Source organism: Scardinius erythrophthalmus (assembly GCF_964197995.2).
Source record: "Scardinius erythrophthalmus genome assembly, chromosome: 1".
NCBI classification, from domain to species: Eukaryota; Metazoa; Chordata; class Actinopteri; order Cypriniformes; family Leuciscidae; genus Scardinius; species Scardinius erythrophthalmus.
Window position 1 is genome coordinate 17,172,164 of NC_138221.1, and position 72,089 is coordinate 17,244,252.

At 38.0% G+C, this 72,089-nt stretch overlaps 2 protein-coding genes across 2 annotated transcripts in view; both read left to right on the forward strand.

Annotated features, from left to right (window-relative positions):
- Positions 1-8,665, forward strand: part of LOC308695161 (E3 SUMO-protein ligase ZBED1-like) — a gene marked incomplete at both ends in the record, with an annotated part of 11,841 nt that extends 3,176 nt beyond the window's left edge. The window contains 2 exons of the mRNA XM_081373162.1: positions 3,508-3,634; positions 8,561-8,665. Of these exons, the coding sequence (XP_081229288.1) occupies positions 3,508-3,634; positions 8,561-8,665 (232 nt within the window). The remainder of the gene's footprint in view (positions 1-3,507; positions 3,635-8,560) is intronic.
- A 13,396-nt stretch (positions 8,666-22,061) lies between these two features.
- Positions 22,062-45,829, forward strand: LOC308695169 (uncharacterized protein; the record flags this gene model as incomplete). The annotated part of the gene is made up of 4 exons (XM_081373180.1): positions 22,062-22,137; positions 23,502-23,684; positions 34,491-35,796; positions 45,595-45,829. 4 exons carry the CDS (start codon positions 22,062-22,064, stop codon positions 45,626-45,628), a joined length of 1,599 nt encoding a protein of 532 aa, XP_081229306.1. The 3' UTR covers positions 45,629-45,829.
- Positions 45,830-72,089: the final 26,260 nt, after the last annotated feature.

Below are 72,089 nucleotides of genomic sequence, written 5' to 3' on the forward strand. Positions count from 1 at the left end.
AATGTTAGTATGATTTTTACATCAAAAATGGTCATAATTTATAAATAAAAGCCATTTTTCCAAGCCTGATTTCAGGCTCAGATTTGAACGCTCAGTTTTAAGGGGCGTGTCTGCTGTGAGACTGCAGTGCAAACGCCCACTGCTGTGATTGGCTGACATGCTTGCATATGAAATAGCTAGTATTACATGAACTCTCTCGAAAACTTTTACTACGTTTTTACTATTACAGCTATCGAGATGAACAAATCGTGAAAAGTATCGTTTAAAGCATTATATTTAAATCTATTCCATCACATGAAAGGTTGCAGCATGATGAGCACTGAGCAGATGACAGACAGTCTGTTGATCGCGTGAATAAAGTAAATTTTTGCACTCTCACAAATGCTTACACCAAATTACAATGTAAACACGATGTGAATACACAGTAAGAGCTTCGTTGTGTAGTGTAACAGTGTCATTATTTCATCATGAGTTTGGTAAGTGTCCAGATAAGCTCTCGCGGCTCGCGCTGTGCTGTTTGATTGACAGCTTGGGCGAATGGAAAGGGATCGTTCTTTGATCGCTTTCTGTATATAATTTAATAACAGTTTAAAAAGATTATTTTCATAATACTACAAGAAATTATGTGAAGTTGATCGTTTAGTCACTGATGCATAAACAGTATTGAACGATGTGGGGAAATTGTCGGGAAATTGTGATTGACTGATTTAATAAAGTTTAACCATGCTGGAATCCGAAGGAAGCTTATGCAGACTGTCTTCTTCCACAAACAGGCACTGCACAATATTTAGTAAACAGCATGTTTATTGCTTGAAAGTAGCTCGATCCGGTTTAGCAATCATCATGTCGTCCTATGTTATTTAGCATGTTTGGGCGAAACGGTGGGCGGGGCTAAACAGGCCATGTTGAAGTAGGCGTTGATCTTCTTTTGTGGAGGCGTTTTATCCTCTTTGACATCATAGTTCCCCACTTTGAAAAATGAGTCGTTTGCTGAGCCTGATGTCTATAAAAGCTTTTATTGGACTAGCAAGGTAGTTTTCAGTTCTGAAATTTACAGGATATTATTATAGTATGATGGGCTCTTTGTCAAAAGCTCAAGGAAATTTTGATTTCTCAGTTCATCACCCCTTTAATTATCTGAATGTGCTCCTCCCGAACTTTGTTAATAAAACATCATTTAATATTTAAAAAAAAAACAGCAAAATGGTAATATTTTATAGTATTTGTCTACTTTAATGTCCTTTCACTTCATTTTTTTCTCTTGTATTATTTTGATGAATAATAATATTTTTCTTTCACTTCAGATCTGATGGAAGTGAAGGAGGAGAGAGAAGAACTGAGTGAAGTGAAGGAGGAGAGTGAAGAACTGAGTGAAGTGAAGGAGAGTGAAGAACTGAGTGAAGTGAAGGAGGAGAGAGAAGAACTGAGTGAAGTGAAGGAGGAGAGTGAAGAACTGAGTGAAGTGAAGGAGAGTGAAGAACTGAGTGAAGTGAAGGAGAGAGAAGAACTGAGTGAAGTGAAGGAGGAGAGAGAAGAACTGAGTGAAGTGAAGGAGGAGAGTGAAGAACTGAGTGAAGTGAAGGAGGAGAGTGAAGAACTGAGTGAAGTGAAGGAGGAGAGTGAAGAACTGAGTGAAGTGAAGGAGGAGAGTGAAGAACTGAGTGAAGTGAAGGAGGAGAGTGAAGAACTGAGTGAAGTGAAAGAGGAGAGAGAAGAACTGAGTGAAGTGAAGGAGGAGAGAGAAGAACTGAGGGAAGTGAAGGAGGAGAGAGAAGAACTGAGTGAAGTGAAGGAGGAGAGAGAAGAACTGAGTGAAGTGGAGGAGGAGAGAGAAGAACTGAGTGAAGTGAAGGAGGAGAGAGAAGAACTGAGTGAAGTGGAGGAGGAGAGAGAAGAACTGAGTGAAGTGAAGGAGGAGAGAGAAGAACTGAGTGAAGTGAAGGAGGAGAGTGAAGAACTGAGTGAAGTGAAGGAGGAGAGTGAAGAACTGAGTGAAGTGAAGGAGGAGAGAGAAGAACTGAGTGAAGTGAAGGAGGAGAGAGAAGAACTGAGTGAAGTGAAGGAGGAGAGTGAAGAACTGAGTGAAGTGAAGAAGGAGAGAGAAGAACTGAGGGAAGTGAAGGAGGAGAGTGAGGAACTGAGGGAAGTGAAGGAGGAGAGTGAAGAACTGAGTGAAGTGAAGGAGGAGAGAGAAGAACTGAGTGAAGTGAAGGAGGAGAGTGAAGAACTGAGTGAAGTGAAGGAGGAGAGTGAAGAACTGAGTGAAGTGAAGGAGGAGAGTGAAGAACTGAGTGAAGTGAAGGAGGAGAGAGAAGAACTGAGTGAAGTGAAGGAGGAGAGTGAAGAACTGAGTGAAGTGAAGGAGGAGAGTGAAGAACTGAGTGAAGTGAAGGAGGAGAGAGAAGAACTGAGGGAAGTGAAGGAGGAGAGTGAAGAACTGAGTGAAGTGAAGGAGGAGAGTGAAGAACTGAGAGAAGTGAAGGAGGAGAGTGAAGAACTGAGAGAAGTGAAGGAGGAGAGTGAAGAACTGAGTGAAGTGAAGGAGGAGAGTGAATAACTGAGTGAAGTGAAGGAGGAGAGTGAAGAACTGAGTGAAGTGAAGGAGGAGAGTGAAGAACTGAGTGAAGTGAAGGAGGAGAGTGAAGAACTGAGGGAAGTGAAGGAGGAGAGAGAAGAACTGAGTGAAGTGAAGGAGGAGAGAGAAGAACTGAGGGAAGTGAAGGAGGAGAGTGAAGAACTGAGTGAAGTGAAGGAGGAGAGTGAAGAACTGAGTGAAGGAGGAGAGAGAAGAACTGAGGGAAGTGGAGGAGGAACATCATGTCAAACCTGTCGCTCAAAGACTAAAAATACATTTTTAAAGAAAACAAGAGCCAAGAAATCTTTCACCTGCACTCAGTGTGGAAAGAGTCTCACACGCAAACAAAATCTTGTGCGTCACATGAGGATCCACACTGGAGAGAAGCCGTTCACATGTGATCAGTGTGGGAAGAGCTTCACAAAAAAAGAAAACCTTGATGTTCACATGAGGATCCACACCGGAGAGAAGCCGTTCACATGTGATCAGTGTGGGACTAGATTTACACAAAAAAAACATTGTAATGTTCACATGAGGATCCACGCCGGAGAGAAGCCGTACGCATGCGATCAATGCGGCAAAACATTTCGTAGTGCACCACACCTGAAGACACACCTGACAGTTCATACGAAGGAGAAGCCGCATTCATGTTCTGTGTGTGGAAAGAGTTTTTCACTGTGGTAAACTTTACATAGACATGAGAAAATTCACACTGGTGTGAGAGAGTACGTGTGCTTTGAGCGTGAGAAGACTTTTATTACAGCGAACAGTTTAAAACTGCACCAGAGAATTCACACTGGAGAAAAACCTTACAAGTGTTCACACTGTGACAAGAGATTCAGTCAGTCATCAAATCTGAAAACACATGAGAGGAACCACAGCAGAGAGATGAACACGTGTGATCAGTGTGGAACAAGTTTCTCTTTTAAAAGTCACCTGAAACGACACATGAAGATCCATACAGTGGATAAACCGGATCACCATGATCCATGTGGAGAGAGGTTCCTTCAGTTTTCTTCTTTACTCTCAAATGGAAAACAATCACAGTCTGAGATCACAGTAAGTAGTTCATCTTGATGTGCTGAGCATTAAAGTATCTCCTGTGTAAGTTAGTTTCCTAACAGCCATGATGAGCAACAGGACATCTTGGTGGTTGTTTGCTATCTGTTTTTCTTTTTTTTTCATATTATGAGATATTAAGTTATAATTATAAGAAAGCATCTCATTATTACATACAATTTTCATTATGAGAAAGTATCTCATTATGAGACCATTTCTCATTGTGAGATGTTAAGTCGTTATTATGAGAAAGCATCTCGTTATCATGCAATGTTAAGTTATTACGAGAAAGTTTCTAATTATTATGAGATACTAAGTCATAATTATGACAACATTTCTTATTATTGAGACTTACATATTTACATTGTTTGCGCAACTGTGATGGAAAACAGGCTTCCATACTTTGTCCCCCAACATCATGTGACTTAAACAGACGAATGTAATTCAGCTTTCTGTTTCTAACATCTGCTTATTATTAATTAATTTTATCAATTAGTGCTGCAGCCCTAGTAGTAAGTTGGTTTTGATCATTAAAAACAATTGAAAAATCATGCATATTATCATTTTTGGCAGAACTGCCAGAAAGCATCTGGAAGGAGAGGACGGAGAGAACGCCAGTGATCCAGAACCTGCAGAATGAAACATCATGATACTGAAGAACAAAGAGGTTGGTGTTTATTCTTGATTCCTCATTCATTCTTCATGATGAAGAACATGCTGATGCTCACCAGATTTACATTGTTTCATGACCAATCTAGTGTTGTGTAACACAAATCATCTTCATGACATTAAAATAGATCATAATCGTGCACAGCAGTTGTTGACCAGATTTGATGGGATTAAAATGTCAATTGAACTCATCAGTGATCTCGACTTTTGAGCTTCACTTTTCATTTCAAGTTTGTCTCTCATTTGAAATCTCATGATTTAAAGGGTAACTAAACCCCTGGTCAGAGCCTGACTCCACCCACTGGCAATATTTGAAAAATGCTAAAAAAGTGGGCAGACCCCAGCGGAGATAGAGGGGACGAACCGTGAGCGGGAGGGGGCGTGCACCTGAGACCCGCTGTCAGACTCTCTAAAATGGAGAGTGACTCACAGGGTCGCAAGACGACATAAAGTACATGCATCTGATGAGTTTTATCGAGTTGATGTCAATAGCGCGCGCTCTCTATAGGCATTTTCATATTTTGCCGCTATGTGAAAAAATCCAGCAAAATGCGCTGACGCGTTTGTCGACCCCAGAGGATAACTTTAGCCTAAACATAAATTGTGATTAAAATATATATGATCACTCACATCAAGACACCGCTACGGTGGTCGAGTCCATGCAGGAGGAGCAGCGTTTGGCACTGCGTCGCTTTTCAGCGCGAGCTGTGTGGAGAAGCCCATTTCCACCTCTATTGCGTTGGAAAAGCAATTCCGCGTAAAATGCAGGTTTCACACTCACGGTCTTTCAGGCCAAGTGCATGCAACCACTGGCGCCTAATTTCCAAGTCTGCTGGAAAGCTATGCAGTCCAGGGGTGCGTTTCCCGAAAGCATCGTTGGCCAACTATGGTCGCAAGTTCATCGCAATGTCCATTGAACTCTATTGGTAACGACGGAACTTGCGACCACAGTTGGCCAACGATGCTTTCGGGAAACGCACCCCAGCAGTGCTGTTGCCACTAGCAACACTACACCTACCACTGTACTAAATACAGATAAATCTACGCTAGCTCATCCAAGGGCGTGGTGAGCTCGTACCAAGGGAGGGCGTGGTGAGCTGGAACCTGCTTACGTCACACAGTACCGTTTACGTCACGCAGTACCGCAACATCCAATAGGAAAATTCAACTGCAGTAGCCACCGTTCAACCCTAAGAGGGCAGCACTCAGACGTTTTTACACCATATATTATAGAATTAAAACACTTTATACCCAAATGTCAAAAAAGTTACTCGAATCAATGAACAGCACTAATAAAGCCCCATTCTTACAGATCATTAACTAAAAAAATTTGGTTTAGGGTTTAGTTACCCTTTAATGTTTCTTTTAGACTTGATGGACGTGAACAATGTAACAACTGAGACCAAATCAGACACAATTATTTGGCTTATGTACCATAAGTCTTCACACTCCACTCTGGAATCTGTGGTTCCATCTTCCCCCAAACAGGGCAAAGAAGGTCTTCTCGTTATCATGGCCACGATCAGATAAGTTGGTTTTATGGGTGTAAAGGAATGTGACCACGTGCTCGAAAGAGAGAAAGACAATGGGAAGACAGAAACAATCTTTAACACAGACTTTGCTGCATTAATCAGAGACGAACTGATCTAGAAATGAACATGCATCCCAGAAACTGTGTGAAGGATTATTGACTGTCCTGTGTACTATTATGTATATAATATGGTATGTATTTTTATTATACCACCAATGGTCAATGTAACCTTACCTGTATCATGTCTCCTATCTAATTAATCCTCATTTAACCCCCTGGGGTCTAAGGTGTTTTTGGGGTCCTTGAGATGTTCTGACATGCCCTGACATTTGTGCGTTTTTCAGTTGCTTATAAACATATTAATGGCAAAGTTGTAAATAAACTCTATATAGCACAAACAGGGCTACCATAATATGTGAGCAGCATGCATGTACATGTTTGTATTTTTGAGAGAATAATGTTTATGCATGGTTATTGAAAAAACTAAAAACTAAATTTTCTGAAATAAGGCCACAAAACACATACTAAATATGTGTCAATAAGACTTTTGATTAATGGATGTTGTCGCCTAGAGTTTTTTCTTCTAAAAAACCTAATGAGCCTAATCATTCACATAATACAATACATTGATTTAAATTTTGCAAAACACTTTCTGTTTGGAAAGGCAATATGCGGAGTGGGCGTCAACGATCATGCATATTTAGTGGTTCGCACCTGAGGAGACAATGGGGCCCGCATACTTAATGAGCCGTTCATTCAGGTGTGTCACAAGAAAGAATGCAAGAGCAACAGTTGGAAGCATCTAAATATTTTTATTTATTTATTTTTTCTACAAATTGTGCTTGCAAATTGGCCTATAATATTCAAGGAAAACATGTCTAGTAATTGTGCAGTTAATTCTCATACTGTATTTTCAGTTTTGGAATATTTATCCTCTCCCCAAATTTGTCACTAATAAAACACAATAAAAATTATTTAAAGAAAAGGCTTATATTTATCTTTTAATATTTTGTTTACATATACCTTGTAAATATATATATATATATGTTTTTTTTTATTAATAAAGTTACAATTACAACAACAATTCAAGTGTAATCTTTCTTTGTAAAAACTAAAGTATAAATTTGATCATACATATTTCAAAGTTAAGGATTCATTACTTGAATATAGCCAAGGTTACATTGGAATAAACACTATAACAAATTATTTGATTACTTTATTTTTGACAAAACATACTATATTTAACATATGAGCAAAAATTGGCAAACAAAAGCTTATTTGAGGTGGCAGATATTTTACAGTAAAAATGTACAATCTATCCAAAACTAATCAATGAAATGTTGTCTTTCATATGTCTGTAACATAGTAACTTTCATTTTTATTATAAGAAATATAAATGTTAATTTGCAGTTTAATACTTTGCTTATACAAATACATTTTATTTCAAAATATTTCAGTAGATTTTTACTCAGTATAGCGATACAGTTTGCTAAAAGCGAAACATTCATTCACAGACAGAAACGCGATTCAAATTTAAACCATCTTTTGCCAGTTGTGGTAAACAGCGTATCTCTGCCGTTCATTCATTCACGCACAGAAACGCGATTCACTTGAGAATGAAAAAAAAAACGTACTACAGCATTCCATAGCTCAGGATCTGTTGCTCCTCGAAATACCACCACTTCTGAGGTACATTTTCCATTATAGTATTATTCCTCACAGCGCTGCGAGACTGTGTAAACAAGTACAATGATCTGAATAAACTTGATGTGTTTTCTCGAGCTGATGTGGGCGTTCACAGTTTGCAGGATTGCCTCAGTCATTTGCGTTTGAATAACGCGCGCTCACCGTGGGCGGGGTCAAATTAAATATAATGAGCTGTGATGAGAACGACTGACATCGCTCTCTTTTCATACAGATTGCATAAACTGAGAATATTTGTTTTTTATAAAAATGACTTCATTTAAAAGAAGAGAATTCAAGCTTCATGTCTGTGTGTCTATGTCTGTTTGACTGAGTATTCGCTGAGTTATGGTTCATTTTCGGACGCGTTTCAGAATGGACTACACTGACAGAGAGAAGGCAGAACTCGCTTCGTGTTTATTTTTCTTTATTTGACAAAAAGTACAACACTTTGTTTTTATTGTGAGTACACACAAAAATAATACACACTTAACAGGATCGATTGATGTATAACACAAGTATGTAAAATCAAAATCAACAGATTATTTTGGAGTCTCCTTTGCACTGATAAGGAAAAAAGCGAGCAGATCACGCCGGCGTGATTGCCGACCTCAGAGGGTTAAAAGCTCTATTGAGAAATTTAAAACATGGAAAGTTTAAAAAGCAATCATATCAGGATACTTCATGACTTTTAGAGCTAAAATTATTCCTGATTCAAGCAGAATCTGCAGAAAATAAAAAAGGACAATAACAATGAGATGTTGATAAAAATGAGTAAAGAGTTTAATCAATCATTATATGAAGAAAATACAAACATTAAGTAAAACTGAAAGAGAATGAGACATATCTCTCTCTTTACTGACTTATAAGAGCCAAAACATCTCAAGAGAAGAAAAGTGTCAGTTTCAAAGAAACATGAAAGTATATCTTGCATTTCCAAGAGTAGAAGTGGAAGAGAAACTAGATGTAAAAACAATGAAGAACGAGTAAAAAATAATATCAGATTCATGTCTCTCTTAAAAGTGTTATGGTCTCTTCTTCAGCTCCTGAACTTTGCCTCCAAAGGTTTTTCCAGTGTGAATTTTCTGGTGCTCTTTCAGTTCTTCTGTAGTGAAGGACTTCCAGCATTTCGCTTCTCCCCAGTGTGAACTCTCATGTGAATCTTCAGACTTGATTTTCATGTGAAGCGTTTCTTAAACTGAGGGCAGGAGACATATTTATTGCCTTCTGCTTTTCCTTTCTTGTTCACGTCCATCAGATCTAAAAGAAACATTAAATCAAGTGAGTTTCAATGGACTATTTTATGCAAACAACTTGCTAATCATGTCTTACTCATGTAGTTAAAGTAGTGATGGGCGATTTCGAAACACTGCTTCACGAAGCTCAGACACTTTTATGAATCTTTGATTCAAATCATGTTCAGATTTGTGGTGGTTCAGAGCGTGTATCAAACTGCGAAAGTCACGTGATTTCAGTAAAAGAAGCTTTGTTGCCTCATAACCGTTTCGAAATGTCAATGATCTCTGTGAACCCATCATGCAGTGAACCATTGAACAAGTGTCTATGGGTTTTGCCTGATCTCTGATCTGTTTTAAACATTTGTAGACGTTTTAATGAGACTTTTGTATTATAATACAATTTTAGTAGTTGATAGTCTCTTATTCGCCTGTTTAGCTGAGCAATCCATGCAAAAAAAAAAAAAAAAAAGAGCCCTGGAAAAGTATTAAAACCCACATTATACAGATACTTAATATTTATGATATTAAATGATTTGTTGATTGCATTTGATTGATTACCCTCAATAACACATTTGCAATAGTTTGTAAAAGGTGTTTTTAAGCATGTTTGGCCTTAGTTGTTGTTGCATTACACTGTATTAAGAAAGTTATATGTCAAAATAATTTAATGTTTAATTAGTCTTTTTTTTATTCTTGACCTGAAACAATGTAAATCTGGTGAGCGTCAGCATGACGAATGAAGAAAGAATCAAGAATAAATGGCAATCTCTTTGTTCTTCAGTATCATGATGTTTCATTTTCTTAAATTGTTTTTGATGATCAAAACAAACTTAAATTAACTAGGGCTGCAAGAACTAATTGCTGAAGACGATCATGAAAATAAACAATTAGTGAAGTTCACAAGGTAATTTCGGGAGGAGTGAACCCATCTAATATTTCAATTAACTGCCGGAGCACACAAGCAGCCGCTCACCTCGCTCTGGCATCAGCTGTTCTGGCGTCCCTCCACCTCCCCAACTCCACCTGCATAATTTAGGCATCTTGCTACTATACTCATCATCCAAGCATTAGTGATGTTACATTTGTGAACGAATCGTTCTTTTTGAAAGAATATTTTAGGTGAACAAATCATTCTTTTTGAAAGAATCTTTTAAGCCTGGAACACACCAAGCCGACGGTCGGCCGTCGGGCAGTTTCCGTGCGTCGGCCGACTAAATCTCAGTGTGTTCCGCACCGTCGGCTGAAATTGGTCCTCGTCGGCTTTGTAACGGCCGACATGTTGAATCTGCGTCGGGCCGTCGGTGAAAGAGGGAACTCTGATTGGCTGTTCAGCTTAGTGAAGGAGGCAGTGCACGAGAATAATAGCAAAACAGCGAGCAAAGTCAAAACGGTACAGATAGAAGGCTGTTCTAATGATATGTCATCTTACCTGAGTGTTCCTTGGCGAATAATTTCAATATTAACACGAGAGGAGTGGAATAAAGAAAGTGTTTAGCAGGATTGATATTCAAAACGGTAAGCACGCAGTGCTTTTGTTTATGGTGTGTGTATCTGCAGCCGGCAGCGTCAGTTTCCCTTTTTGAATGATGAATATAGACAACTATATCTTCAGAAATAGACAGTTGTCTCATTTACACGCAGGCGCTTTCAGTCAGCAGTAGTTCTCTCGGTGTGTTCAAGTGCAGCTTTTAACCCCGACGCGAGGCGACAACAAAGTCGGCTTTCATCAGCGTTAGTTCGTCAGCGTCGGCTTGGTGTGTTCCAGGCTTTAGATGAACGAATCGTTCTTGTTCACGTAATCCATTGACTCATACAGTGGGGCAAAAAAGTATTTAGTCAGCCACCAATTGTGCAAGTTCTCCCACTTAAAAAGATGAGAGAGGCCTGTAATTTTCATCATAGGTACACTTCAACTATGAGAGACAAAATGAGAAGAAAGAAAATCCAGAAAATCACATTGTAGGATTTTTAATGAATTTATTTGCAAATTATGGTGGAAAATAAATATTTGGTCACTTACAAACAAGCAAGATTTCTGGCTCTCACAGACCTGTAACTTCTTTAAGAGGCTCCTCTGTCCTCCACTCGTTACCTGTATTAATGGCACCTGTTTGAACTCGTTATCAGTATAAAAAAACACCTGTCCACAACCTCAAACAGTCACACTCCAAACTCCACTATGGCCAAGACCAAAGAGCTGTCAAAGGACACCAGAAACAAAATTGTAGACCTGCACCAGGCTGGGAAGACTGAATCTGCAAATAGGTAAGCAGCTTGGTGTGAAGAAATCAACTGTGGGAGCAATTATTAGAAAATGGAAGACATACAAGACCACTGATAATCTCCCTCCATCTTGGGCTCCATGCAAGATCTCACCCCGTGGGGTCAAAATGATCACAAGAACGGTGAGCAAAAATCCCAGAACCACACGGGGGGGCCTAGTGAATGACCTGCAGAGAGCTGGGACCAAAGTAACAAAGGCTACCATCAGTAACACACTACGCCGCCAGGGAGTCAAATGTGTGCCCCCCTGCTGAAGCCAGTACATGTCCGGGCCCGTCTGAAGTTTGCTAGAGAGCATTTGGATTATCCAGATCCATTGGAAGAATGTCATATGGTCAGATGAAACCAAAATAGAACCTTTTGGTAAAAACTCAACTCGTCGTGTTTGGAGGAGAAAGAACACCATACCTACTGTGAAGCATGGGGGTGGAAACATCATGCTTTTGGGCTGTTTTTCTGCAAAGTGACCAGGGGTGCGTTTCCCGAAAGCATCGTTGGCCAACTATGGTCGCAAGTTCATCGCAATGTCCATTGAACTCTATTGGTAACGACGGAACTTGCGACCATAGTTGGCCAACGATGCTTTCAGGAAACGCACCCCAGGGCGATTGATCCGTGTAAAGGAAAGAATAAATGGGGCCATGATTTGGAGTGAAAACCTCCTTCCATCAGCAAGGGCATTGAAGATGAAACGTGGCTGGGTCTTTCAGCATGACAATGATCCCAAACACACCGCCCGGGCAACGGAGGAGTGGCTTCGTAAGAAGCATTTCAAGGTCCTGGAGTGGTCTAGCCAGTCTCCAGATCTTAACCCCATAGAAAATCTTTGGAGGGAGTTGAAAGTCCATGTTGCCCAGCGACAGGCCCGAAACATCACTGCTCTAGAGGAGATCTGCATGGAGGAATGGGCCAAAATACCAGCAACAGTGTGTGAAAACCTTGCCAACAAAGGGTATATAACAAAGTATTGAGATAAACTTTTGTTATTGACCAAATACTTATTTTCCACCATAATTTGCAAATAAATTCAGTAAAAATCCTACAATGTGATTTTCTGGATTTTTTTTCTCATTTTGTCTCTCATAGTTGAAGTGTACCTATGATGAAAGGCCTCTCTTTTTAAGTGGGAGAACTTGCACAATTGGTGGCTGACTAAATACTTTTTTGCCCCACTATATTTCTCGTCCACTGAAATCCCTCCTTCCCAGCCAGCACAGCCATGTGGGGCCCAAATGGGTTTGACCTGGGCTATCTAGCTGGGACCCAGACAGTTTTGTCCTCGGTTTCCATGTAGGCCCCACATGGGTTTGCCCAGATGAAATGAACACTGCTTAGTGTGCACAGTACAGGCTGTTTAATGTAACACTGAATCAGTGTTGGAGGTAATGAGATAATTAGGTGATTGAATAATGATTAACCTGCTGTTAACAAGCAGAATCACTGAAGGAAAGAGAAACACAAGAACTACTTCCAGCCACAGCCTTGGATGAAATCAACTGAAGATAAAATACATTACATCTCTCAAGATCGGATTGAACAACTCTACAAACACCATTACCAGCTTCACTTATTAGAAACCAGACTGACTTTATTTCTGTCAGACATTGATTACTTATTGGAAAGTAATAGTTTGATTTGATGTTACCATTGTGGCGATCAGTGTGTGCTTTAGTCAGGCTCTTGAGTTTTTAATATTAGCTTTTTTTCCTCTGGCAGCTGTGTCTGTTTGTTATGGTGAGAACAGCAAGAGAAAATATAATCAGATGCTGTAAGCTGATTGATGATAAGAATATAATCATCATATAGTAGCTTAACTCATTGATTATTTGTAAGGTTTATACGGGTAGTATGTTATTAATTTTGTTTTGTTGTTGTGATTCTATAGCAAGAGATCCAGTACAGTTTAATCAGAACAGTTCAATCGGAACATCAAATGATTTTTAAAACACCCTTTACACATGTTGGACTTCAGCAAGTTCTACTTGCACACAGACATCAAGAATCAGCATATGAATCTCAACAATGGTGACATTCATACTGCAATGCATTCTGGGTGTATCATACGAAACTTATCCATGGCTCCCAGAATGCATTGCACCATGAAGCATGTCACCATTGTTGAGATTCATATGTTGATTCTTGATGTCTGTGTGTGAGTAAGATTAGGGGGAGCTCAAAATATGTAAATAGTGTGTTAAAAATAATAGACATTCTAATTAAATTATATTATTCTCTCGTTGCAGAATCACAACAATAAAACAAAATGAATAACATAAACCTCACACATAATCAATGAGCTAAGCCACTATATGATGATTATATTCTTATCATCAATCAGCTTACAGCATCTGATCATATTTTCTCTTGCTGTTCTCGCCATAACAAACAGACACAGCTGCCAGAGAACAACTAATGTTGAAAAGTCAAGAGCCTGACTAAAGCACACACGGATCGCCACAATGGTAACATCAAATCAAACTATTACTTTAAAATAAATAATCAACATCTATAACCTCTTCTTAATTCTTTTCTGTAGACGTCTGACAGAAATAAAGTCAGTCTGGTTAGTAATAAGTGAAGCTGGTAATGCTGTTTGTGGAGTTGTTTAATCAGATCTTGAGAGATTTGATGTATTTTATCTTCAGTTGATTTCATCCAAGGCTGTGGCTGGAAGTAGTTCTTGTGTTTCTCTTTCCTTCAGTGATTCTGCTTGTTAACAGCAGGTGTTCGTCAATAATGCACAATCATTATTCAATCACCTAATTATCTCATTACCTCCAACACCGATTCAGTGTTACATTAAACAGCCTGTACTGTGCACACTAAGCAGTGTTCATTTCATCTGGGCAAACCCATGTGGGGCCAACATGGAAACCGAGGACAAAACTGGCTGGGTCCCAGTTAGATAGCCCAGGTCAAACCCATTTGGGCCCCAGGTGACTGTGCTGGCTGGGAAGCCATTCAGGATCATCAGCAGATCATCTTACTTTATTCTGAGTGTTTGCTATATTGATAGACAATAGTGTTTTTTCACAATGTAACAAGAATAAATCATAAATAATAAAACAAAATAATTTATAAATAGGCCTATCCTATCTTTATGAACCTCAACAGGGAAATAACTACAACACAATAATATGTGAATCTAAATATAGTTCGACTTTATAAAAACTATTAATTGCAATAAAGTAATTCCATCATTAACATGTTACAGATTTGTGTCTACAGAAACTACAGGGGGAAATATAAAGTGTTAGAAAATACATCAATTTTAATAAGTAAATGTAATCTGCCAAAGATAAATGTCGGTACTATTAAAGTGTGAAAGGGACTTTTTCAATCACAGCTAGCTGTTGTTCTGCCTCTGGATATAGTCCAATCAGCTTTAAAGGGTTAGTTCACCCAAAGATGAAAATTCTGTCAGTAATTATTCACCCTCATGTTGTTCCAAACCCTTAAGACCTTCGTTCATCGTATTTTTGATTAAATCTGAGAGCTGGATCGCTCCTCCATAGGCTTCTAAGACATTATAACTTGCTGGCCCAGAAAATGTATTAAAGACACCGTTAAAGCGACAAGAATACTTTTTGTGCGAAAAAAAAATAATTCCAGTTCCTGAACCTTCAGTTTACAGTGGGGATCCATTGCAATACCACGATTGGAAACTCTCCTTTGAAACACTGATCTACCAGAAGAACCTTCAAGACAAAGAAAAGATATACTACCTTCGAAGATATGTGAGTGGACAAGCTAAGAAAGCCCTAGATGGTTATTTTCTTCTTGGAACTGAGTCTGCCTATGTTGCTGCATGGGAGATTTTGGAAGAGAGATACGGAAACCCGTTCACAATTGCAAAAGCATACAGAGACAAGCTCCAAGCGTGGCCCAAGATGGGATCTAAGGACAGCCTTGAGCTCAGGGAGTTCAGTGATTTTCTCCGTAGTTCAGTGATTTTCTCTCTGGGCCTCGAGTTGGTTCACGTAGTGTTTTTGCGCAGCGCATATGTGTTACACGTCACCACGTAGGCTCACTATTGGCCGACGTATAACACAGACGTGCTGCGCAAAAACACTACGAGGCCCAGAGAAAAGGAAATGAATAGTGGAATAAAGTCGTTATTTTTGTTTGTTTTTGCACACAAAAAGTATTCTCGTCGCTTGATATACTTAAGATTGAGCCACTGTAGTCACTTGTAGTCACATTTTTGGGTGAACTAACCCTTTAATGTATACACAAATAAAAAAGACACTTCACTCCACTGTATGGATCTTCATGTGTCGCTTCAGTTGAATTTTAATAGAGAAACTCTTTCCACACTGATCACACGTGTGCGGCTTCTCTCTGATGTGGATCCTCTCATGCGTTTTCAGACTTATTAAATGATTGAATCTCATGTCACAGTGTGAACACTTGTAAGGTTTTTCTCCAGTGTGGATCCTCTCATGTGATTTCAGATTTGCTGACTGACTGAATCTCTTGTCACAGTGTGAACACTTGTAAGGTTTTTCTCCAGTGTGAATTCTCTGGTGCAGTTTTAAATGTTCAGCTGTAATAAAAGTCTTCTCACACTCAAAGCACATGTACTCTCTCACACCAGTGTGGATTTTCTGATGTTTATGTAAATTATCCAGCAGTGAAAAACTCTTTCCACACACAGAACATGAATGTGGCTTCTCCTTTGTATGAACTGTCAGGTGTGTCTTTAGGCTTGATGCCCAGATAAATATTTTCCCACAATGATCACATGTGAACGGCTTCTCTCCGGTGTGGATCCTCATGTGACTTTCAAGATTTTGTTTGGTTGTGAAACTATTCCCACATTGATCACATGAGAACAACTTCTCTCCAGTGTGAACTCTCATGTGAATCTCAAGACTATGTTTGCGTGTGAGACTCTTTCCACACTGAGTGCAGGTGAAAGATTTCTTGGCTCTTCTTTTCTTTAAAAATGTCTTTTTAGTCTTTGAGCGACTCAAAGGTTTTTCTCCAGGTTTGACATGATGTTCCTCCTTCACTTCTCTCAGTTCTTCGCTCTCCTCGCTCTCTTCCATCGGGTCTGACATGAAAGAAAAACAAATTTTCAAAATAATTATGGAATTATGGAGAAATATGGAGGGAATGGTGATAAAAATGATCCCAGATGTAACAGACAACTGCTTAAAAATATTACAATAATTTGTCTTTTTATAAATTAATTAAACGTCCTTGAAACTTTCCACTGATCTTCCAGTTATTATTTTTAATCATTATAGGCACAAATCCCATGTTTCTGTTGTGAGAACTATTAAATACATTTGATTAATGACACAATTATTTAACATGAATTTAACATTAAAATACACAATACTGCCATACTTTGACAGCAACTTTTAGATTGATATATAGTTATGTTAAAAACTACTAAAACGTTTTAATTATTAAGGGCCGTTCACACTAAACTTCTCCTTTCATTGACTTCACACTTAACAAGAAACACAAGATCAAGTGAATTTCACTGCGAGAAAGAACACAAGTGTTTGCAGTAAAGCGACTAGTAGATTGTAAATTTGTACATTTTGGAAAATATTATTATTTGTTATACATGTTTGTAAAAATACACAATTCAGGTCAAATTCTGGTCTAATTGTTACAAATTGTAAACCATATATAAAATAAATGTAAAATAAAACAGATAAATGGTTAAATTTATATTTAAATGGAGTTTGAACTGATGTTGACAATCAATATGAAAATATTTACTGACCATTTGAATAAAGAAAAACAGAAACTTTTGCAGCCATTTCATACTTTAACTGTTTATCTAAAAGTGATGAAGTGCTTGAATGTTTCTAACATGAATGTTCTTCAGCATCATGAATGAATGAAGAATAAACACCAACCTCTTTGTTCTTCAGGATCTTCAGTGTGTTTCATTCTGCAGGGTTCTGGATCACTCATGTTCTCACTGTCCTCTTTAATAAACTCAGTCTTTGCAGATTTCAGCTCTTCCTGATGCTCTGATGCTCGTCTTCACTTGTAGCTGATGGGAATTTACAGCATTTATTGGAGAATTACAGTGGGAGGAGCTTCACTGACCATGTGACTGATGTGGGAGGAGCTTCACAGATGATGTGATTACAGTGGGAGGAGCTTCACTGATGATGAATTACAGTGGGAGGAGCTTCACTGATGATGACTTACAGTGGGAGGAGCTTCACTGATGATGTGACTGAAGTGGGAGGAGCTGATCTGCCAAAATTTAAAATATATCAGTTACTGAGTTTTTTTCTCATGGACAACAGAATATAATGATGTAAATTCTCCCAAATATAAATAATTATAAGAAAAACAGTTAAACTCAGAAATAAATGTACACATAATACCAACAAATCCCCTCAATCTGCTGACACCGATGAAATGAGCTTTAAGTGTCAATCTGAAGAAATCAGCATAATAAATGAGGTGAAAACAGGAACTATTGTCATGAAATAAAGAGTGTTTTCAGCAGATCTGTTAATATTGATGAGCCTCAGACTATCAACACTCATTCAACAAGCCATTCAGGATCCTCAGCAGATCATCTCACTTTATTCTGAGTGTTTGCTGTTAGAAACACATTATTTGAGTCAGGATACACGATAAAAGCCTGTAAAACTGCTCTATTGAAAGACAATACTGTTAGTTCTCTCAACATGATAAAGATAAAACATAAACAAAATATAAAATAAAAAAACACTAATGGCATTCATCTTATTTAACCACCTCATCTAAATAAGTACAGCAGCATCATGTCAATATCTAAATATATATTTTGAATTTTGTAGTACATTTATTGCACTAATGTTATTAGATAAAAACCGACAATGAACCTAAAAATTACACATATAATTTGTTAAAGATAAAATAAAACGGCAGCATCAATCCCTCACAGACCTCAAACTTTAACTTTTGACTCGACATTCAGTAACAGTTCTCACTCCAAACATCGAGACAATCACACAAACGAACACAAAATCGCTCAGGTCTGAATGAACTCAACATATTCTCCTCATGCTCGCTGCTGCTGCCCTAAATGTTTATTTCAGAAGGAAGACGCCAGAAAAGACGCACAAGTATCGCTGTGATCGATGAAAACAATACAGAAATGAGTCTGTCGCTTAATCAAACTGTATAAAGTGTGTGTGATGTTGTGTAAATATGAGAAATACCGTGAACTGCTCTCAGAAGACTCGACGCTGAAACTCAATGAGGGAAAAAAACGGCGCGAGTGAGCGGTGACGTCATCGGCCTCCGACGCATGCGCGAACGGGACACCCCCGCAGCCAATGAGGGCCACGCAGATTCCAATATTTACTAATAGCATTTGATTAGTACTATTTTTGAACTGAAGTGACTCCAGTCCAGTTACTATGTGAAAGGAATTTTTTTAAATGCAAAGCAAAGAGGACATGGAGACCGACAGACTAGATCAGGGGTCACCAACTGGCGGACTCCGGTCCTAATCCGGGCCGCAAAATGCGTCCATACGGACCGCAAAGCCTTTTGACATAATAAAATAAATGCTGCTATTTTCTAATAAAATCACATTTATATCAGGCACATCAAAGTCAGTTCAGAAGAGCCGTTTGGGTCCTACAGCGCAACGGGTTGCTATGGTTGATACTACAGTTACTATGCTCACTGTTGCTACGTTCAGACGTGCGTAGTCATGCGTGCAGTGAAGAGAGCAGAGTGCGCGCAGACAGATGAAACTTTCAGTGAGTGAAAAACGCAGATAGATAAAACTTTCAGTGAGTGAAAAACAATGGCATTTTCAAAAATTAGTAAAGTTGACGCTGAAAAAATATTCCAAGATGAATGGGTGGAAAAATACGCATTTATTCTTCCTGCATCGCGCTGTACGAGGCCTGTGTGTCTCATTTGCTCTGAGTCTGAGCAAAAGTGTCAAAAGTGGAAACATTAAAGGAGAACTTGGTAGCTTTTTTAACTTAATAAAACTGTCTAGAAATCATTTGGATGGTTAAACAACCTGTTCTGGTGATATTGGTGACTTTCCCCGCTCCCCCCAGCGTTCCCAGGCGGAAAACCAACCTTGCAACTTGTTCACTACCGTCCCGGCAAGATAGAAATTGGAAGTCTCGTGAGAAGCGAAAGCGAGAACGAGAACGAGCGCGAAACACAAATTGCTTTACGGCAATTCGACATAAACACACGCATGTATGATGTATTACCAGATTACCCACCTCGGTAGACATAGCTCCACGCGATACAGTTGGCTTGCTCCAATCAAAACAAACGCACATGAGCAGTGGTAGAGAGGGGGAGGAGGCCGCCGCAAGTGAGTTTTTTACGACCGTGTTGTGAAATATACGCCCCACCACAGCTGTAGGGGGAGCTCGTGGGGAAAACATGCGACAACAAAAGGGAAATCATCGAAGAAGTGACTAGAGTTCGCTAGAGTTGCCGAGTTCGGCTTTAAACGTCATTACGAAGCTAAACTAAGACACTCTGAAGAAAGGTGAGGGCACGGAAAATAAATGAGCTCAAAGCCCAGTATGAGCGATCTACACGGGTCCTCTCACTCATTCACCGCCCAACAACGAGCATATGAGTGTTCACTGAGAATACAGTGGATTTTAGACAATTTTATTAACATTTCATAAGAGGTTATTTACATTTTTATGGACTTAAAGGAACAGTACAAAATAAGAGATAAAGGGTTTCTTGCACTTTTTCATTTTTCCAACACCGGTGGCACTATTTTTGCCTGTCTGTGTTTCTTAATGATATTGCTGATTATCTTTTACCAATGCAACTTGAAGCACTGAAGAGAGCAGTGTTCAACATTAGATACATTTAGTTAAGTAGAGACAATACATGCAAATTAAGATAAAATGGGATATGAGATTTCTGATTTATTTGAACAGGGAGGTTTGCGTTCGTTGATTGTGATTGTTAATCTCAGTTCAGCCAAAAAAAAAAAAAAAAAAAAAAAACTTTAGTTTTCCTTTTAAGTTGTTAATGTTGAAATTAATGTATGTTCAGTGCATATTTAGAGATGAGGCATTTTGCACAGTTTCCTTTCTTATATTTTTGTCAGACATTGTTGCTGGTTGAATTCAGATATTTTGTACCAAAGCAACTTGAAGGACATAACAGAAAAACATTAAAATGAGATCAGTTTTGTGAAGGATTACTTAAATCTGCTTATACATAAGGAAAACATGTTTATCCATAACATTATATTTTGTTCAATGAACAATTTATTTATTTTTATCTACACTCATTTCTTTAGTCTAGTAAAACCCATCAATTCATATTTTTAGGTATATAATTGTCCGGACCTCAGCTGGTGAGGAGGGTTCATTTACTGGACCTCAAGCGATTTTAGTTGAAGACCCCTGGACTAGACAGAGCAGGTTACTTATGATATTAAAAAAAATCTCAGCTCTCAGATTCTCTCGATTTTATTAAGAAATTCAAGCAATAAATACAGTTTGGCGCTTGTAAATGTGACGTGACAGATCCCTAGCGGCAGAACCGATCATCTCTACTAGCTAATAGTAAATAAACATGAACACTGTTGAAAGATACAGTACAACTTACCGAAATGTATATTTCTCAAACATAATATCGATCAATCAGTGTTTTTCAACCGCGGAAAGGGTCAATAAAACAGCTGCAGAACAATTATGTCACAATACATTTACCCCATAAGCCATTTAATGACCATAATATATAGCACGTTAGTTGGCCAGAAAAAAAGAGCTATAGAGAGTATTTTGCTAAATATGTGTACTATATTACTATTTTTACTTATATAATTAAATAAAGTTGTTATTATAATAATAATAAAAAAATGCATTATATTTAATTTGAGTTTTTTTTTTCTTTTTTTACCTTAAATAATACTACCAGCTGATAGGGCTCTCTGTATGTTTACAGCATTAGGTGAGTTTTTTTTTTCACCTAGCAACAGCATAGCAACCACCCAGAACACCCTAGCAACCACCTAACAACACCCTAGCAACCGCCTAGCAACCACCCAGAATACCTTTGCAACCGTCTAGCAACACCATAGCAACCACCCAGAACGCTCTATGCGACCACCTAGCAAAAAACTTTCTGGTCCAAACTTTCTCAAGCCAACTTAAAGTTTGTCTCGACGAACTTTTTCTTGAGAAAAATTAACGCCTATCTTGTGTACCTAATATTTATCCAAATGAGTCAATATTAAATCAAATCACAAGAATTGAATTGAAATCATGAAATTTGTTTCAAGCAATAATAAAAAAACTGAAATTGTACCATGTAAATAATTGTGTATATTGTATAGTATTTCCATAATTCTAACTCCAAGCAAAACTCAAAAGTTGGCAGCTATGCATCAACAGACATATTCAGCACATGTTTCAAAGGTTGCTAAATACAAACATTAAATCAGTTCATGTAATCACCTAACATGCATAATTTCATTGCCTCAAAACCTCAAAGCCATATAAATATAGGTTTAGGAAGGATGGTTGGAAAACAAGCATGTGGAGAAGTAGAAACTGTGAGCCATGCACTAATGGACTGTTAATGAAAGAAATCTCATGTACTCAGAGCTGTCGGAAGCTGGAATTTCAAGATATTTATAATCATCATTAATGTACTAATAGTCAACAAAACTTTTTTGCACTTTTTAATTCTTCAAATGAACTGAGAAGGACAGCAATAGACCATTGTAGAGACTAGTCTGCCGCAAATATCAGAAGAAGAAGAAGAAGTTGAGGCGGGGATTTAGAAACAGTGCAGCATATTCTTTTAGAAAGTACTGCATATGAAAGAGAGAGACAACAGCTAATTCAAGAGTTACTATGGATGGAAGTTGATACAATTTCAATAAAAGTATTGTTAAAAAATGGGTCCAGACAATCAAGAATTCATGAATTATTATTTAAATATCTAAATAAAACAGGAATAATAAATAGAATATATTTTTTCTTCCAAAGCCAAGTATACTCCACACTCCAGATCAGTAAGTGGCGGGAATGCACCATTTATGTTGGTCTGCCAGTCCGCCATTAAACACCAGAAGAAGAAGAAGAAGAAGAAGAAGTTGAGGAGAGCAGTTAACGGTATTTCTCATATTTACACTCCATCACACACACTTTATACAGTTTGATTAAGCGACAGACTCATTTCTGTAGTGTTTTCATCAATCACAGCGATACTTGTGCGTCTTTTCTGGCGTCTTCCTACTGAAATAAACATTTAGTGCAGCAGCAGCGAGCATGAGGAGAATATGTTGAGTTCATTTAGACCTGAGCGATTTTGTGTTCGTTTGTGTGATTGTCTCGATGTTTGGAGTGAGAACTGTTACTGAATGTCGAGTGAAGAGTTAAAGTTTGAGACCTGTGAGGGGAATTGATGCTGCCGTTTTATTTCATATTGTTAATACACTGGTACGTCTAAATACTTCACATTGAGCTTAATGAGGATTATAATTTTTAGGATCATTGTCGGTTTTGATCTAATAACATAGTGCAATAAATGTACTACAAAATCAAAATATATATTTAGACATTGACATGATGCTGCTGTACTTATTTAGATGAGGTTAAATAAATATTTTTTTTTTTACATTTTTTTATGTTTTATCTTTATCATGTTGTGAGAACCAACAGTATTATCTTTCAATAGAGCAGTTTCACAGGCTTTTATCATGTATCCTGACTCAAATAATGTGTTTCTAACAGCAGACACTCAGAATAAAGTGAGATGATCTGCTGATGATCCTGAATGGCTTGTTGAATGAGTGTTGATAGTCTGAGGCTCATCAATATTAACAGATCTGCTGAAAACACTCTTTATTTCATGACAATAGTTCCTGTTTTCACCTCATTTATTATGCTGATGTCTTCAGATCTCCTGTAAATTGACACTTAAAGCTCATTTCATTGGTGTCAGCAGACTGTAGCCTATTTGTTGCTCACAAAGATACATTTGAAGAGTTCAGATGCAAAAGGCTGTAAGTGCCATCTGAAATTTTCTTCTAGAATGATCATTTTTATATTTATATTAATATAAATGTTATATATATATATATAAGTTCAGTAATTTCACTTAAATGACAATTAATAGGTAATTTCCATTGCCATTTAAGTGAAATTACTGCATTTAAATATGCAAGCTTGATAAAGATGATCATTCTAGATCTTGCATCTGAACTCTTCATTTATTTTTGTGTCCATGCTTTCAACTGTTTTTTTTTCTGACCTCTGTCAATATTTGGAAGACAATATGATGTTTTATATACTTTTTTTTTTTTAGTTCTAGAGATATTGTAATGGAAAAAGCAGGAGTGTTCTGGTTAGCCATAGCATAAGTTATAAATTCATGAATACACCAGTTACTTTACTTCAGACAGACATAAAGGCTTAGATGTGATATTTAGTATAAAAACATATTCAGGAACTGATATTATTTTTTATTTTGTCAGATCAGCTCCTCCCACATCAATTCTCCAATAAATGCTGTAAATTCCCATCAGCTACAAGTGAAGACGAGCATCAGGAAGAGCTGAAATCTGCAAAGACTGAGTTTATTAAAGAGGACAGTGAGAACATGAGTGATCCAGAACCCTGCAGAATGAAACACACTGAAGATCCTGAAGAACAAAGAGGTTGGTGTTTATTCTTCATTCATTCATGATGCTGAAGAACATTCATGTTTGAAACATTCAAGTACTTCATCACTTTTAGATAAACAGTTCAACTATGAAATGGGTACAAATGTTGTTTGTTATCAACAAATGGTGAGTAAAGGGAGGTTTGAGAAACGTGAGCAAAACCAGATTTGTAAGGAACGTTGTATCAATGTTGTATTGTATGTCATAAATAACAGAAGTTCCCATTCGAATGGAAGGAACGCATCCTCTAGTTCTCAAAGTGGGGTCCACGAAATAATTTATAATAATTTATAACAGTCTACCGCTTTCTCCAGACTATGAGTCGTGTTTTCTTTATCATCTGAAAAAATGCTAGGCTATTTATTCTGACTTGGTGACTTATATCGTCAAATAATAAAAAAGTAGACACTTAAAGGTTTCTATAGATAGATAATATATCTATATTTCTTAAGTCTGTGCGTCATGTAGTCTATTCGCTGTGCTCTGGTTGATTTTGGGACACGTGCGCCAGAAAGGAGACAGAGACGGCAGAACCCGCATCCTGTTGTTTTCTTTTGTTGTTTTTCTTTTTCTTTTTTGTAGTTATTTTGAATGTATACACACATAAAAAATAGACACTTTACCGTTTTGTAAGATGTACTCTTATTTGTATGGCCATAAATACGATTATTCTTTTGTTTCCACTGCTGAGGAGTGTTCGCTCACGCCGGCGTCTCACGTGCGCACACAATATGTCTGTTCTAGCACTGCTAATTTTGACATCCCAGCCTGGTCATTATCAAAATATATATATGCCGCGATGCCGGCTCAACATTGTGATGTCTGTCAGGCATCGCGATGGACGAAGGCATCGTCTATCGGCCCAACCCTACTTGTCATTCAATTTGACTACATTTGTCAGTGTCTTGCGTGTAAAATATGAAATATCATAAGAGTCCCGTGAACAGAGGTGTCAAAAGTTTTCACATCCATTACTCAAGTGAAGTATAAATAATAGTAGGGCTGTAATCAATCAAAGAAAATCTTGGTCGACTGAAGTCCTGAAATTTTCAACTAATAATCGACTAAACATTACGGTAGGAAAAAAAAACGTTAAATTAATTAGCTGCACACTGTGCGCATTACTTGCCTTGTTGTCCACATAAATGAATTATAAATAAACATAAAAAACTAGTAGGCTATTTGTAGTATATTAAATCGTTTTTGACCTAATTATTTTGCGCTGAAATGAGTCTGACACACGAGTCTGTCGGCTCTGACAGCGTTGCATCACGTGCACCTGCGCAATATCAGAGCCTATGATTTACGAAAATAGTACTATGTTGTCAGCTAGTGATATCATCACAAGAACTTTTGAGGAATATGCAACTTAATTTAGACAATTGTTTTTGTCATATGTATTATAAAAACTGACAGACACTATCATTTCAGCGACTCTGTGCAGCCGCTCTGTGGAGCTCAGCTTCGCGGCTGAGACACGAATAGACTATTAACTTTAAAAAAAAAAAAATGCTGCCACACTGCCGATGTCTTAGTTGACATGGTAGAAGAAGACTGACTGACTGACTGACTGACTATGAATTAAACGCTCTCACAATTAAATAATATTCAGCAAAACTTCTAGTAGCCTACTTTCTTCAATCTGTCTCTCTTCTCCAGTGGGTTGGGCTAATCCAAAAGAAGTGAAACCAAGGGGGGTGTTCTGAAGACACTCCCATTAGCAATTAGTGCTTTCCACCTGATGAAAATGAACGCGGCAAAACTGCTAAAATGAACGCGGCAAAACTGATGAAATGAATGCGGCAAAAAATCGACCAATCAGAATTTTGGTCGAGCCAGAACGTATCGACCAAATCATTAATTGGGAGATTACAGCCCTAGATAATAGGGTTTAAAATCTTTTCTCAAGTAAAAGTACTGGTTTCAAACCTAATTTAAGTATAAAAGTAAAAGTAATGTAATGAAGGACAAAAGCCTAGGCTGCGGCACATAGGCCTATAGTGCACTACCCCACCTCAAAAAAAAATATATATATATATTTTTCCTATATTTTTCACATATAGAGCAACGTGTTTCCACTTTTAAAGTGTATGGCAATATTTCAGCTAAGTCAAACAGTTAAAAGATGCTTTGAAAGTTTAAAACTTCCCATTGTCTTGAAGAGGCTTCCAGCATTCTGCTAGTGTGGGAGGGGCAGTGCATGGGCTGCACGTGAACTGCAGCGTCTCCAGCAACACAGAGCTGCCTGCGGACGCCTGTCTGTAAATAATGCCGGGAAAAAACTATCGGCGAACGCAGCAGCCGCGTATCGGCCGATGCCGATACACGTCAAACCCGCAAATATCGGCCCGATTTATCGGCCGATCACTAATACACACTGATGTCTATGGAAGTGGTAATAATAATCCTTTCCATTATAATTTCTTCACGTTTTATTCACATCAGATACACATTGGCCCTCGTTTATCAATCTTGCGTAGAAATGGGCGTATATATTGGCGTAAGATTATGCTTACACTCTTCTCATCGCCTGATTTATGAAGCTGTGCGTACCTTTGAAATTCTGGTGTACGCAATACCTGCCCTTGATAAATGCCGCGGCTGAAATCGATCGTCATTAGAATAACACGCCCCTATATATTCAAGTCTCCGCTCCCCCACGCCCTCATTTTACGCCATGGACACACGGAAGACGGCAAAGAAGAGAAACTTCTTTGAGAAAGAGAAAGCGAAACCAGGGAAATGGAAAGAAACAAAATTGATTTCTAGATTTTTATTATTAATGACGCTTATTGTTATTTAGAAGAAGAATTTCGTTATTATTATTATTATTATTTGTATTATTATTATTATTTAAAATAAGAAGAATGGCATTTTTATTATTTTGTCAGTCTGAATTATTTTTTTGGTCATTGAAAGCCTTTCATTACTAAACCCAGTCCGTGCACACCTGCCGGGCCTAACCCTGGCCTAACCATCGTTTCAAAGAATAGTACAACGGCGAGCGCGTCGAGTATAAACGCCTCGTCCGTTTGGGGAGGTGCGCGCGCAGTCTGCGGAGACTCGCGCTGCGGAGCCAGGCGAAAGTATAAACAAGGCTTGAATCGTCAGGTAAAGCGCACAGGCTCGCAACTTAAGGAATACATATGCCTTCAATTGAAATGCTTTGGCAAATTCACACAAATTAAACATTGAAGTCCATGTTGCACAAAAATAAACACTGAAGTTTATAATTACTATGTTGTTGTTGTTTTTTACAGTGGGTCATAATATATTATATCTTTTAGTTTGTCAGTGCGTTTTGTGGTGTTAGGAATTGTTTTTCTGTGCATTCCCGCACTCAAAATGTGCGTACACCACCTCCTCAGCTGGCGTAGGATTTGAGCGTGCCGTACGCCAACGTCCATATTGATAAATCTCAAAGTCACCGTGGTTTTGGGTGTACGCCAGGTGTACGCTGGAAATTTGGTGTACGCACTTTTGATAAATGAGGGCCATTGTGTAAGTAACTTCAATGTTTACTCTATTCTATTCCCAGTTCACCAGCCACTTACTTTTAAGTATTTCGGAAGAAGTGGATGAATTCACGTGTTGTAAACATAGAGGTTGTAAATCCAACAGATCTGATTCTCTGAACTGGGTCTGCGGCACAAACTAACACGGCGGCGCCCATCGTGCATGCAGCTCAACTAACGCGGTCGTTATAAAGGTGTTTAAACAACAATATACTTCCACTTGCATGTATTTGACAATCGGAATATCAGATATTTGATATGGAAACGCAATATAGTTCCCATGTCCCTGGTAGTGTGTGCGCGCTGGCTTTAGCGGTGCATTCAAGGGCACTCGTAAAACTGATGTTTGTTGTGACTGCCAGAGTTGTATGCAGGGCGAGCGCGGAGAGGGGAACTTCTATATCGTCTATATCGTTGCTTTTTTCGATAGTAATATCTTGAAAGTTCATATCTCGATATAGATACGATAACGATATATCGTTCAGCCCTAATCGAGACTCATCAGACCAGGCAACATTTTTCCAGTCTTCAACTGTCCAATTTTGGTGAGCTTGTGCAAATTGTAGCCTCTTTTTCCTATTTGTAGTGGAGATGAGTGGTACCCGGTGGGGTCTTCTGCTGTTGTAGCCCATCCGCCTCAAGGTTGTGCGTGTTGTGGCTTCACAAATGCTTTGCTGCATACCTCGGTTGTAACGAGTGGTTATTTCAGTCAAAGTTGCTCTTCTATCAGCTTGAATCAGTCGGCCCATTCTCCATGACCTCTAGCATCAACAAGGCATTTTCGCCCACAGGACTGCCGCATACTGGATGTTTTTTCCTTTTCACACATTTCTTTGTAAACCCTAGAAATGGTTGTGCGTGAAAATCCCAGTAACTGAGCAGATTGTGAAATACTCAGACCGGCCCATCTGCCATGCCACGCTCAAAATTGCTTAAATCACCTTTCTTTCCCATTCAGTTTGGAGTTCATGAGATTGACCAGGACCACACCCCTAAATGCATTGAAGCAACTGCCATGTGATTGGTTGATTAGATCATTTCATTAATGAGAAATTGAACAGGTGTTCCTAATAATCCTTTAGGTGAGTGTATGTGTACTACTGAGCATTAAAGGGGTCATATAATGCCATTTTTGTACAAGATAATATGATTCTTTAGGGTCTAAACTAAAAGTTTGTAATATACTTTATAGCGAATACGACTTTGGATAAATTTGAATTAGCTCAATAATATAGGGAATTTTGGAAATATTAATAATTATGACTCATGGTCATAATTCATAAGTCGCATATACATTTATTTTATCAATTATAGAGATTAACTGGTTCTGTAACTGATCTAATCGTTATTCGTCCAGCGAATAACGGTGAGATTATCACAGTTAAGAAGGGTTATCTCTTTACAAACTCCAAGAAAGTTTGATCTCCTGGCCACGGACATCAAACCTTCTGAGTTTATTAATTAAAACTACTGAATGTAGTCTAATATCGAGCTTGTAGCTTAAGATCTTTTGTTTCATTGACTTTAGAATGGTGGGTTTTCAAACACAGAGACAGTGAAAAGTATAAATGGATTTTAATAAATGTGACTAAAGATTATATGAGCTACGACTAGAAACGTACGTAAAAATGCAAACAATAAACACAAACAAACATTTAAACAATATTAACATACGTGATAAGAATAAAATGAAATGAAAGAAAGAAAGAAAGAAATAGAGAGAAGGGAAAAGCTAGTAATTGTTACATACAGAAACCTAAAAGTCGGACCCCAGAAAAGCAGCTTTTATCAGATAAATATACTTGCAAGTCTGTTCTCTGTTTGGTTGATGCTGAAAGCGCGGACGAGGTCCTGTTTCGACTGCGTCTTCCGGTGTCGCGGGAAGCTTGAAAAGGCTCACTGAAATGTAACGTTACCGAGAAAGTTCGTCTTCATCTTCCGTGAAGGAAGAGGCAAATATAACTTAGTTGCAAAGGAACGGCTGCTACGACTCGAACATGTGTTTGTCCGAGGCCTTCCGGGATGTTCCTCGGGGAAGCGTCGCGCCGGTAGAAGAGGAGGAAGGATGAGAGCGAGGTGAGAGAGAGGGAGGTGAGAGAGCCCGCTGTGTTTTGAAGGAGCTCAAGTCACGCCCCCTTGCGTGCGTGACCCAATCGCCTGGGAGGACGTATTGTGGTCATGTCCTTTCATTTGGAAAGGTACACGCCTCTTCTAACTAATGCTGGCGGAATAAACTTCGTTCATAAACATTTATAAAACTGGTATTAATCAAATAATGCATCCTCTAATATTCTGTGCTAAATATTCAACACCGTTGTGTTCTTCTGAACAAAACAATACCGCGAATGACAATTCTGTTAGTCAACAACACAAAGAAACAGGATTTCTCGTGATTACATGCATATTAAACTGATTACATATCAATAAAGCTTATAGATATCGTATTTCGGGTATAAGGATCATAAGCACAGCAAGAAATACATTTTAAACATTTTAAAAAGGTAATTTTGACCACAAGTGGTCGGGCATGATAAGGAGTCTGTGTTTTGTGTGTGTGTATGCAGAGTCGTGCACACGTGGAACCGCGTGGCGAACTTTGTCCTTCCTTTTCAGTGTGAATATCTTCTTGAGTTGATGAGATTAACTCAGGGGACCTGACCGAGCATCTGCTAACACTGTTGTTTTGTTTTGAGGGGTTAATCAGTACCTTTTGTTTGTTGATTAGATTTGATTGATCAACACAAAGGCAGACCTGATCATCTGCTTTCCGTTACAACTTTAATTAAAAATGTTCATTAGTATTGTAAGAAACACTCATTTTACCTGGTCAAAAACAGCTCTGTTTTCAGCACTCCGTTTAAGTGCATGTGTCTTTAAATGATAATGAGCTTTGCTCACCCCGCCCCTCTGTTCTGTGTGGACACCGTGTGAAATAATTTAACACAATAACCATAACGCGTTGTTCATTATAAACGTGGGATTATGAATTATATTGAGAACGTCATACATAGAAAACATGCCGTTATTTACCTGAGTGAAAAATTAGCTGCATTCATAGTGAAGCGTGCAAGCGATTTGCAAAGATTAATATAAATATTAATATAAAGGTCAATAAAACGTTACACTCACTTCAGTTCTTCTGGAGGTGAAGCAGGAACACGAATAGTTGGTACTGATCCTTTTTTCAGGAACAGCTTTTAGCAAAACCAGCTTTATACTGACCCTCGTTTGTAAAGCAGTCTGGTGAAATGATTCGCGCAAACATGAAAGCATTGACGTTGATCGTGGGGAATATTCCCTTCGAAAACAAACTCAGCCACTGCGTCTTCAGCTGTACGGATTTAGGAACATCAGCATGACTGCTGTGTTCCTTATTACACCCAGGAACAGAACACCACAATCGCTTAGACGCCATTCTGCTCAGTGCTCCAGCTATCAACAATGATGCGCCGGTCTGCGCGGGCTATGATTGACAGCTCGCTCACGAGCGAGGGTGAGGCTGTGTTGAAACGCTACTGTCAATCAGCAATCGTGGGAGGGGCATCGATTTTGTGACGTCACAAAATCGAACAGCTTGATTTGAGTTGGGGGGAAACATATAAGAAGATTAAAAAAAACACTGGATGGATTTTTATCATTTTATGATGGTTGTGTACAGGCACTGCCAACACACATTTCAGTACAATCAACTTGTAAAAGTGCATGTACCTTTATATGACCCCTTTAACGTGTTTACGTTAACGTGATTACACACCAATAAAGCTATATAGGCATAATATTTGGGACAAGGGATCATGCACACATCAAGAAAATACATTTTAAACATTGTACAAAATGATTTTGATCACACGTGGTAGGATCTGTGTGTGTTTCTGTGTGTGTGTGTGTGCTGACCAAGGCTGAGAGTTCACGCTCGCAGCTGAACTTTTGCTCTCTTGCCTATGTGTGTGTGTGTTGGATTTGATGAGATTATCAGCCAGCGCATCTGGTCGGACAAAGTCTTGTTGTTTTCTGACGTGTAAATCAGTGTCTCAATGTAAATCAGTGTCTAAGAAGATCCCTCGGGGGTGCTTTCGAGATTTGTCAGCGGATGTTCGCCAAGCAATGAAACAGAAGGGTTTTGTTGATTCAAAAGTGAGAGATCTGTGTTTTCAGATAGGCAGTCGCTGATTTACGCCGTTTGTGGCGCCATTTGGTCTGCACGTCCTGGCGGCGGAATCTTGAGACAATAGGGGTAATTTCAGTAATTTAATCATGTAGAGAGAGAGCTGACAATCTGATCATCTTCTTTGCATTACAACTTGCTTGTTGAGAGAAGTTTATTTCAGCATCATATAAAATAAACAATAATGATGATAATAATAATAATAATAATAATAATAATAATAATATTAAAGCAAACACAGCTCTGGAATCGGAATAGTATCGGTATCGGCCAATATCCAAATTCAGGTATCGGGATTGGATCGGAAGTGAAAAAATGTGGATCGGTGCATCCCTAAATGCGGGTAACCAGACAGTTGCTAGTCCCCAGTGACTTCCATAGTATATTTTTTCCTTCTGTGGAAGTCAGTGGGGACCAGCAACTGTCTGGAATATATTTTGTTTTCAGCACAAGAAAGAAATTAATACAGCTTTGGAACAACATTAGAGAGTAAATAATGACAGAATTAAAAATTTGGGGTGAATTATCCCTTAAAGGACAAGCATGTTTACTATTAGGCTACTGTCACTTTAAGACAGACATGCATCTAATATACAGGCATATGACAAGCACCCGATTTTCTCTCAAATGATTGCTTAGCCTACACTTTAGACATAACGAAATGTGTTTATGTAAACCTTGTGTGTATTTGACAGTATTAGCGCAATGAGACTCGAAAAAAGATAATTTGGTCCAGTAACCAGGCACTGTTCGACAGGCTTTTAGTGCCGGTGCGCTTCGGGTGTTTGCACTCAGAAAAAAGCATGTTAGAAACCGCGCATCAGCACGAGAATGAATGCGAATGAAATGTTTAATCAGCAAGGCTTTACAGCACATGCATCAAATTAGCTTTTGTGATGTAATTTGAAAAATGGTGGGAAAAGGCCTGCTGACAAAAACAGTACAGTACTTTTTACATTTAACATCAAGTATTTCCTTTAGAATTTTAATATAGTTTGAATTTTGCTAATATTTAACAAAGAAATTCGAATTTAGCTTTTCAGCCATTTTGATAGCTGGTTTGAGTGAAACATGTAGGACACAATGCTAATAAAGATTAACTAGTTTTAAACTAGATAAGCTGTGTTCACACTCGACTGTGAGCATGTGAAATTTCTGCAAAGGTCTTGATTTAATGTCACACTTTTTTTTTAGATAAATTCAACATACAAATAATAATACATCTAAATGTAAAAATACCAATTTACTCCACTTGACTGCAATGAGTTGGTCTTCTTTTAGGCAAGGCAAGGCAAGTTTATTTATATAGCACATTTCTTACACAATGGCAATTCAAAGTGCTTTGCATAGAAGAAATAAAAATAATAAAAATAAATAAGAATAATTAAAACAGTTTAGAAAAATAAAATACAGTACAAACAGTCGGACGAACATTGGCACAGTGCTCATTCAGTAAATACATAGCTAAACAGATGTGTTTTGAGTCTAGATTTGAAATTGACTACTGGAGCACGTCTGATCTCTTCTGGAAGCTGGTTCCAGCATTACTGTGCGTTCACACCGGACGCGAACAGCGCGTCAAATTCGCGCCTGCCGCATCTAGTTATACGCTTGACCACTTTCTGTGCATTCGCGTGTCAAGAGCGAAATTGACGCGCGTAAAATCAAAAGTTTGAAGCGAAATTTATGCGCGTCACGCACGTCAGAGGCAAAAGTTTCGAAACCTGTTGGCGGCCATCTTTTTCAGATGTTTATCGAGCATTAGCATTAATCGAGAGAATCACCACTCGTATATGCTCTGGAGAGCAGAAACAGCTGCGTACTTGACATCGTCGCTGTACTCGGGTCCACCAAACCCTCCGGAGGGTTTCAGGAGTTTCACAATTTGCTTCAGGAGGTAGGTTTGGTGGACCTAACGGTGAGGACGCTGACGAGGACAGCGTAGGCCGTATAAGCCTCGGCCTCGAGTGGTCGCTGCCTGACCAGCCTGCGCTGTACAGCCCGGCGCGAGGTTCACCCTCGCCCACACCTAATCTGTGATTTATTTTTGTTTTGATAATAAATGGAGCTGCAGCCTTCAAAACTGAAACCTGTCCTGTGATTATTTTTTTTTATACACTAAATTGTGTTTGTTGTCTTTACATTAGATTAATAATGTTTCATATAATCTAGAATATGGAATAAATGGCATTCAATACAAAACGAGTATCTCTCATATATTGAAATCGAGTTTTATGTTTTATTGTTTGCTTTATTGTGCATTTTAGTCCTATTACAAAAAAATTTATTGAGGCCACACATAAAATAACATTATAAACTGTTACTTCACGACGTGACAGCAGCATGCAAGAATTGACGCAGAAGTTCAGATTTTTCAACTGGGGCGGCAGACGCGAATTCGCGTCAAACGTGTGAATGCACAAATAGCACTAATAAAATCATTCGCGCTTAACGCGCCAGACGCTCAATTCGCGCAAACTTGACGCGCGAATGAGGCGAATTCGCGTCTACCGCACCGCGCTAAACGCCTCATTCGCGCCGCAGGAATTTTTTACGTGCGTGATGCGTCTTTGCATTGACTTAACATTGAAATGACTCGCGCCTGACGCTCTAAACGCGTCCGGTGTGAACGCACCATAATAGCTAAAAGCAGACTCGCCATGCTTAGAGTGAACCCTTGGTATTTCTAGCTGATATGATCCTAATGATCTGAGTGATCTGTTGGGTTTATATTCAGTGAGCATATCTGCAATGTATTGAGGTCCTAGGCCATTGAATGATTTATATACCAGTAATAATACTTTAATTTAACTACTTTTTTTAAATACTTTGAATTTAACTGATGCGGAAATCTTGGCCACAAGTCTTCACCTGATACAGATGTAAGTGTCCTACACTCACATGCATATAAATGGAAGTCAATGGAAGAAAAAGTCTAGTTTGACCAGCCTTTAATATATTAAGAAGTTTAGTAAAATAAATCAAATGGCAATCTAAAAGTTGGTGCCATAATTATGGCAGTATTCTCTATTATTTAATGTTAATATTACATTAGGTAATTGTGTCGTTGTTCAAATAAAAATTTATTTGATTTTAAATCCCCCCCCCTTTTCATTTCAGACCTGATGGAAGTGAAGGAGGAGAATGAAGAACTGAGTGAAGTGAAGGAGGAGAGTGAAGAACTGAGAGAAGTGAAGGAGGAGAGAGAAGAACTGAGTGAAGTGAAGGAGGAACATCATGTCAAACCTGGAGAAAAACCTTTGAGTCGCTCAAAGACTAAGACAAAGAAAAGAAGAGCCAAGAAATCTTTGACCTGCACTCAGTGTGGAAAGAGTTACACAACCAAACAAAGTCTAGAATGTCACATGAGGATCCACACAGGAGAGAAGCCGTTCTCATGTGATCAATGTGGAAAGAGTTTTGCACGCAAACAAAATCTTGAGATTCACATGAGAGTTCATACCGGAGAGAAGCCGTTCTCATGTGATCAATGCGGGAAGAGCTTTGCATACAAACAAAGTCTTCAGTTTCACATGAGTTATCACACTGGAGAGAAGCCACAATATGCATGCCATTATTGTGAGAAGAGTTTCTTGCGATCATTTCTACTTAAGAAACACATGAGAGTTCATACTGGAGAGAAACCGTTCACATGTGATCAGTGTGGGAAGAGGTTTCCATACAGAGAATGTCTTAATGTTCACATGAGGAGACACACTGGAGAGAAGCCGTTCTCTTGTAATTGCTGTGAAAAGAGATTCTCAAGCAAACAACAACTAGAGGTTCACATGAGAGTTCGTACTGGAGAGAAACTGTTCACATGCACTCAGTGTGGGAAGAGTTTCACACACACAGAAAATGTTAAAGCTCACATGAGGATCCACACTGGAGAAAGACCGTTCACATGTGATCAATGCGGGAAGAGTTTCAGACAATTTGCACATCTTAAACGGCACAAGAATATCCACACCGGAGAGAAGCTGTTCACATGTGATCAGTGTGGGAAAAATTTTATGTGGGCATTAGCCCTGAAGACACACATGACAGTTCATATGAATGAGAAGCCGCATTCATGTTCTGTGTGTGGGAAGAGTTTTTCACAGCTGCGAATTTTACATAGACATGAGAAAATCCACACTGGTGTGAGAGATCATGTGTGCTTTGAGTGTGGGAAGTCTTTTATTTCAGTGGGCTTTTTAAAACAGCACCAGAGAATTCACACTGGAGAAAAACCTTTCAAGTGTTCACAATGTGACAAGAGATTCAATCTGTCATCACATCTGAAAACACATGAGAGGATCCACAGCACAGAGAAGCCGCACACGTGTGATCAGTGTGGAAAGAGTTTCTCTTTTAAAACTCACCTGAAGCGACACATGAGGATCCATGCAGTGGAGAAACCAGATCACTGCAGTCTGAGGTCACAGTAAGTAGTTCATCTTTATAAACTTTGAGCTGCTGCAAATTCCCATTTAAGAGCATTTGGTGGCACTAGTGAAACCAGCATTAAAGATTAAAATTACTTTAAATGAAACATTAGCTTTTCTGCTACTTCCTCTATTTCTGCATTTCTGGACACTTTGAACTGAAGCGATTAATCCATGATTAGTCAATTGTGTAAAATAGTCCTTTGGAAGTTTTTTCTTACATTTACAAGACTAAATGTCTTGTATGTAAATCATTTATTGCTTTGACAGAAATTTTTGCACTGTTCTAGTTTCATGACCAATCAAGTGATTTATAACACAAATCATCTTCATGACATTAAAATAGATCATAATCGTGCACATCAGTTGTTGACCAGATTTGATGATATTAAAATGACTATTGAACTCATCAGTGATCTTGACTTTGAGCTTCACTTTTCATTCCACGTTTGTCTCTCATTTGAAATCTCATGATTTAATGTTTCTTTTAGACCTGATGAACGAGAAAGGAAAACAGAATCTAAAAATGCACTAAATCTGTAAGTCATCTCTTAAGCGTCACATGAGAGTTCACACTGGGAACAAGTGGCTCAGGCTTTCGCTCTGAAATCACTTCTTCTCATTCTGAAGAAAGATCATTTAACTGTGATCAGTGCGGTAAACAGTTTCACTCGGCGTCAGTCCTGAAGAGACACCTGAAGATTCACACAAAGGAGAAGATTCATTAGTAATATTACAGCAGAAAAGACACGGCGGTGTGTGTTTCAGTGCTGAAGTCCTTTACTACAGAAGATGAACTGAAAGGGTGCTAGAAAATGTGTGCATGAATCTGAAATAAATTTTTCTTCATTGTTTTTCATCAGAACATCTAGTTTCTCTTCCACTTCTACTCTTCCATGGAAATGCAAGATATATTTTCATGTATCTTTGAAACTGTACTCTTTTCTTCTCTTCTTCTCTTGAGATGATTTGGCTCTTATAAGTCAGTAAAGAGAAAGATGTCTCATTCTCCTTCACTTTTACTTTTTGTATTTGCTTCATATGATGAATGATTAAACTCTTTCTTTAAGTCTCATTGTTATTGTCCTTTATTTTCAGCTGATTCTGCTTGAATCAGGAATCAGTTCATTATTTTAGTAATTTACTTTTGATCTCTCCATGTTTAATTTTCTGAATACAGCTTTTAAATGTCTAATAAATTATATTTCACTGCACACATGACTGACACTGAATGAGACTGCTGTCTGTCTATATTATTAACAGTTTCACCCTTGATATCCAGTATCATTTATACATTTCAAAGAGTTTGTTCTAGTCAGTTTGAAGTTTCATTCACACCATGAGGCTTCATGAAGTCAGAACAATTACTATGAACTAAGAGGGCTGCATTGGGTTTGGGCTCCCGCGGGACCTGACGCAAATCTCGCGGGAGCGGGCGGTTTTACCTTTGCTGTGGGCGGTCTGAAAATTTTGCGGGAGACCCGCGGAATCGGTGGGATTTTGCGTGCAATAAAAATGGAGTCAACACATGAAGTTGAGAAGAAAATTAAAGCGTCTGTTTACATGACCAAGGCAAGTCAGACATCTGGAAACAATTTTCAATTGTCACGGAAAAAAATGGGAAAGAATTAAACTTTGTTAGTTGCGATAAATGTGCAAAAGTGTTCATTTATAACGGACATAAATCTGGCACCTCTGCCCTGAGGCGACATACCTGCACAGTTCTCTCTGGTCAAAGCAAGCTCTCATTCTCCAATACAGCACTTCCTGCTCACGTTAAAGGGTACATAAAATGCACAGTTTCACCTAATCTCATGTTATTCTTGAGTACCTATAGAGTAGTAGTGCATCCTTAATATCTCCAAAAAGTGTTTAGTTTTATTATATTTATAAAAGAAAAATACAGCTTTCCGATTCTCTCCGGAAAAAGCCGAGCTCCTGGAGGCGGAGCTATAGAGTCAAGCGGTAGCTTTCCAGCAAAAGACAAAAATCTGATCCAGTTGTACTTACATTAAAGGGGGTCTTTTATCACTGGGACCGCTCCACGTTTTAGTGGCAAACGATTTGCAAATCCAGCGTCGACCTGGGCCTTGTTAATAAAACATTCGTCACTGAAATGACCAGAACACATAACCGCACTTCCTACACTCCGTTGCTGCCCCGGAAAAACAAACTGCATCCACTGTTCCTGTAACACTGGGTTCTTTGGAAAGCTGAACACGGTAAGCTTTCCCTCACATCGAAATACTTTGAAGAGACATTCTTGAACAAATCCTATGCAGCGCTGCCGATGATTTCCTGTTGAAGCGCATGGATGTGCGCGGGCGAGCTTTTCCGAGAGAAATGCTCATATAAGGAGTTCCACTTTGATCTACGTCATTAGATCCACGATCGGAAAAAAACCCAGCCGAAACTTGTACCAACCCGGAAGTAAGATTTTAGGCACAGAAATTCTCTGTTATTCGTCCAAAATATTTTTTTTTAAACTTTACCCATGTTTAGCATGAGAATCCATCTCTTTAACAGTGTAAACAACTCTGAATATGTGAAACACCATTGTACCCCCCTCCCCCCCTCCCCCCTCCCCCCCTTTAAGCAAGAAACTACAGAAAAATGTGTTGCACTTAGCTGTAAAGATATCAGACCGTTTGACTTTGTTGCCGGGAAAGGCTTTGTTGACATTGTTCAGCACTTTGTTAATGCAGCAGGTAAATATGGTACATTTGATGTGAGAGATGCTCTGCCACATCCAACCACTGTGTCTCGACATGTTGAGGGAAAAGCACAGGCCCTGCAGTCGTCTGTGGCAATGGAGATAAAGCCCATCATTGAGATGTATGGGTGTGCCATTACAACGGATATATGGACTGAGGATTACCATAAGACTTCATTCATATCCAGCACCATTCATTACACAAACGACGATTTTGTTCTTGTTTCAAGAACATTGTTTGCGGCTCCCAGTGATGGGGACGAGACCGCCTATGCCGAGTCAAGACCGAGTCTTTGAAGGGTCGAGACCGAGTCCGTTGGTTTTCAAATCCAGTCGAGTCCGAGTCAAGACCAAGTCTTTGAGGAAGCAAGTCCGAGTCTTTAGGAGTCGAGACCAAGACCATAAAAACATGTCAGTTTTCATATTCATGATTTAATATCACCCCAGTTAATAATCAACAGTTAGGCCTACAGACTAAGCTAGATTGGGAATTGTTTAGAGGAGCAGTCTTAACGTCTTAATATGGACTATGCTTTTACTATCATTAAAAAAATCCCTAACACATGCATCATCTTCTGCCTCTTTTTCTAAACTGCTTCAACAGTGCTGCTCTGTCATCAACATGTTAAGCCCACCCTGACTTTTTTAATCATAGTTAGGACATGCAGAGCAAATAAAAATTTTCTAGTGGTATGTATTCAGGTGGACTAGTGATGGGGAGGAGACCGCCTATGCCGAGTCCAAGTCAAGACCGAGTCTTTGAAGGGTCGAGTCCGAGTCAAGGCCGAGTCTTTGAAGGAACAAGTCCGAGTCGAGTCCGAGAAAGCAGAAATCGGTCTCGAGACCGGACTCCTACATTACTCGCGGCTCCATTCGAAAACGGCAGGAGAGAACATAAAAAACTTGCTGTTCCAGAAACTCTGTGCATTTGGAATAGACACGTCACTGCTTATTGGCCGTGTTGTGTTTGTGACTGATCGCGGAGCCAACATAGTTGCCGCTCTGCGTGGGTACACCAGGCTGAACTGCAATGCACATATCCTGAACATCATCCTGTCCAGCGCATTTGCCCCAGATGTGTTGGCCAAGACACCCGAGCTGTCTGAACTGTTGACCAGTGCAAAAAAACTGGTAAAGTATTTCAAACATTCAGGACAGCAGAACAGCTTGAAGACATCCCTCGAACAATCCATCGAGACCAGGTGGAATATGATGGATTCAATAATGCAACAGTATGAGGAGATCTCAACATTGTTGATGGCCAATAACCAGTATGACAAAATTGCACAGATAATTGAAAACAGTCGTTGCGTTTCTCAAGTTATTTAAAGAGGCTACTAACAACCTCGAGTCCGAAAACTCCTCTCCAAACGCATCACTTGCGCTGCCATGGTCCGTCAGACTCCTTGAGCACTGCCAAGCAGCATCCCTTGAGCCTCTGCTCTCTGAAGTTGCCAGTGTGTGTGTCTCACATGTGGAAGAACTGATGGGCACTAGTGACACATCAGAAAATCCCCTCCACATGATCTACAGAACTGCAACTTTTCTGACTCCCAAAATGCGATTGCTACGGATGTTGTGCCCAGATGCAAGAGATGACGTGATCCGAGGTGTGTAATATGAAATAATAGGTTATATATTGGCTATATTGTTTTAAAGTCCCTGTGAACCGGAGGTTGCACACAACTTTTCTCCAGTGTTGTGACGTATTTCCCAGTGAAACGGAATATTGAACAGAGGGCAGGGTTTTAGTGTCAGCGCTCCTCCTCTCCATCTCTCGCTCATAGCAGACTGACGGTTTGAGGGGAGTGGTTTGAGGGGAGCGGTTTGAGGGGAGCGTTTCCCAAACCAAGCCATCAAACCTACATCATCAGAGAAGGAACGCCATTCCAGACCGGAAGTAACTTTTCAGACTTTGATTAAAGATTACCACGGCAAACAATTTTTTTCTGTGTATTAACTTGCACGGATTAATTGTTCACCACAAGACTAGTAATATGTGCTAACAAAGTAAACAGGCTAATATTTAGAGTCCAACTGAAATCAAAATTGACCCTGTGTAATTTAATTTGTTTGTAGACATATTCTAAAGCAAATTACAGACCTTTTACACAAATAATAGATTATTCGCATAAGAATAAGTTTAATAAAGTCAAGAATGAAGAAATAAATGTCAATGAATACAAATCTTTAAAAAGTAATTGAATAAGAGTAAACTACAAACAAACTCATTTTAATAGCCTACGAATTAAAGGCTATTTTATTTATGTAATTTATTTTTACACTCTAATTAAAAGGTGCAAAAGAAATTATCCAAAAGATGAAGTTTGACCAGGTCCTGACCACAGCGCAGGATGAGCCACGACCAGCCAAAAAGCAAAGCTGCTCTGACCGATTCACAGACTGGGAAGACGGTGGTGTATCCTATATTTGCGAAGAGAGATTACACAAGATTACACAACATTACTACAAGAGATTTAAGATCCAGTATATGCTTAGCTCTTGCTAGAACTGCAATGCTTCTGGCCAGTTTGTTTTTGATGTATTTTATGTGAGGCTTCCAGCAAATCTTTTCATCTATGATCACTCCAAGAAATTTATTTTCATGTACTCTTTCTAAGTTAACACCCTCTATCTGTATCTGTGCTTGATGATTTGACTTACAGTTTCCAAATACCATGAATGTAGTTTTACTCAAATTTATTGACAACCTATTAATGTCCAACCATGTTTTAATTTTATTAAATTCTGAAGTGATTAATTCCAAGAGTTGCTGTAAGCTTTCCCCTGGACCAAATATGTTTGTATCATCTGCAAATTATACAAAATTCAATACTTAAGATACTTTACGAATATCATTAATATATAATAAAAATAACTTTGGTCCCAACAGTAATTGGAGTAAGCAATGGAGTAAGCAATGCAAGGCCCAGTGATCACATTTGTTTAAGTAGGCTACTTTATTTTTTAAATATTTTTTTTTAGTAGGCTATATTTAGGCTATTTCCTTTTTGCCATAGCCTGTTAAGCAAGCTATTTTGAATGTGAAATCTGAGAGATTTCTTGAGGCATTCTATTTATTTTATTTATTTCGTTTTGTATTTCATAATTTGTATTTTCAAATTATATCTAGCCTATTTTCTAAATTCTGTGTGTTTATTTATTTAATAAGTTAAAGTTATTTCATATTTGGCTTATTTAGCCTACTTACAGGTAAACTGTCTGTTAGGAGTTAAAGGGTTAGTTCACCCAAAAATGAAAATTCTGTCAGTAATTACTCACCCTCATGTTGTTCCAACCGCGTAAGACCTTCGTTCATCTTCGGAACACAAATTAAGATATTTTTGATCAAATCTGAGCCATGTCTCACTCCTCCATAGGCTTCTATGTGACCGAAACTTGCTGGCCCAGAAAAGTTATTAAAGAGATCATTAATATAGTCCAAGTGACTCCAGTGGCTCAACCTTAAGTATATCAAGCGACGAGAATACTTTTTGTGCGCAAAAACAAACAAAAATAACGACTTTATTCCACTATTCATTTCCTTCTCTCTGGGCCTCTAGTTGGTTCGCGTAGTGTTTTTGCGCAGCGCGTCTGTGTTACACGTCACCACGTAGGCTCACTATTGGCCGACGGCGGTCATGTGTGTGATGCATGATGACGTGCAACACAGACGCGCAGCGCAAAAACACTACGAGGCCCAGAGAGAAGGAAATGAATAGTAGAATAAAGTCGTTATTTTTGTTTGTTTTTGCGCACAAAAAGTATTCTCGTCGCTTGATATACTTAAGATTGAGCCACCGGAGTTACTTGGACTATATTAACGATCTCTTTAATAACTTTTCTGGGCCAGCAAGTTTCGTTCACATAGAAGCCTATGGAGGAGTGAGACATGGCTCAGATTTCATCAAAAATATCTTAATTTGTGTTCCGAAGATGAACGAAGGTCTTACGCGGTTGGAACAACATGAGGGTGAGTAATTACTGACAGAATTTTCATTTTTGGGTGAACTAACCCTTTAAATTGTTTGTGTTTGTGGTAACACTTTATAATAACTGCACGCTATTAATCATTAGTTAAGCATTAGTAAACAGCTAATTCATCATTTATAAAGCATTAATAGACATTAATAAGCAGTTTTTAAATACATCTATAAATGCTTTATTCTTGATTTAAAAGCATATCTATGATGGGTTTAATAATTGTATTTTCATACTTTAATTTCATACTTATAGATATGCTTATTAATCCAGAATTAAGCATTTATAGCTGTATTTATAAATTTCTTATTAAACCAAATGTGGACATATTAATCAACATGATTACATTATTCATGATTTGACCATTAACATTACAAAAGTTTAATTCAATGATAACTGAATGCGAATCATATGAAATCAAGATGAATGACAGCAAAAATACGGCAAAAAACATACAATTATGTAAATAATGTTAATAATATAACTATAATAACTACAACTTATCTATCATCGCTTAAGGGTAATCTTTTAAACCAAATAGATAGTTTTGTAATATAAAAACATAATAAATGGTTTATTAGTGTTATCCAAAAGGACACATGATATTGCTACAAAGTGCACCAATGACCGAAAAGGTCAAAATAGCAACATTTTAAGAGACACTTTTGCACATGTTCTGGTGCTCCTTCAGGGTCTTCTTTTTGATACAATATTATGTCACATGACATACCACAATGCATTATGGTCTTAAATGGTCATTGATGTCTGTTATCCAGGACTGACATTAGAGAAATCACAATTTGGAGACAAAAGTCTTTCTGTCATAAAAATGTAAGTAAGCTTAATATTATAACTATATTTGCAGGTATATCTGCAGAGATTTGGCTATAGAGTGATGTGTCTAACTCACACAGAAGAGACTTTGTTGCTCAGCACATGAAAATAAACTACTTACTGTGATTTCAGACTGTGTTTAAGCGGTTTATTCACTGTGTGGATCTTCATGTGTCGCTTCAGGTGAGTTTTAAAAGAGAAACTCTTTCCACACTGATCACACGTGTGCGGCTTCTCTCCAGTGTGGATCATCTCATGGGTTTTGAGAGATTATGAGTGACTGAATCTCTTGCCACAGTGTGAACACTTGTAAGGTTTTTCTCCAGTGTGGATCATATCATGTCTTTTATGATCTGTTAACTGACTGAATCTCTTTTCACAGTGTGAACACTTGTAAGGTTTTTCTCTAGTGTGGATCCTCTCATGTTTTTTCAGAGATGCTGACTGACTGAATCTCTTGTCACAGTGTGAACACTTGTAAGGTTTTTCTCCAGTGTGGATTCTCTGGTGCTGTTTTAAATGTTCAGCTCTAGTAAAAGTCTTCTCACACTCAAAGCACATGTACTCTCTCACACCAGTGTGAATTTTCTCATGTCCACGTAAACTATCCAGCAGTGAAAAACTCTTTCCACACACAGAACATGAATATGGCTTCTCCTTTGTATGAACTCTCAGATGTTTCTTCAGGTGTGATGCACAGATAAATGTTTTGTCGCACTGATCACATGAGAACGGCTTCTCTCCAGTGTGGTTCATCATGTGTCGTTTAAAGTCTGAAGATTGACTGAAATCTTTCCCACATTGATCACACTTAAACGGCTTCTCTCCAGTGTGGATCCTCATGTGTCGCTTCAGGTCACTTTTAAAAGCAAAACTCGTTCCACACTGATCACACGTGTGCGGCTTCTCTCCAGTGTGGATCCTCTCATGTCTTTTCAGATGTCCTGACTGATTGAATCTCTTGTCACAGTGTGAACACTTGTAAAGTTTTTCTCCAGTGTGAATTCTCTGGTGCCGTTTTAAACTGTCCGCTGCAGTAAATGTCTTCTCACACTCAAAGCACATGTACTCTCTCACACCAGTGTGGATTTTCTCATGTCTATGTAAATATGACAGCACTGAAAAACTCTTTCCACACACAGAACATGAATGTGGCTTCTCCTTCGTATGAACTGTCAGGTGTGTCTTCAGGTTTGATGCCCAAATAAATATTTTACCGCACTGATCACACTTAAATGGCTTCTCTCCAGTGTGGATCCACATGTGAACATCAAGACTTTGTTTCGTTGTGAAACTCTTTCCACAATGAGTGCAGGTGAAAGATTTCTTGGCTCTTCTTTTCTTTAAAAATGTTTTTTTAGTCTTTGAGCGACTCAAAGGTTTTTCTCCAGGTTTGACATGATGTTCCTCCTCCACTTCACTCAGTTCTTCACTCTCCTCCTTCACTTCACTCAGTTCTTCACTCTCCTCCTTCACTTCACTCAGTTCTTCACTCTCCTCGCTCTCTTCCATCAGGTCTGACATGAACGAAAAATGTATTAAATAAAATTTTCAGTTCATCAAAATAATTCAATGAAATAAGAAATCTTAGAAAGTTGACAATTTCTATAAAATATTATGATAATTTGATGCCTTTTTATAAACTGATTATATGTCCTTGAAACTTTCCATGAGTGAGGTAAATTTATCTTCCAATTATTATCTTTAAAACATCCCGAATCCCATGTTTCTTTAGCAAGAACTATTAAATATATTTGATCAATGAAACAATTATCTAACATGAAATTAACATTAAAATATACAGTACTGCCATATTTTGACACCAACTTTGAGACTGATATTTATTTTACTAAAAAGGTTTACAGTGCTGATTCATCAACGCTGTTATCAACGTTACTGCAAAAAGAATCTTCTAAAATTCTGGTAACGTTGTTGCAAATTGGGATCCAGATTTAAAATAAATGTAAAATAAAAGTTAAAATAGTATTTAGCTTGATCTGATGTTGACAATCAATAGAAACATTTCTCAAACCTCCCTTTACTGAACATTTGTTGAAGAAAAACCCAGAACATTCTGAACCATTTCATAATTTAACTGTTTATCTAAAAGTGATGAAGTGCTTGAATGTTTCTAACATGAATGTTTTTCAGCATCATGAATGAATGAAGAATAAACACCAACCTCTTTGTTCTTCAGGATCTTCAGTGTGTTTCATTCTGCAGGGTTCTGGATCACTCATGTTCTCACTGTCCTCTTTAATAAACTCAGTCTTTGCAGATTTCAGCTCTTCCTGATGCGCTGATGCTCGTCTTCACTTGTAGCTGATGGGAATTTACAGCATTTATGGGTGAATTGCAGTGGGAGGAGCTTCACTGATGATGTGGCTGATGTGGGAGGAACTTCACTGATGATGTGATTACAGTGGGAGGAGCTGATCTGCCTAAATGAAAAATATAAATTACTGAATTTGTTTTTTATAATAAATGACACTTCTAAGCCTTTATGTCTGTCTATCTATCTATTCATCGTACAGTAACTGATGCCAATCATTAATTATTTGCATTACTAATCCTAACATTATTCTACTTGCTTCTTCATTAAAATACAGTAATCTATGAAATAAAGAAACAAATATAAATAATTTAAATTCTTCCAAGTATAAATAATAAACACATAAACACGCAGAGTAACCAACAAATCCCCTCAGTCTGCTGACACCAATGAAATGAGCTTTAAGTGTCAATTTACAGGAGATCTGAAGACATCAGCATAATAAATGAGGTGAAAACAGGAACTATTGTCATGAAATACAGAGTGTTTTCAGCAGATCTGTTAATGGGTCAATGACGTGGCGTGTCAATTCTGGTGTCCAAAGCATATTCATAATATAAAAAATGTATACATTTTTAAATGCACTTCATAAGTGACTCAATTTCCCCCTCTTTAATTACTCATGTGAGAATTTATTATAAATAATTAATCTTTAAGGAACTATTGAGCTCAAAAGTCCTAAAATGTCATTCCGGGTAACTGTCCCGGCTTAAAATCTGAATACAAAAATACGACAAAAATGTAAAAAATATAAATAAAAGTATTTAAAATCTACTTGGGCATAATTGTATTGATGTTTTCAACGATACCTACAAATATAGTGGTAATACTAAGCTTATTTAAATTTTTATGACAGAAAGACTTTTGTCCCCAAATTGTGATTTCTCTAATGTCATTCCTGGATAACAGACATCAATGACCATTTTACACCATAATGCATTTTGGCATGTCATGTGACATAATATTGTATCAAAAAGAAGACCCGAAGGAACACCAGAACATGTGCAAACGTCAGGAAGCGTCTCTTAAAATGTTGATATTTTGACCTTTTCAGTCACTGGTGCACTTTGTAGCAATATCATGTGTCCTTTTGGATAACACTGATAAACCATTTATAATGTTTTTATATTAAAAAACTATCTATTTGATCTAAAAGATTACCTTAAGCGATGATAGCTAAATTGTAGTTTTCCATAGGTGGTTAAGTTAGTGCCTGATTATAAAGAAAAATATTTGTTTTGTCATTCTTGGATAACAACATGTCCTTCTTGGATAACAAAAAACCTCTGTTAGCCAGGACATGTCATCCGTTATCCAGAATGACATATGCATAAAAATCTAGTTTTTAATTAACATTTGTAAACTTTTAGGCATGGTTACTATAGTTATATTATTAAAATTAACATTATTTACATAATTGTATGTTTTTTGCCATATTTTTGCTGTCATTCAACTTGATTTCATATGATTCAATGAGTCACATGGGTCTTTATCATTGAATTAAATTTTGTAATGTTAATGGTCAAATTATGAATAATGTAATCAAATTTGTTAATTATCAACATTTTATTAAAGCTTTAGTATAGCTTCTGGTGTTTTAAGGTCAATTCTGTCCTGCCAGATGCCTCTGTCTAATAAAGAGAGGCAGAGACGGTTCAGAGCCAGGATAAACGCAGTTGCAGAAACTAGGGCTGAGTATCTTGGACAAAAGAGAGCAAGGTATTATAGTGATGACTCAGTGGAGTGATAATGTATCAGTAACAAGCAAACTTGAAATATTAATCGAAATAGGTTCACACTCCTATAAACATTCCTATAATCTAAACACGTAAAACGCATGTGCAGGCCATCAGGTTCGCGTTTTTAAAGTTTGTGCAGAAAGAACTTTAGGGTTTTCTGTTAGAACGGTGTCGTGTTAGCGGCCCTTAAAGGTCCCATGACATGCTATTTTTTGTAGGCTTTAATATAGGCCTTAGTGGTCCCTAGTACTGTATCTGAAATCTCTTTTCAAAAATTCAGTCTCAGTGCAGAATTATAGCCACTATAAGCCAGTCCCAGAATGAGCTTCCTTCAGACAGGCCGTTTCGGAGTCTGTAGCTTTAAATGTTAATGAGGAGGAGAAAGGCGGCGCAAGGTGGAGGGTGGGTGTGGCCTTGACCATCTGCGGCAACGGTAGACCATGCATGTTTACATTGGATATATTGCAATGGCACAGAGACACGCAGTCGTTCAAGCATTTCAGTTTGACCCAGAATCTGATCCAGATGGAGAAGCAACGGATGAAGAAGTTGCAGCTCCAGCAGGACGTTTCCGAATGGTTAGTTTAAAATATTATGTCTGGATACGGTACTTTATTCGGATGGTTTACAGTTATTATCATGTAGCTAACGCTAACCTACTGTTGCCTTTTCACGGGAGATCTGTAACATCTGTAATTTATCTTATTACAATTACATCATCAAGCTCTGCGATCTTGCAATGCGGATATCGCGCGCGCCATATAACCAGAAAACGGTTATCCAAATAACAAAGAAGTGTACAACACTCGCGTTACAGTTTGTGTATTCACACACATAAACTGCATAGCTGCATAGCTAATGTGACAGCCACATTCTACGTGTAACAGTCAAGGCAAACATAAACAGTAAAGCAACACACTTATATATCATTAGTTGACTTACTGTTCCGAGGTGTGTAGCTGAGCCAAAGAGAGTGATCCAGACTTTAGTTTCAGACGTTCAGCAAGCCCAGCTCTGTATTAACCCTTCGGTGTTCATTTGTACATCCAATTATTGAGCAATTGTTATGCTTCGCTCGCTCAAAAGCCATGATATCTCTCGTGGACAAACTAAAATCGCGCGCGCGCGTTCCTACTTCCTTCCTAGCTCATTTTCTCATGGGCGAGAAATATTCTCTGGGCGGGCAAAGCAGAGACAGGGGAGGTAACATTCCTCCTTATAACGTCACAAGGAGGAGATTCAAGATCAGCGCGATTGAGCGCCCATTTTCTCAAAGGCAGAGAAAGATAGCAAAAGCTTGATTTACACCGATTGAAATTTCTAGAAACTTGGGGACCATATACAGGCTAGGGGAACTCATATTAATGTTAAAAAACCTCAGAAAGTGAAAATTTCATGTCATGGGACCTTTAAGTTAATAACTAATGATCATTGCGACGGAAGTGAATCAATCAAAACTAACTTTAGCTGGACAATAACTTTATTCTAGAGATGCTGTAAAGCCAAACAATCTCTGTTACTTTAATTTCCTATTATCTCTGTAAAGCTGCTTTGAAACAATCTAAATTGTTTAAAGTGCTATAAATGAAGGTGACTTGACTTGACTTATTTGCAATAAGCCTAAAGGGGGTCGCACACCGGATGCGCAGCTCGGCGCAGCGCCACGTCTTTTAAATTCGAACACATTATTCTCTATGAGAGTAAACACACCGGCGGCGACTTTCGGTGTATGTCCGCGGCGCCCAGCAACGGCTCAGGACCGTGTTCAAAATCCTGCCGCGCCACAGAGCGCCATTTACATAGTTTTATATTAAATTTACATTTATGTGTCTCAAATCGTAGTTAATGTATATACGGACATCACTGTGTGCTGCAATATACATTTAGTTTTATATTTATTTACATAAATCAGAATATTGCTGATGCTAACGGATTTTCAGGTGAGAGTTGTCCTAGACGTGGCGCGGCGCGGCGCTGAGCTGCGCGTCCGGTGTGCGGCCCCCTTAAGGGCCCTATCTTGCACCCAGCGCAATTGACTTTGTACACCGACACATGTATCATTCCTATTTTGCACCTGCGCACAGCAGACTTTTCCCTCCACAGACGCACTTCTGTAAATTAGGGAATAAACTTGCGCTCCCGGGGGCGGTTCAGTGAAAAGAGGAGGCGTGTTCCGGTGCAAACGTTCCCTGGTGCTATTTTGCAGTTACAGAAAACAATTCCTCCACTGACGAGGAGAAACCTCGTCTAAAGTCAGTGGCACGTTATTCAGATGCTATTTAAGGGCGCATGCTTGGCCATAATGTAGCGTGAGCACAACGTGCATACACTTTGATTCTCTCATCTACACAGAAGCAGCAGTTCCCATTTTTGCAAACCATACATTATTACAAGGAAAAATATTCCACATGAGGGAAATCATTGTGGTGCCCATGAAGATGTGAAAAAATAGGCATAAATCCAGCTTACACATTTACCCAAATCATTATACGCCTGTTTAACCGAAGCTAATTTGGGTGGGTTTCTCCCATCCCCATACAATGTCTCTTTTACGGCCCTGACGAGAACGTCGGTCTCCTCGGCTGTGAACCGCTCCTGGCGTGCGTCTGGCAAATCCGCCGTTATAATAGCAATCCGCCGTTATAATAGCAATCCGCCGTTATAATAGCAATCCGCCATGGAACAAGCGCGCCTGCTCTTAAAGGGGATGTGAGATGATGCTCTGATTGGTTTATTTCACGTTATGCCCAAACCACACCTATGAGGTAATGAAGCGACTTCAGACCAACACATTTTAGATTTGCGTCGGGATCCGCGAGATCCGCCCACAAAGTTACTTGCGTTTGATACTTGCGTTTCAGATCGTTAAAATAGGGCCCTAAATGTTTTAGCTGTATAATGTGTTGGACTATACCCTTGGCCATTGTTTATTAAGCATTTTAATTTTACAGATTTACTATAAATTTTACAGATTTTTAAATCATTAAAAACTTGTCAGTGTCTCTTACTTTGTTTCAAGTTTGAGTGTTGGAAAGAAAAATGATACTGATGATGGTTTTTATGGTAATCCTGAAAAATATTGCAGAATGTCCTTCCGGCTAACAGTATGTCATTCCGGCTAACAATGACACGGGCAATTAATTTAACCCATATTTGTGTGTTAGATTACACAATTCAGTTTTTTGTTGAGTTAATGATAAAACAAGTCTTATTTACTTTATTGGAAAACATTTTTAAACATTTTCCAGTTTTTTTTTTTTATTTGGTTCTGAATTTTGAGTTATCAGCAGCCAAAAATGAGCCCATGTCTATATGAAATCCCAAATTGATTATATTAATTGTGATTAAAATGTAGTTTTCCGAGCACTAATTGTTTGTTGAGCTCCAAATATAGAGATCAGTACATTTGTATATGCCAACAATGGTAGAAATGTAGTTAATTTAAAAATTCATTACGTTACCCAGGAATGACATTTTCATGGGGAAAAAAGATCTGATTCACCAAAAAATGGTTAATTACATTCTTGAAATGTGTAAATATCATTGCATTACATACACAACACTCTAATAAGTATAGAAAGTCCTACAATTTTAATTTTTTGCCAGTTTTATTTTTCTTCACATTTTAAATCCTTATCCGTCATTCACCCTAATATTGATGAGCCTCAGACTATCAACACTCATTCAACAAGCCATTCAGGATCATCAGCAGATCATCTCTCTCCATTCTGAGTGTTTGCTGTTAGAAATACATTATTTGAGTCACTCAGGATGATAAAAGCCTGTAAAACTGCTCTATTGGAAGGAAATACTGTTGCTTCTCACATCATGACAAGGATAAAACATAAAAAATAAAAACAAACACTAATGGCATTCATCTTAATAAACCACCTCATCTAAATAACTACAGCAGCATGATGTCAATATCTAAAATATATTTTGATTTTCTAGTAACTAGGCAAGATTTATTGCACTAATGTTATTCAAAACTGACAATGATCCTAAATAAGTAATCATAAGCTCAATGTAAATTATTTAGCCGTGTCCCAGCCAGCACAGTCACCTGGGGCCCAAATGGGTTTGACCTGGGCTATCTAAAGGCGAGCATACACTGTGCGATGTCTGTGCGATTTCAGCAAGGAACCTACTCACACTGAACGAGTAGATCGCATGCGATGTAAAGCCAAAGCTCAGGATTTATGTGCTCACACTGTACGGTCCGAACGTCGAGCTGCGACTTGACTGCTCACACTATACGTGTGAAATATGCGCGAATCAGCACGATAAATCCTCATGCCGGGTTGCGCCTATGGACGATATCATAGCCTATCCAGAGATATTGTCAAAACAAGCATCAGCTATCAATATCAAGAAGATTTAGCATTTCCAATTTATATATTAAATTATTAGTAGGCTACTATTATTGTATTATTATTATTATTATTATTAATAGGGAAGGCTCCTTTTATTATTAAACTGATAGGCTATTATAATTCAATTATAATTAAATTAAACGCAACAATTTCATAGCGCATCACCGCATAACCAACGCGCTGTGAGGATAATAAAATATTAGCCTACATAGAAGCTTTACTTCTCCTCATTAAAAATTGTCTAAAACATTTAGGTCGATTACAATGAATTATATACATATAATTAATTATTAACAGTCTATAATATGTCCGAACACTGCAATAATTCATCAATGAAAATTAAAAACAGCTTTCTTTCCAAACATTTTTTTTAATAATAAAAGAGGCAAAGTGTACATCGCAGGTGGCTTGGAAGAAGTGGGTAATGGTTAATCCATTTTGCAGCACGAACTGGAGGTAAGCAACAGTAATAGCTTTGAACTTAAAGATCTCCCTTTTTTCGTTTTTTTTTTTTTTTTTTTTTTTTTTTGCTGCAGATGAAACTGTTTTCGCGCATGCGCAGTGAGGGAAAAAACACTGAGTTTAGGGCAATCGGTTCGTAGCTCTGCTTCAACTGTGCGATATAGTCACGAGGAGCGACCAAAATTTCTAACATGCCTGAAATTCATCCGACCATCCGATTGCCGGTCGTGAGAGGTTAATCGCCTCTCGTTTCCCCCTGTACACTGCACGAACACTGCACGACAAACGACGCACGACAAAGCTGAAAATCGGCCCGACCTGAAAAAGAGTCGCACGAGTCAGAATTCGGCTCAAAATCGGACGAAAATCGCACAGTGTATGGCCGCCTTAACTGGGACCCAGCCAGTTTTGTCCTCGGTTTCCATGTTGGCCCCACATGGGTTTGCCCAGATGAAATGAACACTGCTTAGTGTGCACAGTACAGGCTGTTTAATGTAACACTGAATCAGTGTTGGAGGTAATGAGATAATTATGTGATTGAATAATGATTGTGCATTATTGACGAACACCTGCTGTTAACAAGCAGAATCACTGAAGGAAAGAGAAACACAAGAACTACTTCCAGCCACAACCTTGGATGAAATCAACTGAAGATAAAATACATCAAATCTCTCAAGATCTGATTAAACAACTCCACAAACAGCATTACCAGCTTCACTTATTACTAACCAGACTGACTTTATTTCTGTCAGACGTCTACAGAAAAGAATTAAGAAGAGGTTATAGATGTTGATTATTTATTTTAAAGTAATAGTTTGATTTGATGTTACCATTGTGGCGATCCGTGTGTGCTTTAGTCAGGCTCTTGACTTTTCAACATTAGTTGTTCTCTGGCAGCTGTGTCTGTTTGTTATGGCGAGAACAGCAAGAGAAAATATGATCAGATGCTGTAAGCTGATTGATGATAAGAATATAATCATCATATAGTGGCTTAGCTCATTGATTATGTGTGAGGTTTATGTTATTCATTTTGTTTTATTGTTGTGATTCTGCAACGAGAGAATAATATAATTTAATTAGAATGTCTATTATTTTTAACACACTATTTACATATTTTGAGCTCCCCCTAATCTTACTCACACACAGACATCAAGAATCAACATATGAATCTCAACAATGGTGACATGCTTCATGGTGCAATGCATTCTGGGAGCCATGGATAAGTTTCGTATGATACACCCAGAATGCATTGCAGTATGAATGTCACCATTGTTGAGATTCATATGCTGATTCTTGATGTCTGTGTGCAAGTAGAACTTGCTGAAGTCCAACATGTGTAAAGGGTGTTTTAAAAATCATTTGATGTTCCGATTGAACTGTTCTGATTAAACTGTACTGGATCTCTTGCTATAGAATCACAACAACAAAACAAAATTAATAACATACTACCCGTATAAACCTTACAAATAATCAATGAGTTAAGCTACTATATGATGATTATATTCTTATCATCAATCAGCTTACAGCATCTGATTATATTTTCTCTTGCTGTTCTCACCATAACAAACAGACACAACTGCCAGAGGAAAAAAAGCTAATATTAAAAACTCAAGAGCCTGACTAAAGCACACACTGATCGCCACAATGGTAACATCAAATCAAACTATTACTTTCCAATAAGTAATCAATGTCTGACAGAAATAAAGTCAGTCTGGTTTCTAATAAGTGAAGCTGGTAATGGTGTTTGTGGAGTTGTTTAATCCGATCTTGAGAGATGTAATGTATTTTATCTTCAGTTGATTTCATCCAAGGCTGTGGCTGGAAGTAGTTCTTGTGTTTCTCTTTCCTTCAGTGATTCTGCTTGTTAACAGCAGGTTAATCATTATTCAATCACCTAATTATCTCATTACCTCCAACACTGATTCAGTGTTACATTAAACAGCCTGTACTGTGCACACTAAGCAGTGTTCATTTCATCTGGGCAAACCCATGTGGGGCCTACATGGAAACCGAGGACAAAACTGTCTGGGTCCCAGCTAGATAGCCCAGGTCAAACCCATTTGGGCCCCACATGGCTGTGCTGGCTGGGGTCTGTTCCTGTATTTTAACAACGTAAATCACATTTGATCTGCCAAAAATGTCAAAAAGTAGAAATAAAACGGCAGCAGCAAAACTTTGACTTGACATTCAGTAACAGTTCTCACACAAACATCGAGACAATCACACAAACGAACACAAAATCGCTCAGGTCTGAATGAACTCAACATATTCTCCTCATGCTCGCTGCCGCTGCACTAAATGTTTATTTCAGAAGGAAGACCCCAGAAAAGACGCACAAGTATCGCTGTGATCGATGAAAACAATACAGAAATGAGCCTGTCGCTTAATCAAACTGTATAAAGTGTGTGTGATGGTTGTGTAAATATGAGAAATACCGTAAACTGCTCTCCTCACCTCAGAAGACTCGACGCTGAAACTCTTCTTCTTCTTCTTTACTGGCGGCTCAAATTAGCGTCATCTGTTGTGGGTTTTGGATCAGAGACTCATTTTACTCCTATTTTTGAGATGGTTGGCTCCATAGATATCATATAATAAAGGCCTTTATTATATGATATCTATGGGTGGGTCTGTCTGCGACATATTTTTTACAGTCTATGGACGAGATGTTGTCGGCAATGCATAAGATTTAGTAATGTCGTAAGTTTAACATTTAAACCACATTATTAGATTACCCTTTGACAGCTTATGATTTTTTAATATTTTTGTGCATTTATTTAAAGACTGCATAAACCTTTTTTTTTGGTGTCACTGGTGTTACCTTACTACTTTGGCAATATATTAAAGGTTTTTATGAAATATTATTTCAAAAAAATTGTTTCAGCACATGTAGTCAGAGTTACAGAAAAACAATAATAATGCAACAAATAAGGAGATTGTTTTATTTATTTTAATCAGGTTTGTTAAAAGTATGTTGAATGATGTTAGTTCATTTGTGCATTATTTGCTATAATGATGGAAATATTTGAAAACCAGTTAAAATCAAGTAGGCTAATGATACAATCCTTTAAATCTTAACTTTTGAGTGTATGCAGAATTAAATGGATGTAAAATTATTATCATGTCACATGTGATATAATATTTAATGTGACAGAAAAAAAGACAGTAACACCAATGACATACATAAGAACAAAGATCATTATTCTTCAATAGTAATAATAATAATAATAATAATAATATAATCCTAATAATAATAATCATTATTCTTCAACTATAATTAAGTGGATGATACTTAATTGTTACATTTGGCATTCAATCTAAATGAATAGCTTTAAATAAAGTTCATCTATAAATGGGAGTCAGTATGACAGTAACACCAGTGGCAATTTTCATGAAAAATTTATTTTAAAAAATGGCTGCTGCAACAAAACCACATGTTGTCAATCATGGTATACTAACTAAATTAAGTAGTTTAATCCATTTGCATTCTAGATTTTTACAATTCCCTAACAGTAAAGTAGGTCATACCAGTGACTTCCAAAAGCTTCATATGAAATCATGAGATAAATGAGGAGATTTCTGCTAACTGAAAAGAGACAGTGGATCTACCTTGGGCTTTTCTTCATAGATATTCAGGAAATTGGAAGAAGAAAGTCAAGGGATGTCATCAGTGTGATTTTTATTTCAAAATAAGAGATTTTTGTTTAACGGTAACACCAGTGACACAACTCAAGGGGACCACTATACTTTCATTATACATTTTCTAATATTTATTCTGCATTTTGTTTTGTTTTTATGTCATTTACATTATAATTTTGATAGTTTGGGGAGAGAGTTGTGGAAGGCCTATACTTAATGTTAAACATAAATATATAGCACACAGCAAAAACTCCAGTGTTAAATTAACACTCCTGGGAGTGTATATGAGTCCACACTCAAGAGTGTAAAGTGTTAAAATATGAGTGTTAAATTAACACTCAAGAGTGTTAAAGTTAATGAGCTAATTAAGTGATTAATTTAGTAATGATTGATCATTATTGAAGACACCTGATGTTAACAAGCCGAATCACTGAAGGAGAAAATCACAAATTGTAAGCCACCATTATGGTGATGGGTGTTTGCTTTAGTCGGGCTCTTGACCATTATATGTTTACTTTAGATTTTGTTTGGCTGTTGTATCTTATAACTGCCTGATGAACAAAGAGAAAAAGGGATTTGATGGTGTTGGTTATATTATGACAATCATCATTTGAAATTGATCACTGAACTCATTAAGATCCTTATTTCTGACTTAGATTTATGTTGTTGATTACAGCATAACTGTGAATCTGCATAAATATCCAGAATTTTAGATATAATACAAAGGATTTCTTAAAAGTTGTTTTGAAAAAAAAAATCTTTCTTTTAGGCACACACAGACGTCAAGATTCAGTCTATGCATCTCAACAATGGTGAGGAGCAGAATATTCAATTAGGAAAAGTAAATTACACAGACAATTCAGATCATAATTTATTCATACCGCAATGCATGATGGGAACCATTAATGAGTTGTGATTGGTGGCAGCCACTTTATTATTGTCACCATTGTTGAGATTCACAGGCTGATTATTGATGTCTGTGTTTCTAAATAAATTAATTTGAAAGTCTTTTGATCAGAACAATGGTTATGAAATATTTTTGGATTATATGAAAAATACTGAAAATCATGTGCTGTAGAATCACAGAGCTGCTGTAATTAACAAGTTAAGCCATCTCAATAAGTTTTGTTTTACGGATCACAACATGATTATGTCAAAACATAACCAACACCATCAGATCACATTTTCTCTTTGTTCATCTGACTGTTATAAATCAATAACAGCAGACAAGCTAAATTTAAAGTAAACATATAAGTGTCAAGAGCCCAACTAAAGCAAACACCCATCACCTTAATGGTAACTTACAATTAGTGATTTCCTCCTTCAGTGATTCTGCTTGTTAACATCAGGTGTCTTCAATAATGCTCAATCATCACTAAACTAATCACTTAATTATCTCATTAACTTTAACACTCTTGAGTGTTAATTTAACACTCATATTTTAACACTTTACACTTTTGAGTGTGGACTCATATACACTCCCAGGAGTGTTAATTTAACACTGGAGTTTTTGCTGTGCAGCAAAGACAACATCGGCAGTATTGACGGCAAAATAGGCTACAGAATATTTCGTTTGTATTGACAGGTGCAATATTAGAAAATCGATTTCATTGCATTTATATCTGCATTTGTCAAAACCTAAACTTTCAAACATCAAAATGTCATTTATTAATATGTATTCATGTCAAAATGAAATACAAACATTTTTTCCTAATCTATTTTGCCTGGAAACGCTTCCAAAACGCTTGCGTGTCGCGTAAAAAATAGGTGTCGATTCTATTTATAGCATGCACTCGTTTTCCGCGCGTCACGCAGGCAGTGTGCACGTTCTAACCATAGACTGTAAAAAAAGATGGACGACGCCCCTTCGCTCTCTTCCATTGATGAGAACTGAAGCCGCCAGAGTCCCAATATGGCGCTGACATATTGGAACTTGAGTCTGCGCAGTAGCGATCTCGGGACCAGACCTGCGCAGTAGCGATCTCGGGACCAGACCTGTGCAGTAGTGAGCAGGAAGTAAAGCCGCGAAATCAACGCTCCGCCCTCACTCTCGCCGAATGCACTCAGGGAGAGAGGATTCTGCACACTATTTTTAAAAATTGATTGCAGTACGTCAAGAGGCTTGTTAAAATAAAGTAAATACAATCTCCTCAGTCCTCCGAAGATCCCGAAAAAATGTCCGTTGGTGCTTCAGTGACTACTTCGCTCAGAGAACCTGTCAATCACAGCTGTCAATCATGACGTTACACCACCACATCACATAACTAACTAAAAACCAACTTATTTTTAAACAGACACTTGAACTTACATAAGCGTGATAGAAACACAGCAAATGAAAGAAACCACCTTTGGATAAGATATTTGATAGTGTAATTTAATTGTTTAGTTGGTCTCACGTCCCGTTGAATAACATGGGGAGGCGGGGCTTATGACCTATACTAGGACCAGTCACCGGGGGGCGATCGAGACGTTTTGGCTTCACTTTTCAGGGCTTGTTCGGCACGCTTGGTTCTAACCTGTTAACATGGGAGCCGAAATAAAAACGGACACGCCACACAGCCAGTGTGTCGCCGGCCTGAGGAATCCCTTCGCCTGTGGTTAAAAGCTTTACATTTGAAGAAACCATCGAAATGACCGTATGTTTGTTCTTTTCATTTCGTGAGCACCTACAGAAGACCACCCGATACCAGAAAAGTGGCTAGGCTATGAAGTCTCAATAAAAAACTACATGATAAAAACTCCAAGGAGAAACAAAATCATTATAGTAACCCTTGTATAAAATCTAGTGATCATGGCATAATGGCATGATCATGGCATTTATTTTGTATGATTTACAATTATTTATAGCCATCTGCTTATTGCTATCCTGGTTGCACTCTGATGGCATTACTAATACATTTGACATGACAAAATACCTCCATAGATATATTAGTCCAGCGTTGACTCAACTGTGTTTAGGGCGGTGCTGAAGGCGCCGGCGAAGTTTTGGCACTCTGCCAGCTAGACGCATGAGTGTTTTCAACCAAGTCCGGTACCCTAACTGAGTGAGGCGGGGCTTTAGTTCTTTGTTGTATTCATCTGCTACGGCATGTGTAACATTTGTCTGTCAACTCTGCATAATCCTTCGTGATCGATATCATTATTTAGCCCAGGGAAGCGAGGAAACGGAAGTGCCGCACAAAAAAACGGATATTGGACCCATGTTTACTTCGAAACCGCGTTCGAAAATAAGGTGAATAGGTACTCAAGATTAACAGGAGATTGAATGAAAATGAGCATTTCACCCCCCCTTTAATATCTGCAAACTTAGTTAATTTTTGTATATAGTATTATAATAAAATAATAATAGCATGTATAAACCTGGTGCAGATACAAAACCAGTATTACTGTAAGTGTTTGTTTTCCAGGCGGATGGAGATATGATTGTCACATTGGATGCCAACTTTGGCCTTGTGAGGAAGCAAAGCTCAGGTACAAGTGCGGTTGAGCCATTACATCATGTTTGTTGAGGAAAAGGATGTAGAGGAATACCTGCTATCACATCTTGACAGCTCAAAGCCTCACGAGGTTAGTCATAGTTGCAGAATTTCATGGACTGAGTATTAAATAAATAAAATTATAATAAATAATCTCGACATGTTGAGGGAAAAGCACAGGCCCTGCAGTCGTCTGTGGCAATGGAGATAAAGCCCATCATTGAGATGTATGGGTGTGCCATTACAACGGATATATGGACTGAGGATTACCATAAGACTTCATTCACATCCACCACCATTCATTACACAAACAATGATTTTGTTCTTGTTTCAAGAGCATTGTTTGCGGCTCCATTCGAAAACGGCAGGAGAGAACATAAAAAACTTGCTGTTCCAGAAACTCCGTGCATTTGGAATAGACACGTCACTGCTTATTGGCCGTGTTGTGTTTGTGACTGATCGCGGAGACAACATAGTTGCCGCTCTGCGTGGGTACACCAGGCTGAACTGCAATGCACATATCCTGAACATCATCCTGTCCAGCGCATTTGCCCCAGATGTGTTGGCCAAGACACCCGAGCTGTCTGAACTGTTGACCAGTGCAAAAAAACTGGTAAAGTATTTCAAACATTCAGGACAGCAGAACAGCTTGAAGACATCCCTCGAACAATCCATCGAGACCAGGTGGAATATGATGGATTCAATAATGCAACAGTATGAGGAGATCTCCACATTGTTGATGGCCAATAACCAGTATGACAAAATTGCACAGATAATTGAAAACAGTCGTTGCATTTCTCAAGTTATTTAAAGAGGCTACTAACAACCTTGAGTCCGAAAACTCCTCTCCAAACGCATCACTTGCGCTGCCATGGTCCGTCAGACTCCTTGAACACTGCCAAGCAGCACTGCCCTACAAAGGCAAAAGAAGTCGCTAGAGTGTGGAACTGAGAAAAATGACTTTAAAGATTTTTAGTTGTCCCATCAAATTAATTATAGGTAGGACACTGGAAATCTGTCAAATAGATGTTTTAGTAATGGAAATTATATACATAAAAAAATGTTGAGCTCAAACTTGACTTTTGACCACTATTTTAAAGTTACTGTACTCTGCCTTTGTATTGTTAGCAAAAAGTGAGAAGTCATGCCAAGGCAAAAGGCAGTAACTTCCACATTCTCAGTATTTGGTTGCTGATCACCATTAAAAAAATCATTATAGTAGCCAAACACCTGTATAAAATCTAGTGATCATGGCATTTATTTTGTATGATTTACAATTATTTATACTACTTATTGCTATCCTGGGCTTTGGTTGCATTCTGATGGCATTATTAATACATTTGACATGACAAAATACCTCCATAGATATATTAGTCCAGCATTGGCTCGACTGTGTTTAGGGCGGGGCTGATGGCGCCGGCGAAGTTTTGACACTCTGCCAGCTAGACGCATGAGTGTTTCAACCAGGTCCTGTACCCGAACTGAGGCGGGGCTTTAATTCTTGGTTGTATTCATCTGATACGGCAATGCGTAACATTTTTCTGTCAACTCTGCATAATCCGTCACGATTGATATCGCACGTTTGTCGACGGCGGGTTCAGACCATACTAAATGTTCTGACCGCAATTGTGCAGGACAAAGCTGTGAGGACATCAGAAGTTAGAGGGACTGATAAGCGTACAATCTGGTAGGTAGCATTATTTGATAGAACACCGGCACAGTAACTTCATATTGACGAGGCTAAACAAAGGCAGAGTACCGTAACTCAATTTTGAGCGTTCCAAAACAAAGCCAAAGAGCGGTAACTGATGTTACGTGTTCTGCCTTTGTTTCTCATGGGGTTTTGGAAGTTACTGTTAAGACAATTCATTATTTTCTCGAAAAAACAATGGAATTGATTCAAGATACTTATCCACATGCACTGTAAAAAATAAAATCGTAAAAAAAACAGTCATTGACTGTCAGCTACGGCTGCCAAACAAAAACCGTAAAAATAAAGTAAAATATCCTAATTTAAATTAAGTGCAAAAAACTTTTACAGAAATTTTCCTTAAATGTTTTACGGAAAAACAGTGTTATTTTACAGCTATTTCCTGAATTATTACGATCAAACACCTTCATTGTAAAAAAATCCCATAAAAAACAGTCAAATGACTGTCAGCAATGGCTACTATACAAAAACCGTAAAATTAATGTAAAATATCCTAATTTAAATAAGTGCAAAATACTTTTACAGAAATCTTCATTAATCTTTTTTAACAGAAATACACAGTTAAAACACAGTTATTTCACATTTCTTCTGATATTTTACTGAAAAACATGCAGTTAATTATATGCATGATTTGCTGTGACTATACGTCACTACATCAGCAACTACACAGTTACTGTCTGTTAAATAAAGCAACATGCAGCATTTCATCAGTGTTTCTGCTCATTCTGGACTGAAGCTCAGGCTCTACTCTTCAACACAATGGTGACACACGAAACACACCATACAGAAACACTTTAAACCCAAACAGAACATTAAACACTATCAGGATCTCAGCATCTTCACTTATTACAATCCAGACTTTATTTCGTTCATACTAACATTCTTATTGAGAATTAACAGAGGTTTAGAAGTTGAAGCTTTATTGAAAAGAATAAAGTTTGATGTCACCATGATGGAGATTAGTGTTTGTTTTAGTTGGGCTCTTGACCTTTTAGTGTTTTTAATTTAAGTTTTTCTCTGGCTGCTTTAACTGTGTGTCTTTGATGCATGTTATGATAGGAATCCAAGAGAAACTCAGATCAGATGATGTTGGTCTCTTTTTAGTAATAATAGTCATCATGTAGTGTCCTGCTTCATTGATGCCACCTGAAGTGTAAATCTGATTAAGTAATTAAACATTAGTTGTTAATTTTTGCATGATAAAACTGCTATAGAAGATCCTTCAGTGCTGTGATACTCAGATTTTATGATGTCATTATACAGAAAATGTTTTGATAGGATTATATAGACTCACTCAGACATCAAGAATCAGCATATGAATCGCAACAATGGTGACAACGAAAAAAAATCTGAACTACTATAAAGTCACAAAAAGGCTTTGTTGGTTGTCACCATTGTTGAGATTCATATGTTGATTCTTGATGTCTATACTACAAAAAAAAAATTAACCAGCTCAAAACTTTTTCCATATAATATCTATCTTTTTAAATTTCAGATTATTACAATATTGTTGCCAAGGATCATGTGAGAAATTATGACATTATAGACTTTATATAAAGCTAAATTCCATCTACATATTACATAATCTAAACTAATATATTCAGAGATTTGGCTGTCATATCAGTGAATCAGATCATCACGATGACTGTACCATCACTGAGGAATGACCAAGATCATCTGATATTTCTCCTGCATTTATTGCTATAACAAATGTGTATTAAATACACAGTTAAAGCAGCATGAGAAAACTAATGTTAAAAACTCACGGGTCGTGACCCCAACTTAAGCAGACATTGATCTCAATCATGGTGATATCAAATTTATTTTAAAGCTGTCAGCTGCGGCTGTCAAACAAAAACTGTAAAAATAAAGTAAAATATCCTATTTTAGAAGTGCAAAAAACTTTTACAGAAATTTTCCTTAAATGTTTTACAGAAAAACACTTATTTTACAGCTATTTCCTGAATTATTACGATTGTATAAAATTATATGCATGTGAGAAATTATGACATTATAGACTTTGTATAAAGCTAAATTCCATCTACATGTAATCTAAGCTAATATATTCATATAATTGACTGTCATATCAGAAAGTCAAGCCATCATATGACAATATCATCAAAGAATGTCATCATCAAAAAACATCTGAAATTTTCTCCTGTATTATAGCTATAACAAATGTGCATCAAATACACAGTTAAAGCAACCAGAGAAAAACGTAAGTAAAAAATTGAAGTCATGAGCCCAACTAAAGCAGACACTAATCTCAATCATGGTGACATCAAATTTATTTTAAAGTTTTTTACAATTTATTTAAATTAGCATATTTTACTTTAATTTTAGGGTTTTTGTTTGGCAGCCGCAGCTGCCAGTCATTTGACCCTTTTTTTACGATTTTTTTACAATGAAGGTGTTTGATCATAATAATGCAGGAAATACCTGTGAAATAACAGTGTTTTTTCGGTTTATTTAAATTACCATATTTGACTTTAATTTTAAGGTTTTTGTTTGGCAGCCGCAGCTGCCAGTCATTTGACCCTTTTTTTAAGATTTTTTTTACAATGAAGGTATATGATCGTGATTATTCAGGAAATACCTGTAAAATAACAGTGTTTTTCAGTTTATTTAATTTAGGATGTTTTACAGTTTTTTGGGGAGCTGACAGTCATTTGACCATTTTATCATTTAACTGTTTTGTTTCTGTTAAATTACAGATTATATTTGTAATTTTACATACATTTTTATGTAATTTAAGAAAACAGAAAAAATACTGTATGAAAAATACAATCAATTTTCTGTATAAAAAATGTGAATTACTGTAATTTGTCATTAATGTCACAATACCTAAAATAACAGCTGAATTTTTATTTTACAGATATTATTTGTAATTTTACTGTGTTTTGAGTACAATTTAGAATGAAAGAAAATGATCGTCAAAAAATCACAGTTATTTTCTGTAAAATTAGGATTTTTTTTACAGTGTGATAAAGGAGGTCTTGAATGTGCCAAAAATATAAATAACTCATTTTCGACCAAAAACGAAGTTACGGTCTTTTGCCTTTGCACGGCAGAGCATCCCTCGAGCCTCTGCTCTCTGAAGTTGCCAGTGTGTGTGTCTCACGTCTGGAAGAACTGATGGGCACTAGTGACACATCAGAAAATCCCCTCCACATGATCTACAGAATTGCAACTTTTCTGACTCCCAAAATGCGATTGCTACGGATGTTGTGCCCAGATGCAAGAGATGATGTGATCAGAGGTTTGTAATATGAAAGAATAGGTAATATATAGGCTATATTGTTTCAAAGTCCCTGTGAACCGGAAGTTGCAAACAACTTTTCTCCAGTGCTGTGATGTATTTCCCAGTGAAAAAGAATATTGAATAGAGGGCAAGGTTTTACTCTAGCGCTGCTCCTCTCCATCTCTCGCTCATAGCAGACTAACGGTTTGAGGGGAGTGGTTAAGCGTTTCCCAGCCCAAGCCGTCAAACCAATGTCATCAGAGAAGGGACGCCATTCCAGACCGAAGTAACTTTTCAGACTTTGATTAAAAAGATTACGATGGCAAACAATTTTTTTCTGTGTATTAACTTGCACGGATTAATTGTTCACCACAAGACTAGTAATATGTGCTAACAAAAGTAAATAGGGTCAATTTTGATTTCAGTTGGACTTTTAAATATTACCCTGTGTAATTTAATTTGTTTGTAGACATATTCTAAAGCAAATTACAGACCTTTGTTAGGGCATTGCATTTAGTTTTCATCTAGTTTATTACACAATTTAACTCCGCAGATTGCTAAACATAATCTTTTCCGTGTTGTTCTAAATCTTTTAGTTTTAAAATTTCCCCTTCCCCTTAAGTTGTACCCTCCCTCCCTCTCAGAAAACATCTTTTGTATATTCCCAAGCAATAACCTATGTCTTACTTTGAACATGAATACTGCAATTCGATATTCAATTTGATCATGGTATTTTAATAATCTAGACTGCAAAAATAATGAATTTGTGTGTTCCCGAAATCCCACCTTATGAATGAGTCTCATAGCTCTTTTTTGCACTATGACTAGTGGCTGTAGTGAATGTTGGTAAGTGCTTCCCCAAACCTCTACACAGTAATTCAAATAAGGTAACAATAATGAGCAGTACAGGATGCGAAGAGATTTAACATCCAGTATATGCTTAGCTCTTGCTAGAACTGCAATGCTTCTGGACAGTTTGTTTTTGATGTATTTTATGTGAGGCTTCCAGCAAATCTTTTCATCTATGATCACTCCAAGAAATTTATTTTCATGTACTCTTTCTAAGTTAACACCCTCTATCTGTATCTGTGCTTCATGATTTGACTTACAGTTTCCAAATACCATGAATGTAGTTTTACTCAAATTTATCGACAACCTATTAATGTCCATCCATTTTTTATTTTCTTAAATTCTGAAGTGATTAATTCCAAGAGTTGCTGTAAGCTTTCCCCTGGACCAAATATGTTTGTATCATCTGCAAATTATACAAAATTCAATACTTAAGATACTTTACGAATATTATTAATATATAATAAAAATAACTTTGGTCCCAACAGTAACTGGAGTAAGCAATGCGAAGCCCAGTGATCACATTTGTTAAAGTAGGCTACTTTATTTATTTTTTTTTAATTTTAGTAGGCCTATTTATTTAGGCTATTTCCTTTTTGCCATAGCCTGTTAAGCAAGCTATTTTGAATGTGAAATCTGTGAGATTTCTTGAGGCATTCTATTTATTTTATTTATTTCGTTTTGTATTTAATTTAAATTATATCTAGCCTATTTTCTAAATTCTGTGTGTTTATTTATTTAATAAGCTAAAGTTATTTCATATTTGGCTTATTTAGCCTACTTACAGGTAAACTGTCTGTTAGGAGTTAAATTGTTTGTGTTTGTGGTAACACTTTATAATAACTGCACGCTATTAATCATTAGTTAAAGGTAGGGTAGGTAATCCTGTTCAGAAACATTTTTTTATACTGGATTTAAATCACAATTAAATTGGCCATAACTTTTAATTCGTTGCTGCCAATAGGGATGGGTATCGTTAAGGTTTTAACGGTATTAGGCTACTACTCTTACCAATACTCCTTATCGATCCGGTACTTTAACGGTATTCTCATCGGTTCTTTTTGTTATATAAAAAAAAGGGGGAAAAACTATTATGAACACATTTAATATTGCTTTATATTTTGAAATGTAAAATAAATATCTATAGCAAAAGAAAAAGCAATGCTTTAATAAAACATGCATGTTATGCAGAAGGGTGCAGGCTTTTGTGTTTTATATTCAGAAGACATAGGACACCAAAAACAAAGTACAAACACATGGTCAAACAAAAAAAAAAGTATACAATTAAACAAATATACAAATTATATACCCAGTGCTTTAATTTCAGTAATGTCGGCATTACTGTTCAGGAGTAATATGGGCTAAAAAGACATCTAATAAAATTTAAGATTAAAGTTATAAAAGCCTAAATTATTCATTCAAGAGCTGCGACTGATTTTCTCTTTGCCTTTTGTTGTTTGATTCACATTAATGCAATCGTCAGCAGGTTTATTAGACTGCTGCCCCTTTAAGAACAAATGCAGATCTAATCATTATTACGCATCATATTTTCTCCCAACTATTAACACCCATTTAAGACATAAACTGTATTGAATAAAATGTTTAAGTGAATCTCCAAGACAGTTATTTTGACATATTTGATCGTTTAGATGTGCACACGAAGCCCAAAATATACGTTGCTTGTCTCGGTAGTTGAACTTTTCTATTGTAAAACAGTCAAATATATAAAAAAATATTCTACTTACATTTTACCAGGCATTCGTTAACTTATTATTTAATCATTTTGACATTGATGAGCTAGACCGCTGAACTTTTAGTCTTCCTAACAACAAACAGAGCGTTGCGTAATGTAGTGCATCAGAGCAGCATCAATAATAATATCAAGTGAATCTCTTATTTGCATCTTAAGTTTATTGCCAATAATAATGACAGGTTTGCAAACGTGAACTCGGTGAGCTCGCGCAAAACACATCTTCAGCACAGCGACTCATTTAAACGCCTCTGATTGGCCGATGTGATCAACAGACATGTCTGTGATTGGCTACAATGCTCAACGCTGCAAAATCACGTCAAAAGTACCTTTAATGCAAAGGGAAAAATATAAATAAAAATGTAATATGCACTGTTCATGATTAGTTAATCGCGGCCGCTGTAATCTTATTCACATTTGTTTTTCTGATTAATTGCTTTGCTCTGTGAGAAAGACAACTGAACAAAATATTCGGGGCTTTACTAAAAACATTCGGGTCTTAAGCCCCCTTAGCCCAGCCCTAGCGCTGCCCTCAATATTTTATATTTTTTATTAAGCTGTTCTTGTCTTTACTAAAATCAAAATTAGGCTAATCAAAGGGAAGAGTGCTCTTACAAATCACGAAGGAGCGATTTGACCGCTGATTTTGGCTAACGTAATAGACTTGCTGTTTTTGCTGTTGCTGAATCGTCTTATAGCATACAATACATTCATCACAAATGTAACTTTAAGTTAAACGCGTGTTTAAACTACACCTGGGGAAACTCACTTCACCTTCAGAGGCTCTGTCAGGGGCGGCTTAGTCTAGTCGGGTTGCAGGACCACCGCACCGCAGCAGACTTGCTGTGTGTGAGCCAGACTGAGCGAACGCCGCTCTGCACGTTTGAATCAGAGACGTAACTAAGTATTTGAGGGGCAGGGGGGAGGGGGAATAATACATTTAAAATTACAAATTAAATTGTTCACTTTTGGTAAATGTATTTGACATAGTGGTGGGTTGTTTTTGTAAGTACAGTTATTGGATCATCAAAGTTAGGGGGGCAGCTGGGGGCTGTAGATCCGCCCATGCAAAGAAATGATTCAGAGGTCATCTCCCTCGCAGAGGGAGAGGCGAATAAGAAAATAAAACTTAGTAAAGAAAAGAAAGGAAAGGTCAGGAGTGACGCAGAGGTGCGCGTCCGAAGACGGTGGCCAAAGCCTGTCCGCAGCTGCCTGGTGTCATCCCGAAGTTTTTCTGACAAAGAAGAGAGAGCTGGCGCCGTGTTTTGAAGGAGCCACAGTCACGCCTTCCTCCCGTGCTTGCCAATCATTTGGGAGGACGCGTGGCGGTACAATGTCCTTTGATCGCGAGGTAGGGGAGCGCGGGGCACAACGTAACACTTTTTGGATTTGGCCAAATAATGAACAAAGTAATGGGGTTAGACAAACCATATTTTTAAACAAACAACATGCAAGCCTCTCCTACAAATGAGCACTGTTTGTATGTTCGTCGGACCTACCGTTCCTGTGCAGTATCGCCCAAAGCGCCAAGAGTCAAATGTAAAAGTGGAGCCCTGGTGGAGTGTGGAGGAGCCCGCCCTGGTGAAGAGAGGAGGAGCCCTGGTGGAGTGTGGTGGAGCCCTGGTGGAGTGTGGAGGAGCCCTGGTGGAGTGTGGAGGAGCCCTGGTGGAGTGTGGAAGAGCCCTGGTGGAGTGTGGAAGAGCCCACCCTGGTGAAGAGAGGAGGAGCCCTGGTGGAGTGTGGTGGAGCCCGCCCTGGTGAAGAGAGGAGGAGCCCTGGTGGAGTGTGGTGGAGCCCTGGTGGAGTGTGGAGGAGCCCTGGTGGAGTGTGGAGGAGCCCTGGTGGAGTGTGGAGGAGCCCTGGTGGAGTGTGGAAGAGCCCTGGTGGAGTGTGGAAGAGCCCGCCCTGGTGAAGAGAGGAGGAGCCCTGGTAGAGTGTGGTGGAGCCCTGGTAGAGTGTGGAGGAGCCCTGGTGGAGTGTGGAGGAGCCCTGGTGGAGAGAGGAGCAGCCCTGGTGGAGTGTGGAGGAGCCCTGGTGGAGTGTGGAGGAGCCCTGGTGGAGTGTGGCGGAGCCCTGGTGGAGTGTGGCGGAATCTGCAGAGGATGTCAAGGTAGTTGGCTCTGGTCGGTCGGTTGCATATGCAGGAGAAAAGTCATTTTCTCCAAACACATCAGGGCTGTAGGGCCAGATACCAGTGCACCTAGATAGATAGACAGATAATTTATTCATCCCAAAGGAAATTAACGATTTTTAAATTTTTATTTAATAGATAGATACCTGAAACCCGACATGATGTTCTCAGGTGTTGTTGCCTGTGGCAACGCTTTTGCAACAATCCCAGGGAGGTCGTATATTGTGGCGTTCTTGCCAGGGTGAGCTTTCATCCAGGCGTCCAGGTGCGTGTTGACCCTCCCTTTGAAAGATCGAAAAACTGTTCTGTCCAGGGGACAGAGCTTATGAGTGCAGTGTGGCAGGAAAGTAAGTAAAACGATGCCTACTTTCTCTACAGAAATCCATTGCTGGCACAGACAGGTGGGACGCGTGATTGTCCAGCAAGAGAAGTACCTTCATTTCTAGCGAGGGTTTTGTATGGTTGGCAAAGTGGTGAAGGAACTGCAAAAATTCCTCTTCTTGCATCCAACCAGACCCATTTGCTGCTCCGGCTGATGCAGGCGGCCCTTCATGGATGAAGTGAGAGTAATACCGTTTACGGGGAAAAACAAAAAACGGAGGCACCGAATTCCCCAGGGCAATGGCCACTGCCACATTGCCAATTATTATGTGCGGCTTAGTTGTAACACCGTGTTACAACTAACCCCGCTGTGTAGTGTTTACCTCAGGACTGGCTAGCAGTCACTATGCATTTTTCACATCTTTCAAAATGGTAACATCTTTTAGCCAAGAAGACGGTAATCACAACAATATAAGATTAGACTAACCTACTTTCACACATTCTTTGACAATCGAAAAAAAAACTATTATAAAAAACAATACTTACATGCTGGCGAAAGAGTTTCTCCTCAGTTCTCATCCAATATTTGACGAACTTTCTTGAAGAGATGAACTCGGTCATAAAACATTTATAAACGGGTATTAATTGAAGAACGCATCCTTTGGTACTTTGTGTCAAAGATTCAACGTTAGGTTTTCTCGAATACAACAATACCACGAATGGTGATCCTGTGAGTTAATAACAAGAAAAAACATGGTTCTGCATAACTGAACGCATATCAAATGGATTAGGGGAGAGCGGGGCACAAAGTAACGCTTTTTGACTTTCTCAGTTTGTATAAATCTACTTATGGTTCAGAGTATTTATTTTTTCCCACATTAATTTCCCACATGTCTACTACAATTATGAGTTTTTGTTTTATTAATACAGTATATACTTTTTTCTTGATATACCCCGAAAGAATGGAAGTGAAATGTGACAACATGCCCCATAGGTGGGGTACATTGTAACATGTGTGGGGCACATTGTAACATGACATATGACAGCTTAAAATGTTATCTGATCTAATTAAAAAAATATACAAAACAAACTAAAATATTTTCTAAATATAATACAATTAAAAAACTTTTTCATATAAAATAATGGCAATTTTTAATAATTAAATATAAACTCATTTTTTAGCTTTGACTACGAACACATGAAAACACAGCTATACAACATAGTTCAAAACAAATAAATAATTAGTCATTTCTGAACATTGACTCTCAGTCTTTATTCACCTTTTTCTCACGTTTTCTCAATAAAATTAATAAAAGTATAGAATATAATAGCATATTTCTAATAGGGGCACATTGTAACGCAGTGTTACAACATGCCCCCGCCTGCACAACTGGGATTTAAACCCGGCTAGTATCTTCTGCTAGTTAGTGAAGCATTAAAGAACTATCTCAACTGTTAAATAACATCTTAGTGATTAAAATAATATCAGATTTGTCTTATTTTAAATAAACACAAAAAATAGAGATGAAAAATGAACTTAAAGGTGTCATGACCCAAATTTTGCATTTTTCCACGAGAATCAATGTATGTTATGATTGCCTAACGATTATACACTGGCCGGGAAGCCGATATTTAAAAGTGAAGCGTTTGTTTACCTCAGGGTTTGTAAAATATCCCACGTGCACGCGCACTCAAATACGAGATTTTGATTTCTACCCTGGATTGACGTCACGACGGTGGAGGATATGCCATATATGGACAGCGCAGCAGGAAGCTCTCCCTCTCTCCCCCTCATTTTCATTCGGCAAAGAAAGATGGAGACTACTTAAGAAACCCCAGCACAACAGGAACTACCAGACAGTGACATTAGTGTACGCTGAAATAAAGTCTTTCACTTCAGAAAAACTGACTTTCTTGTCCTGTCAGCCGTTATCCTGTGCTCGGAGCGCATACTCAATACACGCGTAAATGGGGAGGCGCCCGCGCTGTGTATCGCCTCACTGATCAAGGGCAAAAGAAACTACGAGCATGCAACGCCGTTACGTTGAAAATTACACGAAATAAAAGTCAAGCAGGTATGATTTTCATTATAATCCACAGGAGCAGTTTCCATGTTTCATTAACAGTACTTGTTAATATTGTGTATTCACCATGGTAACTGTTGTTTCCATGTTAACCCCCAAATGCCTAATAAGCCCAAATAAGTGCACCTATTCATCAAAAAGAAAAGTGTAACAAGTGTACAAAAAAGTGTACAAAAAAGTAGGTAACAATTGTATGCAAACGAATGACTAGATGATTTTGATATATCTGTCAAATTACAAACACTGCTAGGAGTAGACAAGAGGGAGATTGTGACATTGACACTTTGATGCATAATGATAGTAAACGTGATAGTAAACGTTTATCTCAGTAACCACTGTTAAGCTGATAAAAAAATTACACTACATCTCCGTTAATGTAATTCTACATTTAAATAAAAGGTAAACCTATGCGGGAGAAAATAGCAACAAATGTTTTAGCCTGTTACTGATGTTAATGTACGTCTCAGTCAAAATGATTGTCTTTACCATTCAGAGACATCTTGATGTAGACGTCCATCCAACAACTCAACATCTTCACTTTCTAGCTCTGGTTCGGAGTCCAGCTCAAACATGTACGGTTGAATCACATAGGTCGCGGCAGGGTCTGGTTCATTGACAACTTGCGCCATGATGTCAGTTTGTAATGATATGCTAAAGAG